General features: G+C 37.1%; 2 protein-coding genes and 1 long non-coding RNA gene across 4 annotated transcripts; 2 read left to right on the plus strand and 1 right to left on the minus strand.

The window, feature by feature from the left end:
• Positions 1 to 20,806: 20,806 nt before the first annotated feature.
• On the minus strand, positions 20,807 to 28,031 carry LOC132706983 (protein tolkin-like). The gene is made up of 11 exons (XM_060678582.1): positions 27,863 to 28,031; positions 24,140 to 24,269; positions 23,860 to 24,084; positions 23,628 to 23,806; positions 23,290 to 23,520; positions 22,872 to 23,235; positions 22,386 to 22,816; positions 21,969 to 22,325; positions 21,603 to 21,916; positions 21,144 to 21,551; positions 20,807 to 21,092 (listed from the first exon to the last, which is right to left on the minus strand). Exons 1-11 carry the CDS (start codon positions 28,014 to 28,016, stop codon positions 20,949 to 20,951), a joined length of 2,937 nt encoding a protein of 978 aa, XP_060534565.1. The 5' UTR covers positions 28,017 to 28,031; the 3' UTR covers positions 20,807 to 20,948.
• On the plus strand, positions 25,484 to 28,013 carry LOC132706985 (uncharacterized). Its single transcript, XR_009619678.1, has 3 exons — positions 25,484 to 25,861; positions 27,721 to 27,821; positions 27,874 to 28,013. It is a non-coding gene; the product is annotated as an uncharacterized LOC132706985 (long non-coding RNA).
• A 4,372-nt stretch (positions 28,032 to 32,403) lies between the features above and the next one.
• Positions 32,404 to 59,466, plus strand: LOC132706984 (N-acetylgalactosamine kinase). 2 transcript variants are annotated; one of them, XM_060678583.1, is made up of 8 exons: positions 32,404 to 32,681; positions 32,734 to 32,904; positions 35,869 to 36,067; positions 40,976 to 41,084; positions 50,149 to 50,306; positions 51,100 to 51,355; positions 52,889 to 53,033; positions 59,232 to 59,466. In XM_060678583.1, exons 1-8 carry the CDS (start codon positions 32,560 to 32,562, stop codon positions 59,446 to 59,448), a joined length of 1,377 nt encoding a protein of 458 aa, XP_060534566.1. In that variant the 5' UTR covers positions 32,404 to 32,559; the 3' UTR covers positions 59,449 to 59,466. The 2 variants fall into 2 exon arrangements, with proteins under 2 accessions (XP_060534566.1, XP_060534567.1); XM_060678584.1 differs by having other exon boundaries at positions 52,892 to 53,033.
• Positions 59,467 to 60,948: the final 1,482 nt, after the last annotated feature.

Below are 60,948 nucleotides of genomic sequence, written 5' to 3' on the forward strand. Positions count from 1 at the left end.
CTATATATATATATATATATAGATCACTACATATATATATTTTATGATACCCAATCGCCATTTTTCCTTATCGTTCCATAAATCATCGTTCAGTTCTCTTTCTGTCATCTTTGATTTTATTCCTTCTATCCAGCTTCGTCTGGGTGTTCCTCTGTTCTTTCTGCGGTGAGGAGACCATCTTAGAATTTGTTTTCGTAGTCTTTGTACATTTCGATTTTCCAGCAGACCTTCTCCAGAAATTGACAACTTCACGATCAAAAATCATACTAAGAGCAACAATGTTACTATGAATGTACAGAAGAATGTGTGAAAAGGACGGTGGTTAAACCCAAAAATACAATTTTGGCTGTACTTGTAACATCAACCACTAGGTGGAGGCGACAAGACACCTCAGTAGCGATTCTGTGTGTTACTGGACCTATTAGCACAACTCCCACTGCAACGCTGAAGGTGCTACTGGTCTATATGCAAGGCAAAATAAAATCCGACGGATATAGATTACTGGAAGTCCAGTCCCCAATAATTGGTAGACATAGTAATAAAGATGGCAGCTCTAGAATATAAAGGCAGACCATATACTAGGGCTGCACCCAAAAAGCGCCAAACATTACATTATCTAAATTTCAACCAGAGAAGCCTGGAAACACCGCACACTAACAGAAACAAAAAGTTCGTGGAGACATGGTGATATAACCCAACGCAAAATTAGCTATCAAACAATGGATAGAAAGAGAGTAAAGTCAGAGAAACGAAGCTAGATCTAGATCTGAATCTTATATCTTGACTCCAATCCACGAAAAATCTCAAATTACTATTCAACCTTTTAAATGCGAAATTTAACATTCCAGTACTTTCTGATCAATTTTACCTATTTGTGCCAATTTTCACTACGAGACCCCATAATCCGATTAATATTCATTGAGTTGTGTGTCTAATTATAACCAGCAGATGTGTTTCTTTTTCTCTTTCCAGCTACATTCTTGACAATTAGATTAGCAAAAGCGGTATCTTAAAAGTTTATTCAGAGTGTTGTAGTGTTTATGTGTGTTTATATTTATGTGAATAAATAAATGAATAAATAAATCTTGTGCCAGTTTAACTCATCATTGATCAGCCGAAGGCTACGATAGCTGCTCGACTATCGCTGCAAATACAGATATGCTTGCCCGAGTACCCTCCGTTGAGGTTCTAATGATCCCTGGAGGTACCATAGCAGTCGGTTAGCAAGTTAATCGTATTTTAAAGGAGTTCTCGCGTTATATGGTTTATGGGAACACGAGGTGTCCCTCCAATCGCGTCGCTCGCACCGGATTACGCACGAGCCGAGCTAAGCCCCGAAATTTCCGCGGTTTAAAATTGTAGGAGGTCCCGAAGGAAGCCGGGATTAAAGCCGGGACTTGATTTATACCCGAGATATTGAGTGAGAGAGCGTGGCACGTTACACGCCCCCGCTATAGCTAATTAATGTGTCCTTACTAGCCCCTTAATCATAATTGGATAAGTGTCGAGGGTCGGGGGTGGTAGGGGCAAATCCGTAGATCACATCTGCTACTTTCGACGTGTTTTAAACTCAATATCGCACCGTTGTTAATTAAGTTAACGCGAGGTTCAAGGGGGATGGCGGGCAGTCAGTGGCGTAACCCGATAGCATTGAAATTTTGAAATAGCTGTCGCTTTAGCGAGCTTAAACAAAGATAAAACTGCGGTAGTCAATTACCTCGTCTGATTTAAATAATTTACTAATTTGTGACCAAAATAAGCCCGGCAGCCGTAGGTTGCCCGACGGTCTGACTACAGGGCGACACAATTACGCGCGAGCCTCCATAACAAGCTCCAAGTCGCAAATTTTCATCATGTTCTCGTGTTTTATTTCTTCATCATAACGTGGTTACATATTGGAACCGTACATTCATTATATTTGACATAAATTGCAATTAACTTTTCATCGGCTTCTTCAATTCTCGCGTTTGTCCGCCCCGTATATGGTGGTTATCGCGGTAGACAGGTGTAGTCGTTGGCTGGTTTTTATTGAATGTAGACATAACGCAAACAAAAAGGTCTCCCTTTTTTAACATCATCGATGGGTCCATTCCATTAAATTGGACTTTGTTTTTTTTTTTTCAATTTGCTTCATTTATAAAATACAATCTGAATATAACTCGTCGAGAGCATTAAAGAGCTGTTGCTTAGAACCAACTAGATGTTTAATTAACTAGTAAGCAAGGTCATTAACCTAGTTAAAGCGAGCAGAAAATGAAAGTAGAATGACATGAAATTGAATCTTTACGAAACAGTAGTAAAAATGATATAATTACTCGTATATTTATAAAGCTTACACTTAGTACGTTAAGTGTATCCTCCTCACAGTGACTTTTTGCACTCATTTTAAAGAATGATTGTCACGATTACCAGACTTACAATCGTCTGCGCAATATAAAATCAAGGTTATAGAAATTATATTCAATTTAACATTCTATATTATGCTAAATGTCCAGGATCTATCAGAAATAATCATTCCAACAAATGGAGCTGCAAAATTTACTCCCGCAGTGAATTTCTCCAGAGCATAGAGTTGGTTCTCCAAAAAGAGTTGGGAGAACAAACTGTAGAAGCTGCGATGCAACTTTAAGTATAAAATGCTCATCGACTTGAGACTCAATCTCAAATGTTGTGAAATAAACAAAAAACGACAATGACGCTTCAGAACAATAGCCTCATATGTTTTGTCGCAGTTTTGAAAATTAGTTTTTGGAATCTGAGTTATTGTTTTGTTGCTTTGTTTTTCCCATACGTTATGGATGAAATTTCCCATTTGATAATCTGATATGAGGTGCCCAACTGTGGGTGCCCTATGCGTTAAGGTTAATAGTGTGTTGAATATCGAATTGTGGAATAGTTGAACAAAACATGTCTAATACCCAATTTGGTTTCTGAAGTAGTCTTGGAGGCACTTTTCAGTATACAGTATGTATTAATACAGATGATGTTTTTGCGTGCTTTATAGACTTCGAAAAAGCATTTGCAGTGAAACATCGACTATAAGATATCAAAACCTACAACAGATCTCAACAGGCAACCAGCTGTTAGCAAAATCCCCCATTGAAAGAGAAGTAATAAAAGAACTGAGATTTTCTGAAGACATCGTACTGACAGATAGTGGTGAGGATCTCCAACATCTCATATATCGGGAGGCCAGGGAGAGAGATGGTATGAAAATAGTAAAAAGATCATGATAATTAGTAAATACCATAACATCAACCGAGACTTCGTTGCAGGCAATGGTTCATTAAAGTGAACATACAGAATATATGTTTCCAAATACATAGTTGGGATCATTCTTATGAAATAAAATGCCGTATAGAAAAAGGCGAGGGAGCGCAGTTAATCTAATTTGAAACATTGTCTCCGGGTTCTTCGCTGTTATGCTTTCACTTTTCTCGTATATAATGTTAAGGTTCTTATGGAATTTATCATAACAAATAATATAGTATTGCATCGAGTACAAAAGAAACCAGAACTTTTTATATCATGAAGCTGACAAAATAGAAGGAAAGAAGCACCTGAAAGTGGCCGTATATTCTGAATGAAGTACCTGAGACATGAGAACGTTAGATAAAATAAGATAGGTCAATTTGATTGTAGTGCTGTAACTGAACCTAAAACTGCCACCAAAATGGATTCAAGAGATGCGGATTTGCGTTGAGTATATTTTCTGTGCCCTATGAGTTCACAAGCCGATAAGTTGATGTTATTTCGGAAAATACTAGCAATATTGCTGCGCTTACCGCTGATACTTGACTTGTTGCTTGGTAATGTTGAAATGATTAAAGATCAGTAGTAGTTTATCCCTGTGAGAGAACCAAAACTGAATCCAGGATAGTTTCAAGAGTCCCAAGTTAAAATTGTATTCTGTCAAAATTGCCCTATAGTCGATAGTAGACGCGGCTTCGCTCGAGAGTAGCCGGTCGCATTGACGTAGTCGTGGTGGTCGAGTTGTCAGGCTAATTGGTCGACCAAATGCGTATCTGGTTTTTGCCGTCGTTATGTTCAGCAAAAAGTAAACGGGTTGGTGATGAAATGACACACGACGACATGATTTTGAATTATGTATGTGGGTTTGTTTGGGCCGCCGTACAAACGCGCTGGTTCCGTTCTCCGAGTGTCTCTCGACGTCCGTTATACACCAATTAAAATAAACAAGACCCAGAAAGCGGACGCCGGGTATGGCTTACATAGTTTCACATTCGGATAGGTGAAAAATGTAACGCTAAATAAGCAGCATTTGACTCTACAATTACGATAAACATAACCAACACAACTTACAATTATTCTTTGTACACTTTTTACACTAACTACAATTATTGTCATGAACTTTTCTAGTATCTGACTTGAGTTTTTAATAATCGCTCTTTGTCCACCAAGCTAATTTATGAGGTTAGAAAACTGAGCTTAGTTACTGGATACTAAGTCGGGTGAATAAGCTGGATGAGGAAGCAATTCGAACTTTAATTCGTGAATTTTAGGCGAACCGAAAATTGACGAATTTGCTGGTGTATGGTGAAACAAGATTTTTTCCGCCAAATGTCATGTTTTTTCTTTATTTCTTTACAATGTGCCTAGGTACAAACCAATTATCGTTTTACCCGTTTCAATCAATAAAATTAACTCCCTTCTACCCGAAAAATGCTCATTACAACCTTGTTATTAGAGTTCGGATTTTTATGCACAGAAAATGCTTAAAATATGAGCATAAATATGTCTGGTTTTTTCAAGAAATATGTCAAGCATATGCTTTTTTCTACCATCTGTATACGTTTATGTCCTTTATTTTTTACATATATTGTTTGCTGAAAATCAAGGAAAGAATAGTCAAACACCGAAAAAAATTACAACATTATATTTAGAGTTTTTAGACACAAAAATAATATTATTTAATTAGGAGAATTTATTAACTAACAAATTAGTGATTTATATCTATATACTTATACCTATCCTATATTAAAGCATTATGGTAAAAACTATTTAGTTTTACAATCAGAACGTCGCATCTAATGATAATTTTTTTGAAATTTTAAATAACTTGTGAAACCCTTCATATTTTGTTGTTACATTATTAAATTTATAAGGAATAATTGTCCCTATTCGGCTTGGAACTTTTTTCAACAAATTCTCGCACCCTTCTACTATTGAAATTGACTCTAACAAAGCCATTTGTTTGTTCTCTATTTTTTTAATAAAACCACTTAAAAAACTAAAATTACCTTTGGTATATGTCAACTGATCTATAAGTTCACATTTTTCATATAAATTTTTAGTTTTTTTAATGGAATCAGCTGAATCTGAAAAATATAATACAATGTTTTTTATTTGATTGAAGTGATTCGCGTGAAATAAGGCTGCGTCTAACCACGTTCCCCACCGAGTAATTACGGGTTCAGAAGGTAAAGGAACATTTGACACTGCTTCTCTATAAAGTTGAACTCGAAGAGGTGCTTAACAAATATTTTTTTAAGTTCGAAATTAAAGAATTTACTAATGGAAATTGACATCTAATTGCCTCGCAAGTCAAGTGATTTAGATTTTTATAAAAAATAAATAAATTTAACCCTGTTTTAGTCATATACGCTGCTGCGTCGGAGACCGAGAGAAGTATTTTATCAGTTGGTAGTATATCTGGAGCAAAAAAGGAATTAACATTTCATTTACAAATCGAACAATCTCTAAACTGTGATAATTTTCAGAAGAGGTTGTTAAAATCACATTAGATAAAAGCGTCAAACAAGAAAAGGGACGAGGACTTAATCCTTAGGTAAGGATTAAGGCTTGGAAAATTCCAGAAATAAACTAATGAATGGGTCAAAAATATGCTATTTTATGCTCGAGAAATAGAAAATATTCACATTACGTAAAACAACTAAAAATATGTACTAAAGCTTCATTTTATGCGAAATATGTAATTTTTCTATATCATTAATCTAATATTGATGTTGATGTTGATATTCCTAATAATAAAAAATATGTTTTTATATAAAATCCTAACTCTATTTATTATCTTATCTTTCAGAAGTCTAGTGGTGGATCTAGTGGTGGCACTTGAAGTAGTTTTCCTCTTCAACTTTTACTCAGATGCTCGCGAGCGCGGAACCCATTTTGCGCTGAGCTTCATCACGTGCAAAATGTTATTTTTGCGGTCTCCCCTCTCAACAATGTGAAGCTGCGGTTTTCCAGCACCATGTTGTGGATTTTTCTTCTGAATCTTCCAATTTTGTGAAAATGTCAATAGCGTTTTGATCAAAAAGCTTTCAAATGAATACCAATTGAAAATTTTTATGCAGCCTAGTTGAATCACTATAGAATGGGCAATGTCAGGCGCCCTACCCAACCTCGTACATTACCCCTGTAGTAAGATATGTAAAATATAATCAATGAAAATTAGGACCGATTAGGGTTCAAGCATATCACATCACATCACTACAATCAGACATAATTTCATAAACAGCGTAGAATTATAATGAAACTGTAGGTCCATGCGGTGTATTAATAAAATGAACAGCCACGACTCGATGGCAGAGCCTTGCAGTATCCCGAAATGATATTAAATTTATTTCACCAGCAACCATTTAAAACAGCATTCTACTTACGGACTTCAAAACGTAATAAAGATAAATAATAATAACTATTATATAGTAATGATAAACTTGTATAATAAAAAATAAAATGTTATATATATTTTCAATATCACCGTAAATAATAAATTAGCATTTTATTTGATAAATTAAGGATGCTTAAACAATAATAAACGCTTCCCAAATTGAAATTAATTTTTGGACTTAAATTGTTGGGCGGTGTGGTTGATGTCAGAAAGCGCAAAGAAATGTTGCAGAAAACGTTTCTTGTCAACGGTAAATAAACCTGCGTACACAAAAATCGGCCCAGAGTAAATTTTTGACTTTAGTATTTTCTTTTTGTAGAAACTATTCATCAATTTAACGCATTTTGTCCCAGTGGTTTTATCTGTGAAACAAAACTTTGTTATTGCAAATCTAGACAAGTCAGCGCATGTAGAATAAACATTAGATTAGATATCATAAATCTACCATAGTTTGAGGAACCAACTGATATAGTTGGAACGTTCGAGTTACATACACCGCTGTCCTTCAGCAGTCCTGTAATTCACTAACTACTGAACCTGAATGGGACTCATCAGATGATGAAACCCTGGAATTTAAAAGAAGACGTATGGTTTCTGCAAAGGACAGGCTTGCTTCTACTGTCAAATGGAAGAAAGGTCAGATTAAGTACACTCACACACCTATATTCGATGAATTTAGATCATGTGAGGAACTAAAAAGTAGACTTTGTGGAAAAACTAGGCTTGAAACATTTTTTATGTTATTTGATGACGAAAGGATTGATTTGATTTTAAATCTTACAAAGAAATCTTGCACCTGCCATAGATGAAGTGCGTTATGATCTTCAAGGCCACCTTATGATTGTTCATGCTAATAAAGCCCAAAGGAGATGTAGAATTTGCCACAGCCACACAATTTACGTTTGTAATAAGTGTAATGTGCATTTACCTACTTTGCTTTGCAAAATATCACCAAAAATGAAACGGGGTGTTACCAGTGGTGCGCTCACGCACCATAAGATATTATTCGCTTTTTTGTATCGAATCAGGTTCTAGTTGGAAAACAATCTACATTTAGTTGTTTTTTCCCAGTGGTCGTTTACACACCACTATTTTTTTGTATGTTTAGAGTTTTTTTTTGACACATGTAATGTATTCTTAAGTTCAACAAAATAAATAATTTTGGAGCAAAAAAGTATTTTTTTAATGCTTGGGATGATATGGGTTAATATGCTTTAGTTTGCGTTTAAATTTGTCGATAGTGCTGTTCTTTTATCTGCGTAGCTACGGATAAACAAATGAAACGTGTTCATGCAGTAGTTATAGTGATAGTAACAAGCTTGTTTTAGATTTAAATTAATCGCCTTTGCAATACCTATTGGTTTTTAGTAATAATAAAAGTTAATTTGACTCGTGCAGTTTTACTATACTAAACCTAAAAAGAAGAAATAAATTTTAATCAATTTATACTCGAATTAAAGCATATTAAATTTTATTCAAACAGCATTTTTTTATCTGATTAGTATTTTCTAAAAAAATGAAATTGAAGTCACAACGGGCCGATTTCTATACACACCAGTTTATGTTCCCTTCGTGGATGTTTAATGGTATATTATGCAACAAGTGCTGTAAACGGCATTTGAATCACGAGTTTATTTGACACGAGCGGAACGAACGAACGAGCGAGTTTTTGGGTACATTTTCGTAAAACAACACGAATACATTCACTGGTCATGTCAGAATTGACAAACGTCAAAATTCAAAGCGTGGAAAATATCCCCGAAAACATCCGATTGCTCCCAAATCCGTGCTGAAAAATGTCGGAAGTGGCTCGGATTCGTGGGAAAAGAAACTGACGTGGTAAAGTGACGCTTCCCGCACGCTAGATCGATGGCTAATTAGGTATTTTACAGACGGTAGTCGAAAAATATAATTTCAGCAATTTCTTTTGGCATATTTAAATTTTTCAATTTGGTAAGCAAGTTATTGAAACCATTAACACTCTCAAACCAGTTATTCAACTATCACAGGCTGCCATTTTTTTTGTGCACCTTACTATATAAAGCAAATTTTGCCAAAGAGCGATCGCTTTCACGAGGGTGTCCCATCTATAGCCAATTTCCATTATCTATGGTTCGTATCCTAATTAAAATAAATAACGAGCCACAAAGTGGAACACGGGCCGACATTATTCGGCCACGTGACCCCTTAGGAAGTTGCGGGAAGGCAGGGGTGACCTGCGTGCCCCCCCACTCATAAAACTGTGAAACTGTCGACGCTCTAGCTCTCTTGTCGTTTTCGGCGTAATTAAAAATCGCCGCCGGCGTCGCAAGAACGCGTCGACTTTAAATTCAAATTTTCGCGTTTCATCAATCAGTTTGTACACAAATTAATCACAGTCGGGCTTATATTAAAACGAGGACGTTGGTGAGTGAGTCGTAAAACCCGAACGGATCGTATAATAACTAAATGATGGGGTGGGCCCCGCTTTTTAAGTGACTAAAAGTTTCGATTCGACCAGGACCGGAACGGAAAAAACTTTTTCTGCTGGAACCAATTGGAATATCGAAAAAACTTAGAAACAAAAGTTGTTTGGATTTGCTCCAAATTTTCGACTGTTATGGATACGGAATGTGTTTGTATTTACGAGGACAAGTGAAAAATTTCTTGTCTTAAGAAGAATACTCAGTATACTAGGGTTATTTAATGATGCCTTACATGTCATATCAGTCAGCGATGGGCGAATATTGTAAAATCGGTACAGACCCATACAGGGTTCTGAGCTATGGAGTAAGTAACTAAGAAGTATATTAAGGCATTTTTGAATTTCTCTGAATTTTCTAGAAATACTTCATTAGTAAACGTTGGTTGTCGGATCAGCGAACGGCTTAACCTGGACATGGAACTTCCATCAAGAATTGAAATGTTCCGCAGGGCCTTTATTAAACTACGATGGCAAGTATGCAACCCACACTTGGTTATATTCACACCAAAGAAATTCTGTAAAGGTTACGTCTGGTCAGTGTTTCTGGTGGAGATATCGATGGATGATGAAAATATCAAAAACTCGTAACACATCAAATGAGGAAAGGCAATTTTCCAACACTCTAAAGAAAAATTAAGTATATCGGCTATATAGTGTGAGGAGCAAACTATAATCTCCCACGACTCATCCTAAACGGAAAAATGAAGTCTCAAAAAAGGCTGGGCCGTAAAAAGCTTTCATGGTTGCAAAACTGGACAGACATCAGTACCAAAACCTGTTAACCTAGCAGTCGGCAACGCTTAATGCAAGGCAATGCAATGGGTGCAGGTCTAAAAACGATTTCCCCCACTGTTATATATTTAGTATTGATATGTTCATAGCAGTGGATCTACTTAGGTGATTTGTGGTGATATTTTACAAATAAATATATGAATTGAAATAACCCATGGTATTAGAATTTTTTTTCAATTGTAGTGAAATAAAAAGATATAAAAAAACGTTTTATAAAATATTTGTTGTGGGTCCCGAGATGCAATTGTGCAATTGTCAAGCAGAACAAGTTCAGACATATTCCAAGGAAGACTAAACTGGACTAGAAACATTAAAAACGTGAATAAATGCGAAGAAGCCGAAACCAGAACAAATCCCAAAGAACAGTGAGGAATGAGAGTGGGTAAATACCATCTGGAGTCATCTGGACATCCCCCAGCGATAAATGAAGACAAGGAAGATATTCCGATCCACTAAAAAAGCGGCGTTGCCTGATTTTCACCGAAAAAAACAACGAATCGGCGTTCGACTTGGCAACCGCCTCCGGCGGCTGACTCTCGCCCTCCGATTGATCCGTCCCTGTATCGAAACGCATTAGCTCGCTCGCTCGGGCGCCCCCGGGGGCGCGACAAATGGGGGCCGACGCCGCCACGCGGCGGTAAGTAAACTGGCCGCCCCCTTCACGGCTGCCCCCCGCTATATTCATTAGCGTCACGTGACCGGGCAGTCGTCGCCGGCGCTTTTGACACCGCACCGTCGGCGTCGTTATTGTTTTGTTTGTCGCCGCGGCGGCCATTACTGTTGGCCCCCTAATCCGCTGCACTTGTTCGGAATTTTTGTTTTGTTGGCCGCGTGAGAGGTCGTTGCGGTCGTTCGACGTCGCGATGCTCGTCTTCCTCCAGGCGGACCCGGGTGTACCGCAAGGAACTGGGCTCGTTCCCCGAGTGACACGTTATGTATGTGCAGTCTATACGGCTGCTAATTAATTATCGATACTTGAACACTTTACAATATGTGTCGTAAACATCTTGATTTCAGAAATACCGCAAAATATTTATCTTAATTTTATCATTTAAAGTTTCTTCTTAAAATCACCCATGGATTTACGCCCCTAAGCATCGGCACTCAATTAAAAAACTTCCTATATAGTTTTTTTAGACTAAAATTACGGTACGAGCTGAACAGAGCAAACATATTAATTTACTAAAACTAATTTTTAAAGTTTAGAGAGAAAACAGATAAAGACGATTGGCCTTTAGTTCACGCAGCAGAGGATCTTACTGGAATGTCACTTTGCATAACACTTTAGACCATAGTGGTAGGCAAAAATGACCGCTGCGACGCTATCCTCTGTTGTTCTCTGGTCGGCTCCGTCAAGTCTCTCACCCCCCCTCACCCCCTTCCCTTTTTTATATATGTTACCATCAATATCTGAAAATAGATAGTATGGATAATAACTGAGCATATTAGAAATTATGCTTAATTACTGAAGCTGTTAGTGATTTTGCATAATAACTCAGCATTTTAGGAATTATGCTCAATTATTGAAACCTGTTAGTAATCTTGAATAATAACTGAGAATTGTAGGAATTCTGCCTAATTACTGAGACTGTTAGTGATTTTGCTTAATAACTGAGCATTTTATGAGTTATAAGTAACTACTGAAACTGTTAGTTATTTTGCATAATAACTGAGCATTTTAGGAATTATGCTTAATTACTGAAACTGTTAGTCATTTTGCACAATAACTGAGTATTTTAGGAGTTATGCGTAATTATTGAAAACTGTTAGTAATCTTGAATAATAACTGAGAATTTTAGGAATTCTGCCTAATTACTGAGACTGTTAGCGATTTTGCTTAATAACAGAGCATTTTATGATTTATAAGTAACTACTGAAACTGTTAGTTATTTTGTATCATAACTGAGCATTTTAGGAATTATGCTTAATTACTGAAACTTTTAGTCATTTTGCATAATAACTGAGCATTTTAGGAATTATACTTAATTACTGAAAATTGAATAATAACTGAGAATTTTAGGAATTCTGCCTAATTACTGGGACTATTAGTGATTTTGCTTAACAACTGAGCACTTTATGAGTTATAAGTAACTACTGAAACTGTTAGTTATTTTGCATAATAACGTAGCATTTTAGGAATTATGCTTAATTACTGAAACTGTTAGTCATTTTGCATAATAACTGAGAATTTTAGGAATTCTGCCTAATTACTGAAACTATTAGTGATTTTGCATAATTACTCAGCATTTTAGGAATTATGCTTAATTATTGAAACCTGTTAGTAATTTTGCATAATAACTGAACACTTTAGGATTTATGGGTAATTGTGAAACTGTTAGTGATTTTGCATAGTAACTGAGCATTTTAGGAGTTATGCATAATTACTGAAACTGTTAGTGATTATGCATAATAACTGAACATTTTAGGAATTCTGCCTAATTACTGGAACGGTTAGTGATTTCGCATAATGAATTAACCATTAACATTGATAAAAACTAAAAATTTTACAGGAATTATGCGTAGTACCTGAATGTTTAGTCATGTATACTTTTGAATCACTTGCTTTTAGAGGTAGTAAGACCAAGACAGTAGATGTACTCTCTGTAATCTATTTGAACAGGAAGAAGTTTATTCTTTATTCTGTTACACTTTTTACAAATACTTTTTCTGCGGAACTTAGTATAGTTGTACCTTTAAAGTTGTTACAGCTAAGAGGGTGTCATATTCCTCTTTGATCAAAAAATTTCAGTTTGTTTCACCACTTAGCTTTCTTTCTTCAATACATTTGAATTTAACACTATCGGCTGCTACCGATGTCATTAATATGACAAACACTCTCCTAACCTATACTTAACAATCATTAAGCAGTAATCACCGATATCTATTTTTAGTAGGCACATCAAAAGCAAAAGTAACCGAAGCTACAACACTAACTAAAAACTTCGCGAAAATAAATTTATAAAAATAATAAAATTCACTACTAGACTTCAGGCTACTAGACTGTAGGCCAGACGCCTCTCGGCACTCACGCTGCAGAGAAATTAAAATTTTCTGCCATTTAGGATTTATGCAAATTAATTAATTCCTGTCAAATTTGTAGATATTATCAATATTAACGGAATATCCCAAATGATATGCATAATTTCGGATATTGGCAGTAATAATAAACAAAATCGAAATAATGCGCACATATTGCGCATCCCAAACGGAATTTTGCGCGCATTTTTGAAATAAACTACTAAACTTGGTAAACTTGAGATAGTCTTCTCTGATCTAATTATACTCAATGAATTCTGGGCAATTTTGGACAACCAATTTGATATTTTGGGTACCTTCCTGGGGAAAGTTGTGGCCTTCCAAAATTTCAATTTCAAAATTCTCTTTTGTTGATAGGGATTGTTTGTTGTGAAACAACATGCGATCCGTTTGATTTCTCCCGCGATTGAATAATGTCTCTATCGCTTAGTATCTCTAAAGAAATAAATTAACGGGGGTAATCGGTATTCGCGAGACGCGACGATCGAAACCATTACGAAGGAGGACGTCGGCCGATTTTTTTCCCCCCGCCATTGTGTCCCTAATTTAGCCGCGGCATTGTTCCGTCTAGATATTTACGAACGGGCAGAAATGCGTCTAAAAACTCGCACCGATACTATCGGCTATCTAAAGGTGGTCGTCGCGGACACAACATAAAATACGCGTCCATAGTTTTGGCTTTTGTCGACCGTGTCGCCGACCAAATTGTTTTATTTTCGGGCCGAATGCCTGACGGTCCGACTCCTGGTGGTGCGAATTCCTATTTAGCGATGCCGTCATACGCGATGAGGTTTTTAGACAGCGGCTGGTCGAGGTCGTTACGTATGCAAACCTCTTTCGGGAAAAAATCTCGAAAAAATAAAAAGCGATCCGGGTCTGCATTTCGCTATTCTTCGAGGCGTATCGCGAAAACTTCCACGCTCAGGTTCCGGATGTGTTATCTGTTTACCAACACTAAAAATGGTGTGTCAAAACGCAAAGCAAATAACTTTATTTTAACATAATAGAAATTGGACCAAATTGGAAGCTTTTCAAGGGTGTCGGTGTCTGGGACTCAATTTTCATAAAAAATGTAATGGTAAAAGCTGCACGTGGATATCTGTTACAGTTTAATAGTAATAAAATTGAAAATTTTTAATACACCCTCTGAAACATTTACATTACCATTTTTCTTAAAGGTCAATATTCGTTTCAATTTCCTACAGTTTGTTTTTTGGTTTATGTCTTGATGTGCATCGGTTCATTTGTTCAAAAAAATTTACTTTTTAACAAATTAATTCAATTTCAACTGCACTAATGTAAAGAAACATTTTTTTACAACAAACTTCGCCTAATATTTTGTATTTTTACCTCAGGCTCTAATAATGCCTGCATGCGGCGGTCCATACTGTCAATTAAGTTACGAATAGCCTCTTGAGGGACTAAACTGAGCTACCGTAGCAGGAGTTGCTTCATGCTCTTTCACTCGCTTATTTAGCAAACATACCCAACGACAGTGAGATTAGGCAAACATGCTGGCCAGATCATTTTGTTGATTTTAACTTCTGCCAGGTCTTGTGTGATACATCTTGCTATATGAGCTAGCGCATTATTTTGCAAGGAGAAAAAGTCATTACCTACAATTATACTGAAACTAATTTCATGTCCATATATCGGTGAGCAGTTATCGATCCAGCGACAGCAACCAAGTCCGTGCGAGCCCCTCGAGTTATTCCTCCCCGTACCTTTACTAACCGTCCTCCATGACTCAGAGGTGGACTCTGCAAATCTGCCTCCAGCCCTTCTACATACCCTTTTCTGTCCATCTGAAGAATGAATGTAAGCAGAATCTAGATTCGTCACTAAAAAGAACATTTTGCGCTGTAAGTTCTGCAGCATAGCTACTCGATGATGCTGAAGCAGCTCCTGGTTTGTAAGCTTTTAGACCAAACTCCTTTAATCTTATATCAAGTGCCCACACACTAACGTTTCTACCTTGCACTTCTTGGAGTTGATTTCTTGCATGTACTGATGTTAAATGACGATCCGGCAAAGTAGTAACTTTGAGAAATCTGTAATCAACAACAGTAGCTTTTCTTCTCCTGCCTACGCGTATATCTGCCAGTTTGCCGAAAACGTTCGATTGCTCTTTTGATGGAAGCGCGACGAACATAAAGGATTCTTGCAATACATTCATAACTATGTCCGTCTTCAACAAGTGCAACAGTTTCTGTGCAATTCTCGGCGCATGAAGCCATAATAGTTGGAACGTTTTCTCCTTGCTCTTTACAAACAGTTGGGCAAGACTACTATGGCCATTCGCCCATTACCGACATCCGTCGAGGATTTATTTTTTGGTCACAGACCAACAGTTAACAAAAAGCTATTACCAACAAATTTATTCTCAGCTTCTCACAGGACTTTGACCGATAACAAAAAAACGGCCTCCCGGGCTTCCGGCCTCCATACCGGCGTGAACTGCAAAAAACCGAGGGGCCGACAACGATTACACCTTTAAAACACTCACTAGACACTAAAAGCACTAAATCCAGTCAGTGGAAACCGATTCCAAAATTTTTGGGGACGATTACAACAAGGAAAGAACGTCTGAAGTGACAAATTAAACTGACATTAGGGCAACAATAAGCAAGACGTTATAAGGCCACCCATTTATTTAACACTGTGTAATGAATAAATCATAATAATCATAATCTTCTTCCAAGACAATACGTGGATTACAATTGGTCATTTTTCCTAAAGTTTTCTAAAAAAAAAATATGAAAATCACCCTAGAAATAAAAGAGTTGTAAATCCTCAAATTTTCTCAAAAATTTAACTGTTGCTTTTTTTTGCAGCTGAGTGTAATGATAATAAAGAAATGAAGTAAATACACTTTTTTTTTTAAGAAATTGAGACATACAGGCGTATATCAGTTGAGCTTTGCAGGAAGGCTGACTGTTCTTACACTAAATCTATTGAGGAAATACACAAGAAAATTGATTAAATATATAACGTGTTAATCTTAAATGTGCGTTTTAAAGCATTCATACAATTTTCTGACAGATAGAACAAATGATGGAAAGTCAACCACATTTGATATAAGAGATATGTGCCTGTGGACAGATAATTCATATTCTAACCAAAACGGCAACGCTCTTAAAAATTTCCAAAAATATAGCACACTTAACATTTTCCTTTAGCCTTGTTCGGAAAAGAAACGAATTTAGTCATAATATGGGTTTTGTGTTTTAAAAATCGGGGATGGTGCAGGGGGCAATTTCTTTTAAATTTTAAATTGTTATAAAATTCTATAATTTTCATTTCAAATGGGAAATATTTCAATTAATACCTTCCAGCAGACATATATATTTTCTGTATTATAATCCATTAAAGATCCATTTTTCTAGTGATAACTATTAATGTAATGAATGTAACAATTATGTAGACAGCAGGACCTGTGTTGTTCCCTCAAATTACAACATTTTCCTCAATCAGTTTTCCACGTCGAAACTAGTGAACTTAATCTACAAAATGTTTTGAGTTTTTGACAAACGAAATTGCTTTGCCTACTACTAGCCGTTGCACAATTTGGTAAACTGGTTAGCGATTACTGGTGCCATTTTTGTCTTCCCACATTTTTAGCACTTCATTAATTAGGTCTCATTGAGATAAAACATTTTCTCCTGGTCTCTTCGGCACTGCTTTTTATTTCGGTCTCCTATTATTGTCATTATTAACAAAATGCTGTCACCCCGGATAAGCTCCGTTAAACTCCTCTCTAGGGTGAGTGGTCCTTTCTTGAAATTAAAACAGTGAAATTTCTTTCTAATTACACTTTTAGTGTTTTTTGAGAATTGAGAATTGAGTACTTTTAGTGATCTGCTTGGTTCCACTTGACTTACTGTCTTTCTCTCAACACCGCATTAAAACCCTTCCTGTACACTGTTCGTCGAGAGAGATATAACGGTTTTTCTCCAGTCACTTCTAACTTTGCTTAATCACATAGATTCGATGGAAAAAAATCCTTCAACACATGCGGACGTATTGCAGAGAGTGGTGTTCAACTCGGCTATGGCCGCTGAATGCTCATAAGTGTTCTGTGCTGCATGTTGGCAAGAACAATCCCGGTTCGAACGATTATATCAATGGAAACATTGTGTTAAGTGTCCATTCTCAGATTGACCTAGGGGTGACAGTAACTAATGATCCTGCGTGGTCTGTACATATATCAAATATTGCAAAGAAAGGAAAGTGCGCGTTATTTATTTTTAAAAAAGACTTTTAAAAATTCTAGTCCTCGCATCGCTTGCAGACTTTTTACCACTTACATTCGTCCCATACTGGAATTTGCTTCCCCAGTCTGGAACCCATGGCTATTGCGTGACTGTGTTGTTCTGGAAAGAGTCCAACGAGCCGCTACGCGCTGGCCACTTCAACTTAGACATACACCTTACGATGACCGTCTCAAAATACTTAACCTGCCAACATTAAGTCAGCGTCGGCTGCGAGGGGATCTCATTCAAATGTATAGGTTTGCACATGACCAAGTTCCATCTGACGTGCCCTTTGTGGTCCTAAGCAATGATGAACGCCTACGTGGTCATCCATTTAAAATAGGAAATGAACGATTCAGGACTTCCCATCGCCTACATTTTATAAGTAACAGATGTTGTGTGTGCGCCGAACTTGTCTGTATTTAAACGCCGCTTGCACAGTGTAACAGCAATAACTAAATATTTATTGTATATTGTATATATTCAATATATTTATTATATAACTATCAATGTGCATAATAGGTTCTCCTCTGCACTTTATTCTTAGTAATAATAATAATAATAATAATAATAATAATAATAATAATAATAATAATAATAATAATAATAATGATAATAATAATAATTGGTGTTTTGGGCATTGTGGCTCTGTGGGCTCCTAAGTAAGCCGTCAGAAACGGATTAAAAATCTCGAAACTCTCACCCTGCTGGTCGCACAACAAGCCCAGATTGCAATTTTCCGCCCTTAGTCGAAAGAAAAAAGTCAACCAAAACATCCATTGTCGTACATAAGCATTCTATACGGCGATGCGCATTTGTCGGCTACCTCGCGACACGTTAAGTGGCGAAATCCTTTTTGCATCGGCGCGTTTCCATTCAACGACCGACGGAGGTTGATTGACAACCCCGCAGAGACCCCGGGGTGGTCTTCATGGGGGCTTTCGCCGAAAACGTGTCAATCAAAACTGTTACGCGACTTTGCGTCGCATCTGTCGCCGGGTGATGGCAAAAAGTCACCCATTGTGCAAAGTTGCAGCGAAATCTGGCTTTCGCTCGACTTGCGTTGGTTTGTAATCGAACTGTTCACACGTCACCGGGTGAATAGTCTCGACGTGTCGAAAACGATGTTTTCGTTCAAACAGCAAATTGACATGTTCACCTTGACACCCCTGTATAAACGCGGACAGTACGCCGGGAGCTAGTAAAAAATACAAGAAAACGAGGTTATCATTCAAAGCGGCCCGAGTCCAAATTCCTTCGAAACCATTTAGCGATTGAGTTTGTTCTAAAATTTGCCTTATTTTCAATGAACATCTCTGAAAAACTATTTAATTTTTCTCAAATTTGTTTTAGTTAAATTCAAAATTCACGGTTACTTTTGCTTAACCCCAACTCTAATCCAAATTACTTAAGATCACGTATTGCTTCCCAAAATCTTGCTTTACTTTAAGTCCAATTTCTTAGAAATTATTTAATGATCCCACATTTTCGGAATTTTCAAAAATTGGTTCAAAATATTTTCACTTTACTTTATGTGCAAATTGAATCGAAATTATTTAATGGTTTCATATTTTCTCTAGTTCCCAGCAATAGTTCACAGTTCACTCTTTCCAAATTAGTTAATTACCCCATATTGCTTCGATTTCCCAAAATTAGTTCTCATTTACTTTAGTTTAGGTCCAAATTTTTTTTGAAATCGTTTCACGATCCCATATTTAATCGTTTTCCCAAAATTAGCTAAAGCTTAGCTTATTTCCAAATTTCCTAAAAATTATTTAATGATGGTTTATTTCCTCGATTTCTCACCTCAGTTTAATTCCACATTTGTTTGAAATTATTTAATGCTGTTATATTTTTTGGATTTTCCAAAATTTATATTTTACTCTTTAGTTTCAGTCCAAATTTGCTATAAATTATTTAATGATCCCATATTTTCGGAATTTTCAAAAATTCGTTCAAAATATATATTTACTTTACTTTGTGTGCAAATTTAATCGAAATTATTTAACAGTTCCATATTTTCTCGACTTTCCAGCATTAGTTCACAGTTACTTTAGTTTCAGTAGTTTCAGTCCAAGACTCTTTCCAAATTATTTAAATACCCCATATTGTTTCGATTTTCCAAAATTAGTCCTCATTTACTTTAGTTTAGGACCAATTTTTTTTTAAGTTGTTTCACGATCCCATATTTCCTCGTTTTCCCAAAATTAGCTAAAGTGTACTTTAGTTTATTTCCAAATTTCCTTGAAATTATTTAATGACGGTTTATTTCCTCGATTTCTAACCTCAGTTTAATTCCAAATTTGTTTGATATATATAATGGTGTTATATTTTTTTGGATTTTCCAAAATTAGGTGATATTTAGATCTTAGTTTAGTTCCAAATGTCGTCGAAATTATTTAATGCTCCCACATTTTTTGGATTTCCGAAAATTAGCCCGCATTTACACTTCAGCTTCAGTCCAAATTTCCCAAAATTAGTTCATATTTACACTTTAGCAGATGCTCAAATTTTCGTTTCAAAAAATTATTCATTCATTCAAAATTTCTTATCGGTAAGTTAAAACTACCCAAAAACAATAACTTATTATTTGCTTTATTTTAAATCAAAATTACTTAAAAATTAGCATTTGCAAATCTTCTGGTCCTGCGTCGATTGTTTACAAATCAAATTTGCTGACATTTCCCCAATCATCCTGTTGGAGGAATCCAGAAAAGTTCTGAATAATATTACGGCAGCCTGTAGAAGTTTCTTTGAAAAATTACTTAAAAATTATTTTATTATTAGTGTTTCAAAAATACTACACATTTGTTTCAGTTTAAAACCCAAATTGCTCAAAAATGTGTTGTTTCAAATTTCGGTAAATACTAGTCAAAAAAAGCGCAACAAGTGTCATACATTCATCATATAAAATTTAAATTTTTCAAAAGTAATTTCAAAGTTTCTCAAAAATATTTTTATTTAAAACAAAATTAAATTTTACAAAATCAAATCAAGCGTCTGAGGAACGATAGTCTTCACCTTACATAAAGTTAGGTTACCTTTCCGCGAAATAGCATAAAATGCAATCGGATAATTGAACGTAAAATAGTTACCTCACATGTGATAGGAAAGCATGAAAAATGCGTTCTGAGATAAAGGTTTCGTTTTTTACCTCACAAACGAAATTAAATATTTACAACTTAGTGGACTCACAACCTAAAAAAAATTCAAAATTTGCCATTTTCGAATTACTAGATTCAAAATTAACTTTCGACTGCTTGTACGATCAATGAAAATAGTCTTGGCATTAATCAGAAAATTTTATTTACTTCAGGTTTGTCCGCCATTTTCGCTCGTTTTTTTTTTGTTTTAATTACGGCGTGTCACGAACGCAGCAGTTTTATAGTTTCGAATCTCTTTCGCCTTGGCGAGATTCGCTACAAATTCCGCCACCTAGCGGCGAAGTTTCTAACCTCCACCAGAAAGAAGATCGATTATGCTAACCCACGCGATCGCTTTTTTCTAAATCGCAACTAGCATCGATGTTTTTAGGCTACGCCGCCAGATGGGTCTGCCGTCTTTGGTCCTTCGAGCCGGTCAAATCGATATGAACAACAACAAGCATTACTAAATTTATTCTAATATTTACATCGTATAATACACTTATATACAGTTTTTTTTTAATTTAAGGAAGGAGGAAACAGCTGCTATTTTCCTTAATAAAAATGCACGGCTCACTCTCAAACTACCCTTTGTTTTTCTCCACTAATCACAAGTACTCCTCGAGACTGTACAGCGTGCTAAATTGCTCGACCGCCTGGTACTCTATAATAAATCCCCTCCCTACGTTTCTGTCGTCCGTCTGGAACCTCACCAGGAGGCTGTCCTCGCTGGACGTCATATCTGGCGGCGCCTGGCGTAGAACGACAACTTAGATCTCATTCGTAGACCCCAAACAACTCACCTTCGATCCGCAAAACTTTCCGATCGAAGTACCCCGACTATCGGCACCGTCGAACACCTCCAAATAGTCGTAGGAGCAGTCGTCCTCGGACTCCATGTCGAACGCGGCGAAAGAAATGTACACGCTGTAGCCGCCCCCTCCTATTATCACCCAATCGCACTTCGCCATGTTTTCGTACTGATCCACGCCGTAACTCGTATGGGAGAAAATCTTCTTCTTTTCCTTTTTGGCTTGCAAAACGCCCCCGCATATCGTCGAGTAAGTGGCGAAGAATCCTTTCTGCTGCACGCTCTTGTCCGACCTGAACGTCATGTAGAGGTGGTTCTCGGAAGATATGATGAGGTACGGCATCATCGAGCCGCAGAAGGTGTCCAGCTGCCTCGAAACCGAAGAATCTCCGTCGAAGATCTGAAAGTATCTTATCCTCACCCCGCAGACCGGCTTGCTTTCCGGGCTTACCTGTACGAAGTCGTAGTAGCATTCCGCGTGGTTTTCCAGGCGGAAATTCATGAAGCCCAGCCGTATCCTGTGACCCGGAAGCGTGGATATATGCCACGCGCAATCCTTGGAAGCCGGATAGTACTTGGGGTAGTTCGGGCTGCTGATGGTACCATATGGGGGGACCGAGATGCTATGGACGCAGTCCCCTTCCTTGCAACTCCGGCCATTTTCGTGTAGGACGAAGCCGGTCCTACACGTGCAATAGAACGAACCCAAAGTGTTGGTGCAGTCGTGGTCGCAACCGCCGTTCTGAACGGAACACTCGTCGTGATCTGCACCGGATGGCTCATCATGGTGAAATCAATGCAGGCCATTTTAACTCACCGATGTAATAGATGACCGCGAATCCTGTCTGCTGGAGGTTGTCGTCCGACACGAATTCGATGGCCAGTCTGTTGGTATCCGAAACTATCAAGCTGGGCGTTTTGGTGCCGCAAAAAGTACCGTGCTCGTTGACATTCCCGTTACTCAACTTGCTGTAGACGCTGACGTGGTCGTAGTCGCATATCTGCTGCACGTAGTTGTTTCCCTCGAGGTCGAAGTGGGTGAAATTGACAAAGACCTTGTGGTGAGGTGGCGCCCTAACTTCCCAAGTGCACTGTTTGTTTGACGGGTACAGTTCCGGGAAGGAGGGAGAAGTAATGGTGCCGGTGGTGGCGTTGAACAATCCTCCGCAGGCATCTGATATGCGAATTTGTTACCTCAATAGTACCAAAGCTCCCAGATTCACGAGCGACTTACCTACGCAGCTCTTGCTGTCCGAATGCAGCTCGAATCCGGGGTTGCAGGCACAATGGTAACTTCCCAAAGTGTTGACGCACATTTGTTCGCATCCGTGATTGGTCCTAACGCATTCGTCATACTCCGCGACGACCTTGGCGGAAAACCCTCGAGACCTCGTAAACCGATCGCTCCTGAACTTTACCCACATGGTATTACTACTTGATAACACGTGAGGAGGTCCAATAGGACCGCAGACTGGCTCCAGAATGGGGGAACTTTCGTTCAAACCGTCCCTGACTTGGACGTGGACGTAACTGCAGTTCGGGTAGTACTCGTTTTCGAAGGAGAGGAACTTCAGAGCCACCTGGTACGTGTCTGGAACTGTTATTTTCCACACGCAATTTCTGTTGGGTCTGTAACTATCAGGGTAGTCCGGAGACTCTATATACCTAAAATTTTTAAAATTCTCCTCTGGTGCGCTCCGAGAGTTTTCCCACTACTCACCCCTCGGAGGATATTTTCAACTCCCCGCCGCAGTAAACATCGAAACTAGCGCTGAATCCCTTATACTCCCTGACATTTTTCGCAACGTACGTGATCAGCATTCTATTGGTGTTCGACTTGAGCACCGCGCTGTCTAATCTTCCGCAGAACGTACCCAGAATAGGAGACTTGTACCAATAGCCGTCCCTAACCACCAGATAGTCGGTTTCGCAGTTATCGGACTTTAGGATGTCTACCGAGCGGATATTGAGCACAATACGTTCCCCTGGAGTCCCAACTATCCTCCACTCGCACTTCGCAGTACCTTCCTCGACGGACGTTGAGGAAAACATTCCGGATTGGGTATGAAATGTCTGACCACATTCTAAAATCAAAAACCTATATGTCGGTGGTCTAGGCGCGAAGTATAATCACTTGCTTGGACATTTGTACAAGATGTTGGCCTGCGTTACGTCTCCCCTGCTCAAAGCGTCCCTTTGTCCGATTATAGGGTTTTTCTTGGCATCGGGAGATTCGATGATCTGGATAGTATCTAGGTATTTGCTTTTCGAGTAGGTGTTACGCGCGTAGTGCATTATAGACCCGAAGTCGTACTCCAAGCCTAGCGACGTCACCTGGTCCACCATCTTGTTAAAGTTCGACTCCTGACCTGCAAGACGCACTGCACGCTCACTTCTACTGAATATATTTCAATTTTCTAAGTGCTAACAGAATATAAAGAAGGTTGTGGATAAAAGGGCTTGTTTCTGAACTGACCTGGGATGATGTTGTCCTTGATAACACGAACGTAGTTGTCTCGATCGGGACGAGTGTGCTCGTGGTAGTAGCCGAGCGCGTGTCCAATTTCGTGGACAATGATACCGAACTGGGCGCAGTCAGGGCCGACGCTCAGAGCTTGAGCCCCTATCCTTCTGTTTCCGACGAAGGAACAGCAACTACGATATGAGATTCCAGCATCTGCTCTTCCTTTTTTGAGGTTAAGACTCACCCGCATGGTCTCTCCGTGAAATATATGTAGTCCTGCTGCTCCTCCGGGTTCCTCTCCACGAACTTGAGGCACGTGTAGTTCTCCCAGTGGCGCATCGCCTCTTTCGCCAAGGACTTGCGCACGGGGCTAAAATTTTCATCGAATTCGTAAGGCACCACCCCGTAGTCCCAGAGGCGTTCCTTTAGGGTAGTCGCCGCGGCACGTCTGGGTCGTTTCTTGGAGCTCCTAGAAAGCAAAACGTGAGCTAGAAAGTTTTTACGGTCAGTTTATCATCACTCACATTTTCGCGTTGTGTAGTACTTTGCTCATGAGATGCTGTTGGGTAACTATGGGTTTGTCGACGAAGCGGCTGATGCTGTACAGCTTCTCCGTGTAGTACCCATGTTCGCGACTGCTTAGGGGCGAAATACCTGGAAATTAATTAATTAAATATAGTTATGGAACGGTTAATATTGTTGGTAACTTGACCACGGTAAAAAAAATTGATTCTCCCTGGTAAAACAATCTCCCTCAACCCTCTAACAAGAGCACACGAACTGCCCAATCTTCAATAAAGACCAGAAATGTGAAAATTTCAGCTCAGGTGAGGACCTATATGAAGTCCCAGGAATTTTGTATGATTTGGATGGGATTTTCCCATAAAGTCGAAGCAGCAAAGACTCTGTGTTATTGGAAGTTTTAGAAGATACCGTCGAACCTATTTTTCTGGCTTTTACTTTCAAATTTCTCAGCAAACACCAGTTTTTTTTTTATTATGGGTCCCAGAATGTAGCCGTGTGGTATCCCTGTCTATATTATCACATACTGTTTGACAAATATGATTTCATGGACTCTGCCGCAGCCGCTCAATAATATTTTGGAAAAGGAGAAAAGTTAAAAGCAATCTTGGAAGCTCGGAGACACAAATTTAAGATCCAAATCTCATTTTACCGAATGCATAGAGAGAGACTATGCCAATTTAAAGATACTGCATATGACGATAAGATGAAACGGTTTGGAGGAGCCTACTGCCAAGCATCTTATAAACTTGGCGGCTTTATGTGAACCATGTAGTACATTATTAATATGTGCATATTAATTTTCTAGATGTTCTATTCAATTGATTAATTATTATACTTTGCAGGGTCAGAACCTTGATCTCTTCTAAAATTATCTTCTGATCAATCTTTTAACATGTTTTACACGTTATAGCGTTAAAATAATTAATACCACACCATCCAGAATCTTCTGCCATAGTCCGGTCAAAATTCAACAATGCAACGGATGATTATATAAGAGTAATATAACCTTAATAGGTTATTTTTTATCAAATTGTGATCGGCAATTAACAATAAACAACTTTTTTTTTTCAGCAAAAGAAAATTCCGTATATTAGGGTCAATCATTTTGATAGGCTCGTAAGGACAAACAGATTTTTCCATGACTTTCGCCTCCAATAAAACCTCAATTGATAAAACCCTAATTAACGATTATTTATAATTGATCCACTTTCGGTTGAATAACATCTGGTCGATTCCGGATAAATTTGTTTTGCTTGTGTTCCGCTTTTCGTAGTCGGACGTCCCTGCAAATTTTCCGTGGTCTAAATTTTTTAAAGATGACCGGATTCTCCTCCCTAGGCGAAATCGTAAACAAATAACGTAGAACAACTCGCGAGTGATTAAAATAATTTTTAATTTAACATTTAATCTTTCGTGTGGATAATTGTATTTCGGTTTGGAGTCCGCGATAGGTTATCGTATTTCCTAGTTTTGAATACGTTTTAATTGCGCCGCTTTTTAGGGAACTCGGTAACGAAAATAGCCGGTCGATAACGCGCCTAGAGCCTTGGAAAGTGACTATTTTTCTTTTGTTCTGGGTTTGGCGAAGGCAAAACTTTCCACAACCTCACCTTACGGTGCTCCCCTGACTGAAACTTATCCTGTAGTCTTGAGTCTTGAACCGAAACTTATGCTGTGGTCCATAAAGAATTGAAAAAATAGTATCTGATGGCATTTACATGGTAAGTGATTATTCCGTATTATATTGCACAGTTTTACACAAATGACGTACTAGATATAACATTTTATAAGACATTTTTACTTATTTGGGTTCTCTTATATTTCTAAAACTATTAAAAAAACATATAAAAATGCAATCAGAAAAAAAATCAAAGCTTATCGACACAAACATTTTTATTAACACTTGCGCATTAAATTTAAAATTATTATTATTTATTAATTTAATTATGTATTAATTTATTAATTCGCACTGCAGTTACCCGCTAGTATAGGTGAACGGTCTAATCCCATGTCTGTAAAGTATGAATTTTATTTAAAGTGATGTGAAGTATCCCCAAGTAAAAAAAGTTCACTAACACCAAAAGGAGAGTAAGAAAAATTGAAAAAAGATGAACAGGGATATAAATCAATGGCATACTGAGGGAAAGAGACAAAGGATGAAGATATACAAGAAAAGTTAGCAAAAGTAAGGAAAGTGCGATAGAGGATAGAAAGAACTGACTGAAAGTATCCCCATGTATGGAAAGTATAGAGAAAAGAAACTTGATTCTAAGTTCAAAAATGAAGAGAAAGAGCGAGAGAACAGGTATTGGAAAGGAGACGAGAAGAAAGAGTGTATACTATGCAGGCTAGGGAAGCAAAACCATCGATCATGTTTTGAGAAAGTACGAGAAACTGAAAAAATAGGAGAATGGATATAAATGAACAGCAGATTGGAAGAAAGTGACAAGAAAATTTAACGAAAGCAACTGATGACATAAAATATTCCCAACTATGTAAAGTATCAAGCGAAGAAACTTAATTGTAATAAGTATTGTTATGAGACGAGAAGAAAAAGTGTATACTATGCAGTATCATCATATCACATATGTTGAGGAAGTACGAGAAACTGAAAAAACAGAAGAATTGATATAAATGAATAGTAAATTAGGAGAAAATTTGGCGAAAGTATTCAAAAGCGCCATATAAGACATGAAGAACTAATGGCATAAAGTACATCCCCAAGTATGGAAAGTATCAAGCAGCGTAAGTTGATTGTAAGTTCATTAACAAGTATTGTTATGAAGAAGAGAAGAAAGAGTGTATACTATGTACGCTAGGAAAGCAAAACCATCGATCACCTTTTGAGAAAGTACGAGGAACTGAAAAAAGAGGAGAATAAATATAAACGAATAGTAAATTGGGGGAAAATGACAAAAGGCGAGGATATATAAGAAAATTTGGTGAAGGTAATCAAAATCGCGATATAAGATATAAAGAACTGTTGACCTAAAGTATATCTCCAAGTATGGAAAGTATCAAGCAGAGTAAGTTGATTGTAAATTCATTAACATTACGAAGAATAAAAGAAGGAGTGTTTACTATGAAGGCAAGGGAAGCGAAACCATCCTACGTATGTTGAGAGACTAGGAGTGAGAGGCTAGAGAAGAAACAAACAAGTGAAAGTAATGAAAGAAAAGAAAAGGAAATAAGGTGCAAAGAAAATTGTAACAGGTGTGGGCAACGGAAGCAAAACATATGTGTAAAGAGTCCGTGGAACTAAAAAAACGAGAAGACATAGAGGTTATGGAAGTAATCTACGTGTGAGGTGTGCAGGAGAAGAGCAAGGAGCCAAAAAAAACAATATTTTGACTTTTATATGTTATTCGTTCATAGGTATCATAAGAATGTAGTAGTGTTTTCCGAACTGGGAGGCGCGGACTAGTCTAAAAGGAGGCGCGAAGATTATCCAGAATTGCTAACGAAAAGTGCATATCCATTTCATTAATGGACAATAATGATATACTTTTATTCATTTTTCCTAGCGTATAAGAGTATATCTTAATAAATTTTTAACTATTAAAAATTTTTGTGTTTGTAGTATTTTATAAAATGGAACAGAAACGTCGTATGATCTACTATTTTTAAGGGAACCGTGGTAAAATTAAGTTTGAAAACACAGCCCAACCTTCACGACCACCGGTAAATTCAAACAAAACGTGAACGACAGTCATTATACTTACGAGCCTTGCAGGGGTTGAGGCCGCCGTCACCGGACACTTTCCTGGGAAAACTCTTCGTCAGCAGGTCTTCTATGGTGAAACTGGTCGCACGACCGGTACCGTCCGTGGTCAGCACCCGCGCCGCCAGTAGAACCGAGACTAGTACGAACAGCATATCGTCGAAATTCAAACTGGAAGCAGGCACGCCGTTAACCGAACTATTGGCTGTCTTAAACACCGGTCACTGGTAGCAAATTGTCTCTGCGTTTGTCGAAAAACGTCAGGTATCATTTTGAGAACGATCGTATCGCGAAACCAACGGCTCGGTCGGTCGTACCACCCGATGCTTCGTCGGGTTAAAAACGCACCAAGATATGCCGACTTGGACACAGATGTTTCTATCTAAGCCCCGCTTTATTGCAGAGTTGTGACCTTTTTTATCTTAACGCTCGTTAATTGGAGCTGATAGCAATTAATGGAGTTCCCAGGGTCGGACGAGCCCGGGCGCGCGCGCGTTTTTTGTTTATTTATTTTTGGGCTAACGGCGGGCCGGTCGGGGAACCCTGCAGAACGCCCCCACATCATAGCAATCCTTTTAAATATTCTAAGGGCACTTAGGTTCCAATACAGTAAATATTAACGAAACTTTTGTCACACTGTAGCTATTTTTTTATCAAATAAACAGTTCTATTCTTCCTGTTAATCAAATTAATTAAACTGTGTATTTTTAAACCTTTATACTTCTGAAGGTACTATTTATTAATAAATTTCAAAGATTGCAATATCGCAGACTGCCTTCGCGTGCGCTTGGAATGTGATTTGATATTGACTGCATAAGCGTTTCTGATGCTAGAATAAAAGGAGATAAACATTCATCAAAACGTAGGTCCGAAAATGCTTACTTCTCAATATACAGGGCGTGCATTATTTAAAAAAAACAACTTGTGCCAAAATCCGTCCTTTTTCTTTGGTAGTAAATTTTTTCAACCAAAAACAAAAAAGCTAAAATCACTCAAGAGCCAAGAAAATTGAACTTATCCTGGTTTATTCGGAGCATATAAAAATATACAAAAAAATCAGTGGCGTACATCTCTTTAAGAATAATATTCGTTATAAACCCCAAATTTTAACAAAATCGGGCAAAAAATATTAAACGTATCGTAATAAAGCCGTTGTTTCCTTAAAATTCAACAACCACGCAAAAATTTTGAAACCTTGACTTGGAAATGTGTTTTTCTACTCCCGTCTGTAAAATACCTAATTACACACCGATCTAGCAGGCGGGAAGTGTCACTTTACCACGTCAGTTTCGTTTCCCACGAATCCGAGCCGTTTCGGACATTTCCGGGATTTTACCGCACGGATTTGGGAGCAATCGTTTTTTTTTTCGGAGATATTTCCCACGCTTTCAATTTTGACGTTTGTCAATTCTGACGGTCATGTCAGTGAACGTATTCGTGTTGTTTTGTGAAAATGTGCCCGAAAACTAACGGTAGTAGAAAAAGTATAGTATGCAACACGTTCGATAAACTTTTTAACTCACTCGTTTATTAAAAAACTCGCTCCGCTCGTGTCAAATAAACTCGTGAGTCAAATGCCGTTTACCGCACTTGTTGCATAATATACTATTGAACTTTTCTCTTTAAGTATGTGCGATTTGTTATATCCTGTACAAATGAATTTCGGTGGCTTCAAAATTGGTAGATATATACTGACCGAGTGGGATAACAGACTCTCGATAGCGCCGCCGTCGGTACGATACTGTCAATCTTCAATTGTTTTTATCCAGTGAAAGTTGTCACTTACGGAAATTGCCCGAGCGGTCTGCATTATCGGCACTCTTACAAGTTGTTTACTAGGATAACGAGCGCAAAATACGAGAACTGGGTTAGTTGCGCGGGAATTGGCGGGAGGGAGCGTCTGAGCCAGCTCATAGTACAATTTTAGAAGCTTCGAAATTGTCTAGAACTTTGAAAAGACCTGGAATACTCACCCGTAGCAGGTAGATTAGGGATAATCACCACACCTGAATCGCACCGTAGGTTCTAAACTGTTCCGTGTCGGTCGCCGAATGGTTTCAAGATGCTGTACTCGCTTAAAAGGTCATTAAGTCACCGTGATACTGGAAAATCCCCTTACAATAGTTTCTGATTTTGATTGGGCGTTCCGTGTTGAAGCAAAGAAGCATACCTTTTTTTTTAATTTCAACGTTTTTAAAATCACTAGTTTAGTTTAAATTACTTGTTTATTTATTAAAAGAAATAACACAATTTTAATACACTAATTATATCGTTCTAAACCTCAAAATTATAAAATAAAAAATAATATCTAAAAAGCGGTAATCTAGGGTAAAGTAATAAGTTCGAGAAGACATTTCCTCTTCCTTTTAGAATAATAGAAACTAATTCCTCGATTATTACCTCAAATTCCTTAACTAATCCGATTAATTCGTATTTATTTTGACAAAAGGTCACAGGATAGGAGCAGTAGTGTTGGACAGAAGTGGACCTCCAGGTTCTTTTCTGGGACTTTCGTTCTTCAAAGATCTGAGCCTTCTGAAGTTTTACAGAAGTTAAATAGAAGTTGAGAAAAGATTGCAGTATCCTCACATAAAATCCACATAAATCGGCCATTATTTATTTCGGACGGTTGAAATTTCAATCAATGTTAAACATGTTAAAATACCGGTTGTTTCCGAATACAAAAAGTCGGATGTTATTTTTAATAAAAAATTAAGGTTCAAGACTCATGTTTCTGAAAATATACGAAAAAGTTATTGTAAGTTAAGGAACTCGCACAAACTTATATTTGGTCCCTGTTTGGATTTGGTCCCTAAAGCCAAACTACAAATACTGCAAAATTCATGTATCCATCTCATAAAATTCAAAGACCATTTAGGCGAAAAGCTGAAAGAATTACGCTGGCTTAACACCGCCGATGGACGAAAACTTCACCTAGCCTCCTACTCTTCATAATCGTTGTACGCGTTTTAACAATCTTTATGAGATACCAAAAGTGCACAAAGCTTGTCTTAGAATCCATTTTCTTAATTGTCTGCTACTTTGCAAAACCATCTTTTAAACAATATTTTAGAAAAAAGCTGTCAATGGAAAATATATAGTAAGTTACACTTTCGTAGTTTTATTAAATATAGATTAGCGGTGTCAGTTTTATTGCTTTAATTATTGTTCTACTATTTTAAGTTTTATTTTTGCCAAACTTCAACAATATTACATTTGTCCCATATTTATTATTGTTGTTAACATATTGTAAGCCTCATTGTAAGGTGATTTATGGATTTTTTTATTTGCTTCATATACTAAGACTAATACCTCGACTATTACTACTAATTCCTGGAATAACGTCACTAATTCTAATAACCCCTCTACTAATGCCACTAATTCCTCTACTAGTATCACTAAATCCAGATAAGATTTGTACACCAAAATTCCTTCAGTGAAAAAATCAACATTAAACAACCACGTAAAAGTACTTCAATTTCGGTGTTTTAGAATTCGAAGTGTTGGACTAATATTCATCCTTCCTCCACAAATTTTTAGTATTTTTATATACCTAAGTTTTTTTTAAATAAATTTTTATTTTTGTAACAAAAACTTGTCGTAAGAATTAGTTGATATTAGAGGTATACATCAGGGTACAGATTTTTGATTGCTCTGTACGCTTCGGTCAGGGCAATAATTTTCATTTTTAGAATGTAGTACTAGCCATAACAACCCAAACGTTCTCGTCTCTAAAAGATCACATTCCGTTTATGCCGTCATACCTTGTCTGTACCTGGCTGTCCCTAGATTGTAAACCAGCTGCAAATAAGGAAATTTATTCTGGTTGTATAACCCTAAATCGGATCAATGGTTATAAATAAAGAGCTGAGTATATGCGTCGCACCCATTCGGCGCAACTGCCCATGTCGCGTAATAAGATTGTAGTGTTTCACCATCTGGACATTTTATGTATCGTTAATGTAATGGATATACCATTTTTCCATTTGTCGATTGAATGTAATACAATGAGTTATCTGTTATTTATTCAGCCTTAAGTCGAGAAAATAAAGAAAAATAGGGAAAACTTGGTATGTCCTTTAACGTTATACTTTCCATGTAAAACAAATAATTAAACATGTCATGGTCTGAAACCTCTTATTTTGCATGGGTTTTCTGACTTGTGTAAGTTTAACGACAACTGACCATTTCAACAATAATTTAACGAATTAAAATTAGATTTTTATTAAATAAAATCAAAGTTGTTGACACCTTTTGAAGAAAAAAATTAATTTAAATCGATGACACAAGTTATTGATGACAGCCAGGGTTATTGTCGCGACCTCTATTGAAGTCAACGAAAAACACGATAATCCAGATCTATCCGCTTTATTTATTTTAACTGACACAATCAATTGAAACCCGAACACAATATTCAGAAGTTGGGAATGTTTAAATTACAATAATAATAAGTAAATAACGCATAACAAAAGTGCTCTTTGCCGCGACTGTCTCACGAACTATGACCACCGCCCCATAGATGGCGCGCACGACTACGTTTCAAAAGCTGCCCGCTAGGTAACGCCACGAACCTCTTTAACCGATTTAATCGAATCCACGTAGATCAACTAACCTAACCGAGACTCAAGAGATTATCTCCGCTTTAATTGTAAGGTAAACGTAGAAAATCGCGATAACGTTTCGCCGTGTAACGCAAATATGGCGGACGAGAAAGTGCCGATTCGCTATTCGACGCTGACGGGCGCCCAAATCCAGGTCGGCGCTGCCTTCACGAGCTTATTCGGGCGCGACCCGGATTTCTACGCCAGGGTACCCGGAAGGTAAGTCGGCGGTGGCGCTGCCGCGCGTTGTTCTCGACAATTTTGCACGCAGAGTGAATCTTATCGGCGAGCATATCGACTACTGCGGATACGGAGTGTGCCCGATGGCGCTCAATCAGCACATCTTTATAGCGGCCTTCGTTACCGACAGCGATCGGACGCTGGAGCTTCGAAATTTCGACGCCAAGTACGAGAAATACCGTTGCGACTTGAACGATATCGAGTAAGTCCTCGCGTCACCTACAGGGTGTTTGTCAAACGTCTGTAAAGACGGGAATATTTGACGTATGGATGTCCCAAAGTATATTGGAAGACGTCGATCAATTACCTGTTCAGGGACGGACTTCTATGGCGTTTTAAAAATATATAGACGGTGACACTGATATATACAATTCATCGTTAATTACCTAAATCATATTTTCATCTAAAAATTATTTCACTCTCAGGGTCGTCATTAACGTTAATTGCAGTGGTCTTTATATTATTTTGTATACAAATGTTGCAGTTGTAAAAATATTTTTCATTAAATTTATTACTAGCAGAATTAAAGTAGGAGTAACATTTACTCTTCTAGCATTGGATTTTATTTGCTGCCATAAATGTCTACTATCAGGTACATAGCATTATGACTTTAAGACTTTCAAAACTTGTCCTTTCTCATAACTGCTAACAAATAACATTTTTTACCAAATATTCATTCTCACTGTTATCATATCTTCACCATTGTCCAGACGATGAAATTGAAATTTACTACGTTTTTTCTTTCATTGTATAATTCACGTAGACAGATTTATATTAAGACCTATGTTTAATGAAATTTCTACTTACTAAATATTTATACTCATTTTTCACAATTTGCTTTGCATCTAATGACATTTGATTTAAAACGGCCACTGCCACTAATATCAGGCTACACTTGATCGACATCTACCTGACTCGCCACTGCCTTGTCACTTAATTCTGAATAAAGGATTAGTTATTTGCTTTACTCAGTAACAATAGGTATGAAAGTTGTGGTCAGTTTTTGGGGATGGTCCGTCAAAAGCCAAGACGATGTACTTCGAAACACACCATACATAACATTTGTTGGATGTCGTTACTCTCAAACGCTCGTCGTTGCCACACTTAAAATGTCAAATATTACAGGGTGTCTCGCGATTGGTGAAACATTATAAACGTTTTGGTGAGAGGGGGCATAAAAACATGCAGTGATGCCGATTGTATCGAAGAGTACCCACAACTTTGACGTTTTTACATATTGTAAAAACGTCAAAACTATATCTAGTTGTACATGTTCTGTACTCTATGTACTAACTAAGCAGCTAGTACGTAGAGTATGTGTCGATAGCTAATTCCTACGTGAGTGTATCGGCTAAAATACGTCGCCTTGTCAGCATGCTTATTTAGATTGATTATATATCACAAACATCATTGCATTTAATATAATGGAATATTTTTTATGAAAAACATCCCTATACGTGTAGGTTTATCAATTGCCATATTTACCAGTAACCTAGGTAATAGTTCTACAGTTTTACAGTCATACACCAAATCGACAAGTCATTTTTTAAATTGTTATTTATACCCTGTGTATTTTGAAATATTGTCATAGATAATTAACAGCACGTTCAATTCATATCTCATCTCATTTAAGAAATGAAGAAACATGTATCGAAATGATTGACAATTAAGATTATTAAAAAAAAAATTGTTTTATGGGGTCCCAAATAGGAGGTGCTGTTTTGGCTCTTTCAATTAACAAAATCTCAAGATTTTCAAATGGAACATATATTTAAATTTCAGATATTCGAGGTTTAAGATAACACCTGTATAAATTCTTGTTGAATTTAAAGCTGCTCACATTAGGTCACTTGTTGGCAATATTAGGTATTTTTTATTTAGCAAAGACATGATACTTGACATGAAATTTTGAAAAATATCGACTCTATTCATATTTTGAGAAACATTCAATAGTTAGTTAATAGTTAATTATCTAAAAAACGTAACAACTATAAACTTTTTAAATAGAAATATGAAAAACAGCAAAACCATATATATTAATGGACACCCTGAATTGTTAGCAATAGATTTTTTTCGTATATCTGGAGTATTATGTCTTTAAAGGAAGTAGTATCATGTCTTTGCTATTTAAAAAATACCTAATATTGCCAACAAGTGACCTAATGCTTTAAATTCAACAAAAGTATATGGGTGTTATCTTAAATCCCGAATATCTCAAAAAGTAAGTAAAATTTAAATAGAATTGATATCTGAATAAAAATACAGTATGTTCCATTTGAAAATTTTGAGATTTTGTTCATTGAATTTGCGAAAACGGCACCACCTATTTGAGACACCCTGTATAAGCTGAGGCGCATCTATCAAATTGTAGTAGCGCAGCATCTGCTTAGTCTGTGCTTAAATATACGTTGCAATATCAGGATCAGTAGCGTCACAACACAATTTTATATGGGACAATCAAAATATGAAAAAAAAACACATAACCTTAATGTCTGCCTAAATTATGCAAAATTTGAAGTGAATGAAAGTGACCTTCCAAGGATTCAAAAAATGTCGAAATATATAGGATGTTCCATTTAAAATAACAAAGTTAATGTGAGCGGCACAATTTTGGGATACCGTGTGCCAAAAAAATTATATTTTAAATCTTCAGGACAGTCCAACAAACTTTTGTACGAAACTTGTTTCCGTATTTCCTATGGGTTTCCAGATCATATAATGGACAGTTTTATTTGCACACAGTGTACATGATCTATTTACTAAAAGCCCTTTTAATTACGTCTTAAAATGTTTGATAATAAACACATTATTCCATTTGAGAAAAAAAACTTTTGCCAATTTTGTGTACATTGCAGAAGTTATTGCTCTCTCTTTCAGGCGGAAAATATATGGAAATATGAAAAATAATTAATACCTCGAAAACCACCAGGGCAATGTTTTTCAAAAATGTGGTGGAGGTGCAAAAATGGAACAATATTCAGATATTTAAAAGTTGAAGCTACTTTTAGACACAAGCGATAACGCTGCGCTGCTACTGACAGTATCTTAGATCGATCGGGTCAAAAAGCAACGTCACCTTGAGACACCCTGTACACTTCAACTATTGCCTCAAAGTTAGTCAGTTAATTGTTGTAATTGTGTAAAAATGTTGGAGTTATTATTTCAGAATTACCGTGGAGGGTAAGGCACCCCATTGGTACCAATACTTCCTATGCGGGGTCAAGGGGGTGTTGGAGGCATTACCGATGGAAAATGTGAAAGGCTTGAGGGTGATGGTAAGCGGAAACGTACCGCAAGGGGCGGGGTTGTCTAGTAGCAGCGCACTTGTGAGTGCTGCCGCACTTACTGCGGCCTATGCGTTTGGGGTAAGTCCGATTGGTTAATGGTTAGACTTGCGTTTGAAGACGAGCCTATTCGGGGGGTGATTTCAAAGACCTGTGACCTCAAATAATACACTACAAATAACAATGTGGTATTCGCTTTGTTTTGCAAGGCAATGTTATTCGGAACTTGCTTGATCCTATTCCCTACAAACTACATTCGAAGTATATATTCTTCTTTTTCTTTTTTTTTTATAAGGCTTTTGCCTTGTACTCTGTAGTCAGAACCGTAGCTGGGAAGATGAACTCCAGCTCTCATGCCATCGTATGGGGGACGCCCAGGAGGTCTACTCGATCTTGGGAGACCATTTCTTCCAATTTTCGGTAGTCTGTGGTCATCTATCCATTCAACATGATCTCTCCATTCTCGCCTTGTGTTTGGGGACCGTCGTATAATATCAAGGTGGGTCCCTCAGTATGTAGCCTGTTATAAATCTTAGAGTTCTCGTCTCTACTGTTCTGAGGATTCTTTTTGTTGAGTTTTCCGCTCTTATATATGCGAGTTTTACCTTCTATGGTCATATGCTTGTTTGGCAATATTACATCTCGCAGGTACCCTGCTATTAAGGCTACCTTGGTTGTTTGGCATTGTACTTCTTTTTGGAGATCTCCTCGTGACGCTGACGCCGAGATAATTAAAAGTGACTTAGATTTTATTACCGATATCTCTATGGTGTACTTGGAGGCGATGTTTTAGAACTTAAAGAACATTCTCTGTAGATTATCTTTATCTTCCAATATGAACACGACATCGTCCGCATAGCAGATTATCTTTATTTCTTTGTTGTCTAGTCTGTATGCCGTTCCAATCTTCTTCACTTCAGATATTAGCTGATCCATAATCAGATTGAAAATGATAGGGCTCAGGCTGTCGCCTTATCTTATTCCTGTCTGCATGGGTGTTTTGCGTGTTTTTCTGCACTCCTTTTGTATTTGGATCATATTTTCAAATACGATCTTTATTAAGTCTGGGTGCACACTCTTTTTCTTGTCTGACAACATCAGGGAGTCTTAATCGGTCAAATGCTTTTGTGAGATCTATACAATCTATAAATCATATAGGCTGTATTGTATTTTATAGGCTTTTCAGCAATCTGCCTGATTGTAAAGATTGCTTGCTTGTTGCTCTTCACAAAGCCCACGAGAAGATATTTCGTCCGACAGGATTTTGGTGAATAACTTCAGTATTGAGCTTAACAGCGTAATTCCCCGATAGTTTGCTGGGTCCTTTCTGCTTCCTTTCGTAAATATTGGGATGGTTATGCTTTCCTTTCATTCAGTTGGTACTTCATTGGTCTAAATTATTTTGTTAAAGAATACGCGCAGCTTCTTTAATAGTTCCTCTTCTCCGTACTTCAGCAACTCGTTAGATATTTCATCTTCTCCAGCAGACTTGCGGTTTTTTAGTTTGACGATTGTTTGTTCAATTTTCTCCTTAGACACGGTCCACGGTTTCTGAGGGATGCTAAGGTTGTTTGTTCTCAATGTGTACTGCATTAGTGTCAGGGCTGTAGAGTTGAGGGAAGTATTGTTCCCAGCGATTCTTCCAAATCTTCTTCAGGCCTCCTTAAAGGTCATGTTCCATGTCTGCCGAGAACTTTTTCTAATGTGCTCAATTTTAGTGTTTAATGTGTTTTTTACGAGCTTGTATTGATCAAGTGTTAGGTTTCGTGATCTGTATTTTACGTATGCTTTGCGTTTTTCATTTGCCAGTTGTTTTATCTTATCTGTGAACCATGGTTTAGTGTTTAGGTTCGTAGATTTCTTTGAAATTCTTCTTCCTACCGCTTCTTCGACGGTTTTCAGAATGTTTGATTTTATTCTTTGCCAGGCAATTTCGACATTGTCAGTTTCTGTAATATGATTACTGTCAATTTTATCTTTGACTCTTTGTTGATATAGTTGTTTTGTTTATGGGAATGTCAGTGATTCAATATTGAGTTTGCCATATAATTATTTTAACCATCATTAGGTTGTGGTTGGTCCCAGCGTTGACATCTTGGATTCTGTTCGGATGATTGTTTTTGTTTGTGATTATATAGTCGATTACTGACTTCTGCCTTCTAGTGTTTTAGAATGTAAATTTGTGCTGTGGTTTGTGAGGAAAATATGTGTTATTGATTTTTAGTTCGTTAATTGCGCATATCTTCATTAAAGTGATTCATTACACCAGGTATCACACTCACCAACTTTTATTCAAGTCCTGTCCGAGGCAGCAGTATATTTACTTTGAGCACTTTCTTACCGTGAGGCAGGTCGCTAGCATTACCTGAGGTTCTCTCCTCTGTCATCCGGGTTTGGGGACCGGCTGCTATTGGAATAGGCTACTAGGTTCACCAATTCTTAATCGCAGGCAGAGTTGAATTGCCGAATTGCTGAATCTTGCCCTTAAATTACATTGCCATTGTTAACCTGTTCTATGCAATTTAAATTTTTATTAAGGTTGTTCATCTTCTTTGGACTTAAAAAGAAGACCAACAACAATCGAGCGATTCCTTTACTTTGATCTACCATTTAAGACCTATCGCCGCGAATTACCAGCCCTTCTTCTTTTAAAGTTGCCAATACCTCATTGATATAGAACCTCATGAACCACGTGCTTTAATAAAATTTCGTAAACATAGCTGGAAAAAGTTATACCTTGGCTTGGGATTGCCACTTTGATAAGTATTGCTATAGGGAATATTAATGAATTACATCAATTGTTTGACTGTGACTGAGAAATTAATAGGAGTTTCAGATGTTGCCATCGATTCAAAATAATACTAAGGAATCAGGAAGGGAGTTTCAGAAGATGGCCCTCGCGATGTAATAACTTAGATTGTGATCACGATTATTGGGGGACGTAACGGCCCTGAGGAATACGTCGAATCAATCGCTCACCGTGTATCCCTCCAGATTTACCAACTTAAACACCTCGAATACAAAATTTCACCCGTTATTATCCCACACCTGATACACGAAACCGTCTCGGTCAGTCCGAAGAGACCCTATCGTATATCCCTGGAGACTTGCGAAGATTATATCTCTCATTTACGTGATATATCGAAGTCGTTAGAGTTGAACCAAGGCACGGTCGAAAAATACGCCGACTTGACCTCAGCCGCGGTGGTCCCTTTGCATAAACATTAAACAAATCGCACCCTTAGTCCCCCCACGCGCACGCTAGAGGGTTAATTGATCGGCAACCGACGTCAAATACAAAGCTTTGTAATTAAATCGCCTGCAAAGTTGGCAGACTATATCGTACACAAAACTTTGGTTTAAGCTCTAAGTACTGGCAGGGCAAACAGATAGAATTTGAGGGGTGAAAGTTCTTTCAGGCACGGGCGGCGAACGAATGTTTGCTGCTTCAGTTCTGAAGAATCGATGTGCCTAAAAGGAATATAAGCTATAAACACAACCTCATTTGGAACCAATCAACTTTCTCCTAGAATTTAGTTAAAAATGGGTTTTATCAAGAAACTAAAATATTCAACTATTCAGATGCTATTCAGGCGCAAGTTTATAAGAATGTAACGGATAAAAGCTAAAAGAAGCAAAATATAATTAGACTAAAAAATATGTGCACTACCGTCGAAAAAGTACTCTGAGCGAGTTCTTTCAAGAAATAGAGAAATAGAGATAAGGCGAGAGTGAAGAAAGAAGATGGTAATATAATTATGGTTATCGGCTTTGTGGTTCGTTTTGAGGAACTCAACAGAGTCGATAAACATTTAAGAACAATTTTTACAAATTCATGGTTAACAAAAAGCCAGTTAAAATACGAATGTCCATTAAAGCAATGGAGAAAGGATAAAAAAAGGAAAATAGAATCATCGTATATGGAAGACTTGGTGAGTGAGTGACTTCTTTTGAGTTGCCTTAACAAACAGCTTTTAAACATTATTTGAACATGCGAAAACATTAAACTTGATAAAGAATAAACAACATAGAGTCGGTCGAGGATAAATTTTGCAAATTTGTAGTTTACAAAGTGCATGATCAATCGAAAAGGGATAAGGATAAATGAATAAAAATGTAATCGCACCAAAGGTTAATGACTACTGTGAGAGAAAAGGGAAGGAGATTTAGCTGCTTGATTATATTGTAAAAGATTTGTAGATTTCTAACCAACTAAAAAATCTGGACTACTGAGTGGTTAAAAATTTGAAATATTTAAATACACCTGTATGTAAATAAGGGATAAAGGATAAAGAAAGGACGGAAAGGAAGATTAGACGTTAATTGTTCGTTTTGACAGATAAGCATAAGGTCAGTAGGGATAAAAGAGGCATTTCTCCTTATGAAAACCGTACTAAAGGATAATGGCTACTGTTGAGTGAAAAACACCGAAGATTTGGCTCCTAGATTAAATTGAAAAGGACTCGCACACTACTAGCTTATTCCTTAAATTACACTAAGTGACTTTTTTTTGAAAGTCTGAGATAAGAAGAAAAGGTGTTTTCGAAGGCAAGTCTTTAAATATTATTTAAATACGTAAAAAAAAGGATAAGGGGGGTTCAAATATTAAAGATAGATGTGGATAGCTTTTCTTTATCTTTGACTCCATGTCAGTGCCACAATCGAAGTAACTGAATTGTGGAGTCCTGGTCGCAACTCCAGTCCAGAGTTGACCCGATTCGTAAATACTTAATCAAAGTTTCGTTTGGTTTAAAGCCTAAACAAGCCGATCGAATGGCAGACCAGCAGCCCCCCAGGCAAGTTGGCTATTAAGCGGCTTACGTAAGTGGTCAAGCCACTATCTAGAGCTCGCCATATATACTATATGTAACCGATATAATTAACCCTTTGGGGCGGCCGGATCAGTTTCCGTTCCCGAAACCGTGCACACCACTTTAACTTTCAGGTGTGGGATAACGTCGTCAAATACAGGGCGATTTTGGGTTACAGATGCCGCTGCACAAGGAAAAACTGGCCCAGCTGTGCGCGAACAGCGAACGGTACATCGGAACGCAAGGGGGCGGCATGGACCAGGCTATAGCGTTCCTCGCCACCGACGGTAAGATATTAAAACTTGAAATTATATTCCGAACCAGCCACTTAACGGAGTTATAAGCGCTTTGTGGAAGTCGGTTAAATGGCTTCGCTGCAGAACAGGATTAAACAAAGTTTTCAATTGAAATGCAAATTAGCGCTGCATCAACACGTAACAATGCGTTCTTCGTTTTAGTGGCGTCCGTGTGAACCTAGTAAAGATCTACCACAAAATTGTGGAATTTTTAATTTGAGCGCTTTGTTTTCAATATACATAGTGTCAAAGTTAGCTTTTTAAACTAAGTTATTTAAAGAAATATTTCTATAGAAATAATAATATTAATAGAAAATAATAGAAATGATAAAAAGTATGAATTGCGTTGCTTGCTTCATTTAATATGAAAATTGTTTAAAAAATCGTAAGATAAGGACAAAATTAGCCAAACCATCAACCTAACTACAAAAAATTTCCACAAATGCTGTTGTTAAGAATCGTTAAGAAACTGTACTCAGAAACATATCAAAATACACTAAAGAGATTAATCAATTCACATTTATGTATAAAAGGATTAGCTTTGACGTCGTCTTTCATATGCTCTGTCCGGAATCCCTGACGTTGGCGATGGCTATGGTGAAAGCTGTGCTATCTTCTGCTAATCGACAAAGTTCGCCTGTATTAAAATAAATAAGAACTAAAAGTTCAGATTTTCACGAAATTATATATTTTGACATGACAATTGTTTCGACAACACCCTGTCTTTATCAAATGTAATATTTATAAACTAGCTGCTACTATATATACTGAAAAGTGACCATTAAACTTTAATTAATGTTGATCATTAAGCAATACACTTGAATGTCTCATTTTGTTAATCTCCATGGCTTCCAGTAAATTTCATTTTCAATTTTTTGGTGGCTGTATGTAAAATATCACAATTGTCGTTAAAAATGTGGTTTTCTGTGTTTAAGTGTATAGCATAATTAGAATCTACTACTATTGTTTTTAAACGCTTTTTTATGTTCGTTAATGCGTTTCTTGAAGGATCTACCCGTTTGTGCAATATAAATTTTAGGACAAGATCCGCATTTCAACCTGTAGACACCTGATTTTTGGGATTTTGGACATCTCGTTTTATTGTTTTGTTTTCAAATATTTTCCTGTTGTGTTGTCAGTTCTCAAAGCTATTTTTAAACCACATTTTGACAAATGTTTTGAAACTTTTTCACTAGGTTCTGCTATGTATGTAATTGTTTTAAATTGTTCGTGTTCTGTATTAGGTTTCGGATAAATAGAGTTTACTGTTGTCTGTATTTGTTTTTTAATTATAATTTTATCTCTAATGGACGGTTGTAGCCGTTGTTCAGTGCAATTTGTTTAATGATATTAAGTTCTTTGTTGTAATTTTCTGTTCAGAGTGGCGTATTAAGAAGTCTGTGTATAAAAGAGTTAAATGCAGCCATTTTGTGTGTATAAGGGCGATTTGAGCTGTTATGTATGACTGTGTCCGTGTATGAAGGTTAATGATATATTGAAAAATCTAATTTGTTTTGCGCTTTCGTAATAGTTAAGTCTAAAAAATTAATAGAGTTATCCTGTTCAATCTCGAAAGTGAATTTTATACGATTATGTAATGAATTAATTTAATTTAAAAAAGAATTCAATTGTCTGTCCGATCCAACAAAGCAAGCAAAGACATCATCCACGTATCTATACCACCATAAAAACTTTTACTTAGAGAATGTTCTAGTATGATATTTTCCAAATTATCCATAAAAATCTCGGCTAACAAAGGACTAAGTGGGTTTCCCATAATCAAACCTTCTTTAGAGATATAAATCTGTCCACTAAATTCAAAATAATTTGGGTCTAAAGATACTATTAAGCAATCTAATAAATCTTGTTTGACCAATGGGTTAACCTGTTCCCGAATTAGGGTGAAATCTACTAAATCTATCACATCCATAGGTGGAATACTGGGAAATAAGTTTTGTACATCAATAGACAATAGTGTTGCGTTCGAAGGGATTTTGATATCTTTAATTTTGTTGATTAACTCAAAAGAATTTTTTATTGCCAATTTTGGTTTAAAATCTGTGTGGAACTTTAAAATATTTACTAATTTTGTTGAGAGTTTAACTGCTGCAGCCGTTACATAAGACACGACTGGTCTAATGGGCATATCTTGTTTACGTAATTTAACTAAAGAATATAATTTCGGCGGTTGTGGATTCATAATTGTTAAAAAATATTTGTCTTTGTCACTAAATAGTGTGGAGTTAGTAATTACTTCCTTGACTTGTCTTTGATAGAACTCGGTAGGATCGTGTTTGGTACATTGGAAAAGTTCTGGTTTAAGAAAATTGTTGAGTTTTGAAATATAAGGAGATCGATAGCTATGACTGTCTTCCCTTTATCCGCACGTGTAAATATTATGTTATTTTCAGAAGCTTTGCTTTTTATAGTTTTTACTAGTGACATTTGAGAAATTTTTTGTGTTTGTTGTTATCTATTAATTGAGAGTTTATTAGATTCGCTAATAAATGTTTGTTTAAATTAGAATCGTTAATGTCCTTAATTGCTAATTTACGATCGATCCCTAAACAGTCTAATTCTCTATTAATGTACGAGTGTTGTAAGTTCATTCTTCTTCATTTTTAGAAAATGTTGTGTCTGTTAAGTTTATGAACCTGTTGTAAAATTGATGGTCCCACTCCTAATCAATCAAGCAAAAGTTGCCACCTCTTAGAATATGTCTGAGTTATCGATGGCTTTCGGTATTTTATAAGTATAAGGCATTTGCTTTCTGCAGAACATAATTGTTTGTGATATGCTGTGTCTGTGGGATACGAAGCATTGTCCTGTGGAGCCATATTTCAAATGCCTCCAACTGTTTCATCATCCGTATTTTTTGAGTCAACGTCTTTACTATGTAAAGCAGTATTGACCACACGTATCACTGAACCATAGATCATCACTGCATAGCAATTATCTCATGTTATTGAACAGCATTTAATGTTGCAGTCTGGATTCAGATTTTTGAGGATGATACTACCAAGGCTAATCGTTCCATCCGTTTTACCTTGCATTCTAGGTTGATGAGATTACCGGCTGAATATCATAAGTTTGTTCTTTATAATATTGATTTTGAGACCGTGTTCTCCCACTTCAGCGATTTTGTTCATGAGTGATTGCAATCCCTCTGAAGGCGCTCTTTATCCCTGACCGACTTAAAAAATTTTATGCAAATATAATGATTTAATTTTATATGATTTTTGCAATATTTTATTAACATGATTGACATGTAACGCAAACCAGAATCATTAAGAAGACCCAAATTTTTACATGGCTGAGATAGTAATATTTTTTCTCTGTCGCCTATCTCAGCACTCTTTAATATTATATTTAAGTTTATCGAGTTGAATTCTGTCAAATTCTTTTTCATAATATATACATAAAACAGGCGAAAACATACTTATCCATCCTTATGAAATAATCACTACACTTTCTTGATTGTTTTTTTTTTGAAACAGCAGTAAAAGTTGAAGCTAATCAGTCTGCTGGTATTTCACCTGTCTTATAGATGTTGTTAAATGGTTATTCCAATATTCCCTTCTTCAATAAGCTTTAAGGCTTCGGTGGGAATCCCATCTGGTCCAACAGCCTCCTACTTCATGCAATACAGAACGTATGTATATTATCTTTGAACTTGTCTTGTATATATGTCTTATATATTTTTTAGTTCTTGTCCTTCTAAGGTCACTTGATTTTGATCTTTTATCATTTTGACACCTTGTAGAATGGAAACAATGCGTTCAAATGGAAAGACGAAAGTGGTATGTCAAGGTGAACATTAAATTTAAAAAATAAATTAAATTAAAATAAGTTTAAATCAAAAGATTGTTAAAATTAAATTTGAAAAAATCCGCTTTAATTCTGGGAGAATTTTTATGTTGTGTCAAAGATAAGGACAACTATTTTCGTTTTTTTTTAATTTTAATTTATTTACTTAAAATTACATTTCAATAATTTCATTGAATTTTTCCGAAAAAAACATTGTAATTACCATTGATAACTATTTGACATGTATTAATAAAATAAAATAAGAAAGAGTATTTACAAATCAACTGGATTGATTGGTTGTTTATAAACTTACCGACGTTTCACCAAGCATTATGTTGACTTTTTTAAAACGTAACTGAAACTTGCTTTCATTTTACTCTGTATGTTCTTATATATTGTTTGAGGGGACTGGGAAAGGTAGAGACCTGAGTTGCGGTCGAGATTGTTCAGTTGCTTATAGGTTTCTATAGATTCTCGGATTTTTCGTTGGTAGAAGAATTGATTACATGCAATAATTTTAGTTTTATCTAATAAGAGTCTAATTTTCGTAGTCTTAAAGCTCTTTCATGTTCTTTGAGCCTAGTTGTTATTTTTCTTCCTGTCTCTCTAATGTATTCCTCGCCGCATGTGCGTGGAATGCTGTAAACTCCAGACATCTCAAACGGAATTTTGTCTTTGGCGGATCGAAACTGTTGACAGATTTTTGGACCAGTGGTAAATCTGGTTTTAACATTATATTCCTTAAGAACTTTTGATATGCGGTAAGTGACTTTATTGAAGAGAGATCCTACGTCGAAACTAACCAGAAAATCTTGTGTATCTAATGTAATGCTTTTTAATTGTTCAATGAAATGAAAGGAATTAAGTACGAAACTGTCAATTTTCTCTGTAAATAAGGAAGCTAGACATTTTGTTAGAGAATATGTTATAGAACAATGGTGCTGACAATAAGTCGATTGGGTAACCCTGGTTTGTGAATCTTTTTGGCGTGTGATCGTAGAGACGAGGAATTTTAGAGTCGTGAGGGGTGACATTTTCAGAGATACTGCTGGAGAACAAGCCTTAGATGACGTACTGTTAAGTTGACGTCCGCAAGAATATCTTGAATTTTTTCCTGATAGTCAGTTGTGTCACAACTAACCAAAATTAACATAGCATTTCCTTTATCGGATGTAGGGATTAGAGTTTAGGGATTTTAAAGTAATGCTTTGGAATATTAAATTTAGGAAGTTTGTGATTTCCTCTTTTGGGATGTTAATTGAGACAAGTGTTTGGTTGTTGAGAAGAGTTTGATGGTTTTATTAGTGTTGGCCATAGTTTTTCAAATTTTTGAATGAGATTCTGGGTAGAAGATAAAAGATTTTTAACTTTGTCATGAATCATATTTGAAAGGTTATCGAACTCGTATGGAGAGACGTAGAAATGGGTCTTGTTGATAATGAATAATAATAATAGATTCAGAAGATTTGTAAATAATGTTATAGTAGCAGTATTACAAAGCCACTCAGGTTGGAATAAATAGGGAACGACTAAACAAACCAGGGGATATTAGGGACTTACTTTAGTAGTTTACCAAACGAAAGTCTCCCCTAACCTAGATTTAGATATCGCCTAACCTTAGGAGCCCAGTAAAAACGTTTCGCTAAACCGTTTCGGGACTATCATCGGCACGAGTTTCCGCGTGACATAAAAACCCCGACGTGTCAATCGTCTTTGAGGGTTCCTTTTAAAGTTTTTTTTTTCGATGCCGGCGCTCCGACGGAGTCCCCTCACGGTTGTCTAGGCACGTTAGAGCTTCGCAGACTCGGATATAATTTGATTGAGTTTTTCTGACAGACGTGGGACGGGCCCTATCGTAAGAGGGCGGTTTTCAATAATGGAACGCGCGTTGCGTTTGCAAACCCGAAATTTCAAGAACTGATCAACTCTTTCGACCTCGTCGATCTTTATTATTCAAACAGCGTTAATTACCGGATTACGCCGGGCGTTACGAATTCCGGGCACGCTGCTCCTATTTTCCCCGAAGAGCTCTATCATAAAATTGGTTTTTATTCGCTCGGAAGCGGATATTTTAATTACGCCTGCGCCCGATAGCTTTTAATTAAAAAAAACAGCATCGGGATATGCAGACGCAGATTGTTTTTGTCTTGAATGTCAATACAAAATGGCTTGACTTTTCGTTTGAATTCAAGACCTGTAACATTTCGTATTGATTGGTTTGCCAAACGTTTTCAATATTGAAAATGAAGTTTTTTTCGGATTTATGTATAAGATTTAAAAAAAAAATGTTTGTCAGAAAGTGTTAGACCTTCTACGTCGAGTTTTGGGTTGTTGAGGAAAAAAGTCAATTGCAGTGGACAATAAACAATTTTTCTATTATGGTATAGTTTTCAAAACAGGGGATGATATAGGTACCGATAACTGTATCTTTAGCATGTTGTCAGAAATTTTGTCAAAATATTTAAAAATGTAGTTGGCTATGACATCACAATTTCTTTTTTGACATCGTTTTTTTGGTCTTTTGCATATTTCTTTTTAAAAAGTATGGAGTATTATATCTTTAAAAGAAGTAGTATCATATCTTTGCTATTAAAAAAATACCTAATATAGCCAACAAGTGACCTAATGTGGACAGCTTTAAATACAACAAGAATTTACACGGGTGTTATCTTAAACCTCGAATATCTCAAAAAGTAAGTAAAATTGAAATATAGGATAAATAACTGATCTTATTTTTTTGTCTTAGAATTGATATCTGAATGAAAATATGGTGTGTTCCGTTTGAAAATCTTGAGATATTGTTAATCGAATTCGCCATAACGGAGCGATTTATTCGGGACACCCTGTATAAGCTGAGGGTCATCTGTCAAACTGATTGAGTAGTGCATCATCTCCTTAGTGTGTGGTTAAATTTTGTTTGCAATACCTGGATCAATAGCGTAACAACACAATTTTATATGGGACAATCCAAATATTAAAAAAAAAACACATAACCTCAATTTCTGCCTAAACTATGCGAAATTCGAATAGTAATTTCTTAAAAAAGTGACTCTTATTTTAACCAAGAATTCCAAAAATGTGGAAATATATAGGATGTTCCGTTTAAAATAATAAAGTTGATGTCGGGAGGACACTTTTGGGACACTCTATATCAACAAAGTTATAATATTTTAATTCTTCTGGAGAATTCAGGAAACTTTTGTACTTGTACTTTTTTCGTATCTCCTATGGGTTTCCAGATCGTATTGAGGATCGTTTTATTTGGCACACGGTGTACTCCGATTCAAAAAATCAAAGAATACTTTCTATCATTATTTTTCAATTTCATCCAGTCTCTCCGATCCAAAGAAGATTTCTTAAATTCGTCAATTGTTTTCGACTGTAACAAAGATAAACAAAGTATTGACCAGGGAGTTTCAGATATTGCAGTCGATTCAAAAGAATTAAGGAATAACCTATTCGATTGAATTTGATAAGACATTTGCACAGAAGTTAGAAGAAGTAAGGAGATGTAATATAACTTGAATGTTGAAGAAGCGAATCTTCATTTGCAATTTGTTTGCAATTCCCATTCTGTATTTGTAAAATTTTGGAAACCTCACTATAAAAAAGAAAACCTTTACCAGAATGTCTCCAATATAAAATAGTTTACCAAAACCATGAAGACTTCTATTGTCTTGGGAAACATCGCTGTACGAACGATAAAGACAGTGAAATATCTCTGGATATTGAGGAAGATTGTGTCAATTTTTGTGTTCCAATACAAATAGATACCAATGATGTACTCATGTTCCGTTTTCTTTAAAATTGCGTATCCGTAAAGTGTCTGAAATCTGACTTTGCAAAATAATAATAAAAATATGAAATGAAATATAATGCACGAAATAACTGAAGTTGGAAAATCTGCAATATCAATAATGGAAACAACTGAAGACCTCGTATTTCTGCAATCTCAGATTTGAAATAGTGTCAGATACTTATATTTCTATTGTTTTTCAGAGTTTTTCAATGATTTGATTGATAATTCTATTTTCTTCAGAATTTTGTGTCTATAAAATTTCGAAGATCTGTTCAAAAGATGAAATGAAAAAATAGAACTGAAGAGGTTAAGGAACAATGTATTCAGAAAAAAAAAGTATTTGTTTAATAGAAACAGGATATCTTCTCCTGAAGATTGCACACTTCAGCTATGGGACTTTTAGCTGAATAAGCTTACAAAATGCAGGAACTTTTTCAGAAAGGCATCTGTTCAAAAAATGAAATGAAAAGATATAACTAAAGCGGCTGAGAAAGAATGTATTCTGAAAATGATGTATTTCTGTGATAGAAACAGAACATCTTCTCCTGAAGATTGCACACTTCAGCTATGGGAGTTTTAACTTAATAAGCTCACAAAATGCCGGAACTTCTTCAGGAAGACATCTGATCAAAAGATGAAATGAAAATATAGAACTAAAGAGGTTGAAAATGAATGTATTCAGAAAATGATGTATTTCTGCAATTGAAACAGAAGATTGCACACTTCAGCTATGGGACTTTTAACATATTAAGCTCACAAAATGCCGGAACTTCTTCAGAAAGGCATCTGTTCAAAAGATGAAATGAGAAGATAGAACTAAAGAGGTTGAGAAAGAATGTATTCAGAAAATGATGAATTTCTGTAATAGAAACAGAAATCTTCTCCAGAAGATTGCACACTTCAGCTATGGGACTTTTAGCTTAATAAGCTTACAAAATGCCGGAACTTCTTCAGAAAGGTATCCGTTCGCTTGATCGTAAAATGTCCTCTAACTCGTTCCTAGAGTTGTGGATCTGCGTCGTTCGAATTCGGTAATACATGCGTGGGAATTTCAGAAGCTCTAGTGTATAGACAAACAAACGACAATCAAAACAACCCCCGCACGGCTACGGGCACGATTGTGTCACGAGACGTGACATATTACGCCATCGGCGAGTTATTATAAACGCTCTCTGAAAAATAAATTGACGTTTCCGACTTTGGACTCCGCCTTAACCGGCAAACCAAAACGAGCGCCAAAAAAAATCTCTTCCCGACGACGACGTGGGTTAATTAATTTCGGAACCCGTAATGGACTCATAATAGATTGTTTCTGACACGCAACGAACTTAACAATTTATCACATTTACCGGGGCCTTTTGTATTGTCCGCGTTGCTCGAACTCTTAATTAACTTACGGGGGCGTGTGAGTTTGATTGTGCAAGTCCCACGGAGCCGTTTGATTCGCAGGTTGCGCCAAGTTGATCGAGTTTGATCCGTTGAAGGCGACCGACGTCAGGTTGCCGAAGGGGGCGGTTTTCGTCATCGCTCACAGCATGACCAACCTGAACAAGGCCGCCACGGGAGATTTCAACTGCAGAGTGGTCGAATGCAGACTCGCGGCTCAGGTAAGTCCACTCCACGGCTAATATCCTGCTCAATAGGTGATAGAAAGGATAGTTGTGGCTTGGTCCCACTTAAGATTCTCTTCCCTGAAGCAGTCGTCTTCCCTACCAGAGATCAACTTTTTCTTGGACGTGACTCCTCGAACTAATTTTTGTTATCGGCCTTTGCTTTTTAAATATTTTTAAACTATGCCCAAGATCCTACTCTTGCTTGTGATAATTTATTTTTGTTACCAGCTTCGACTTTTCACTCTTGATAAGTCTTCGCCACACTTATATTCTCTGTCCTGGCGCATTTGTCTTCTCTGCTGACTTTTTATCCTACTAAGACAAACTTTTCTCCAGGCGACAAACGGTATTCCTACTATTGTATCTAATATCCATAAATGATCGTGGACGACGGAAAAGATAGTCAAGATTGTCAACAGCTTTGATTTTTCAACTCTGGGTGACTCTTGCTCGCACTTCTATTCTCCTCTCTGGTCCAGTTATCTTCCCTGCTGTTCTTTTATCTGACAATGATCTTTTTTTTTCTCAACTATAGTGCAGTTCCCAAAAAGTTCTGTTAAAAAGTCTTTAATTCTATTACAATATCAAGTGGGAAATTTGAATACATGGTGCACTAGCATTATCACATGAGATGAGAGAGGCAGATTTCCTTATATGCCAGATTGTCTAGATTCTAATAATGATCGCACCTGGTAGGATTGCTTGGCATCTTAACTCGCGTTTCATTTCGTCCTTTTTGGTAGAAGAAGATATTAGCGTAATATATAACGCGGCACTGTATCTCTAGATCATGGCCAAGCGCAGAGGTCTCGATTGGGCACAGTTGAAGCGCCTCGGCGAACTTCAAAAGGCGCTGCAACTGGATCTGCAGGAAATGATCGCCTTGGTCGAAACCGTACTCGATAAGGAGTCCTACACGAAGGTGGACGTGCTGAGCGAGCTAGACACTGCCGCCGAACAGTTGGAAGTGACGTCTTTAACCCCAAACACCAAGCATATCGACTGTTTCAAACTGAAACAGAGGGCGTTGCACGTTTTCAACGGTAAGCGCACGACGCGGCTTTTATGATGTTTAAGTGGACCGATAGCGAAAGCCGTTAAACTAAGTTTTCCGAGACATAATCACGTTTTTATCGATTGCTCGTTCGTCGCAGCACTCAAAATTTATACTTTTTTATATACGTTTTTCGTTCTAAAACAAAAACGAAGCCTCTACGAGGATGAAAACTCAACAGACTAACAGACATTTTCTTTAAAGACCGCATATGACGTCATAGCAACAATTTATGTTAAGATGTATCTAAAGGTGTTTTATCTCATTAATTTCAATATTTTTTCTAAAACTTTTTTAAAAAGTATGAAGGAATCTATCGCCAGTGACCTTCTATGATTAGTTAGGGGTGAGCAACCAAGTGTGATGAATCTTGTCATAATGATAATTGTCCCATTATGTTTAATTAGAAAGAAGGTTACATGAAATCACAAGACTCATTTTTAGGTCCTTCATGACTGCCCCCTCCCCATACTTGATGGCTAATATTTGCCGGTTTTGCGCGTAAAACTTTAATGACGCACTCATCCCGCCATTATTCCCAACCGACACCGTAAATATGCAAACCCGTCGTAAAGGTTAACGCTGTTTGTACGATTTAATTAATATTTAGTCGAAAACCGCAACTTTAACGGTCGCAATAAACTTTATCGTCGTCGTATTGGGAATGGCAAAGGAAATCCTATTTTCCTGGATTGAACTGCCAGGCCTTTAAAAAGGATTTACGAATATCGAACATTTTATCAAACTTCTGGATTCCTCCTGCGTCGGTTTTTGTTGACTCCAACTAGCTAGCGTTTCGCCAATCGTCCTGTTGGATTCTTCAGAGCTTGACTGAAACTAGCTCGTATTTTACTCTGTACCTGCTTTTATATTGTTTGAGGGCGGCGGAGCTAAATGAGGGGCATAAACACCGTCTCGGATGACTGATTCCCATATTGGTTGTTAGGTTGCTTATAAATTTCTATAGACTCTTAGATTTTTCGTTGGTAGAAGAAATCTACCTTAGAGATGCAGACATCTACTTAACCCCTCTTTTTGGGACAAATAAATGGTTTTTATTCTTGATTCCGAGTAGATTATAGTCAAAATCTGCATTTTCATAACTTACCGGATTCAAATCTATATTAAAATTGCAGATAACTACTTAAAAGTCCACTTTCTTGGATTAATGGTAGGTTCTTCTTCCATTTTCAAGCAGATTCCAGTCAAAATCGGCTCCTCCGACACATATCGATCCTAAAACCGCATCAAAACTGCAGATATCAGCTCAAACCATCATTTTTTGATTTAAACAGTTACCAAAACTATAAAAGCAGGTACAGAGTAAAATTCGAGCCAGTTTCACTCAAGCTCTGAAGAAGCAAACAGGATGATTTGGCGAAACGTTAGATAGTTCGACTCAACAAAAACCGACTTAGGAGGAATCCAGGAGTTTTATAGAATGTATTACAGTAGCCTGTGGAAGTTTCTTTGAAAAAAAAAAAGAATATCGAACTGTACTTTTACCACTTCTGTGTTCCAGAAGCGTTACGGGTACGAAAGTTCTACGAAACCTGCCAGAAAGGCTCCGGTGACGACGACTCCCTGGCTACCCTGGGGACGCTCATGAGCGAGAGCCACGACAGTCTCAGAGACCTATACGAGTGCAGCCACCCGCAGCTCGATCGGTATGGGCGCTCTAACAATTTGCAAAACAAAAAGGACCACTTTCGCTTCATTCCTTAAGAACATTTGCGCGTAGTCGGCGTATGTGGCTGTAAAGGTTACAACGAGTATTTTTTGCAGGTTCAGTTAGTAAAATATCTGGCGGTAATTTAGTACCTCCCTCTATATAATATACAGGGTGTTTTCTAATCGAATGTCAATAATTAACACATGTCCTAAACGTCTTAACTTTCAAGATACAGGGCGGTAAAGTTTTCAAAAATAAAATATATTTTTTTTAATATCCGTCTTTAGATATTTTGCTATTTACGAGGGCTGCCTTTTATATTTCGGGATTTTTTAAAACTTGTCCTGCCATCTAGCGAATAACGTTTTTATAGAGAAGTCTGACATTTTGAGGTTAGGTTTACTGAGTTAGTTTTTGGCGAAAGTGTGTTGTTTTTGTTTTACAGCATTTACAACTTTAGACGTGGACTAACTCAACAACAACGCATCGATGAAATTTCAACTGTTTGTCGCTGGTTTTCGGACTTCAGTCGCGGTCGCAGTTTTGTTGAAGGTGAATTTCGTGAAGGTTGTCCAAGAAAACATTGATGCAGTGCGGCAACTGATTTTGCAAGATCTTACTTACCATGAGATTGAGGTATCTTTGGGCATAAGTGGGACCAGCACACATACAATTTTGCATGAACATTTGGCTGCTAAAAAAAATTATTCACGTTGGATTCCACACAATTTGACATTAGTTAAAAAAAGGCTCATGTTGATTGCTCGAAGGAAATGCTAAAAAATACGATCGGTGATGAATCATGGATCTATGCATATGAACCTGAAAGGAAGGAGCAGTCGACTGTGTGGGTCTTTCAGAATGAGACAACGCCCACAAAAGTTGTTGGTGAGCGCAGCTACTCGAAACAAATGGTAGCCTGTTTTTTCAGGAAAACTGGCCAAACTGTTTCTTTGGTGAAATGAAAACAGTCAATTCTGAATGACACACAACCATTTGTTTGCCGAAAGTCTTCGAAAAAATTAGAAAAACCAACTGCCGAAGAGGAATTACTCTTCACGACTCTCACCTATCAGTACAAAGAACTTTTTGAACGTTAAAAACGTTGATTTCATGAGGCATCCACCATATAGTCCTGATTTAGCACCTAATGACTTTTTTTTATTCCCATACATTAAGAATAAATTACGTGGGCAACGATTTTCAACACCAGAAGAAGCGATTGATGCGTGTAAAAAGCATATTTTGGAGGTGCCCGAATCGATGTGGGAAAAGTGCTTTGATGATTGATTTTAACGAATGCAAAAGTGTATTGATCATCAGGGTGAATATTTTGAGAAACAATTAAGTCATATTTGTTGGTAGGTTATAATTTTTTATTACAAATCCCGAAATGTAAAAGGTTGCCCTCGTATCAAGATGCATTATTTAATGTAAGATCGATTTGAAGGAAAGTACCAAATACTTTACTGGAAATATGACCTTAGGTCGAAATTGGAACGTAACAATATTCGTTCTTCTTTTTATTAGTTAGGTAAGACATTGTAACACTCCCTTTTTCAGATAATTACTTACTAGCTTTACTCAACTTTTCACAATCTTAAGGCCCGTTTCTGGAATGCATACATAGTATATAATAACAGGTAATAGGAAAGCGTATTTTTTGAAACATCTTCTAGTTTTCTCCAATAAATCGACATCGTCGCTTAAACGATTTTTTCTAATCGAGAACGAAATTGTCGACAGCTCGTAGGTCAGTAGCGTAGTTTCCTCGCGGTCTAATTTTCGTTGTTCTCGTAACAAATCTGTTTGGGGTAGGTTTATCGTCCGCATCGATCGTGATACTTTCGTTTACGGCTGTCATCAACCTCACGAGGAAGGGTGGTCGCGTGATAGTCGGCAATTTACCGCGCCTCTTTTTTGCCGCAAATTATTTTCCAGTCCGGTTTGACGGAAAAACGTCGACAACAAATTGCCCGACATGATACGAGGCGGATTCGTCTCTAGCTATACGCGAAACACTCTAAAAACAATCCGAATTTCGCCCCCCCCCCCCACTTGGTGGGGTGGGAGGGTAAATACGTGGACGGAAACGCTAGTATGAGAGACTTAGACGAAAAGAAAAACGGCACGATTCGGTCTACTCTGGAAATTCACATTGAAATTGAAATGGGAGGACGGGGAGAGAACTGATATTTTTTTTGGAACCCTATGGCGCGCTGTGTGTGCGGCGAATGTTTTAGCCCTCTTTCACTTTTATATTTTTCAATGAGGAAGAAAAAAAACTATAAAATAAAAGGTGCCAATAATATTAGAAAACACTTTCATTCTATTTCAGAAAAGCTTAGAATGATAAAACCTCATGAGTGACTCAATGAATACTTAAGCCACTCTTATTGTTTAGCGTTGATTTCAAAATACTTTCTTTTTGTCCAGGGTGTGGGAAAATGGTGTGTTACAGTCGTCCTCGTAAAAGGGAAAGAATATTATTTTAACAGAATAAAAATTAGGCATATTGAATAGGGTGGAGCGTCTATCTTGGGAGACTACCTTATATCAGAATCTCTGAGGGATGAGGCAAAAGTTAAATACAAAAGTTAATTGAGGTATTGCAAACTTTTAATTTATTTTAATTTTGTATCTGCAGCGTGGGCGAATATCAAATATCTTATTTTAAATTGAACATGGCATATTACTTCATTTTTGAATTCTATACAAAATGCGAGACATTTTGTTTATAATGTCCCATATCTAAGTCTAACCGTTTTTGAGATTTTCAATTTTTTATGCGAAAAATGAAGTTTGCAAGACGTAACTGTAAAGGATCTGGAGATTTTGTTTGTTTTTGCGTCATCTGTAATCTCCTCTTTTAATATAATTATTATAATTATCTATAATTAACAGACAGTCCAATCGATTAAGTAATCAAGATTCCATTTCTCTCCTCTTCAATATTGACTTAATCAAACAGTAGCTTCAGGTCTTCCTCTATAGGATTTAGTTCTCAGCAATACAATAGTGGTATGATTAGCACTACTATTATAGTGCTTAACTACTACTGCATCAACCGGAAAATATTCCATAAAAAGTAATTTGAGCACAAAAAATTGCGTACGCCTATGGCAGGCACGGAAATTGAGCGGAACTGGGCGGAATTTTCTATTTTATAACTTTCCACATTTCTTTGCATTTATCATTAACAAAGACATAAAAAACATATCACTCTCCCTCTACCTGAGATTTGAATTTTGCGACTCGAACTGTTTGATTAAAAATGGCGTTGGAGCTCAATGACAAAGTCAAAATAGATTCCAATAATTTCAGCTTCAATATTCGAAAATATTCCTTTTACGTCGAAGTCGAAAAATATCCAAAAAATTCTGAATTAGTGCTCGATGCAAGGCGATAAAAAAAAACAAAAAAGGTAATGATGGGTCACTGTGTATAAATGACACAAATACGAGACGATCTTTAAAAGCTAGACGAACTTGAGCTACGAAAACTCCCGCGCCCTCTTTCCACCCTACGTTAATCATCATTCCGAGACTTAAAAGTTGACAAGGTTTAAGGATTTCCTTTAATTGCTCGCGGAAACTTTCAACTTGCGAAGACGGACGATGATCGATCGGCGCCGTCCGCATTGTTCGCGGTTTTCTTTCCGTTTCTATTTTCCCGTAATCAAAAAGGAAATAAACCGACCCACGGCGTAACCGACAAGCTCGTGCAATCAATTCTTCGCGGATTCGCGGGACTTAAATCGGGTCGTGCGGGAGGCTGGGCAACAGTTCAAACGTATTTCGGTAACTACCTATATAAAAGAAAACCAATTACCGGCCGAAACTTTTTTAATTTGGTTCCCGTTTTCTTTGCGATAGGTTTGGAGGGAGAGGGAGGAGACACGCGGGGTTAGCCAGCCGAACAGCAAAGTTTTAACTGGTCGTTTTACGCTTTTAACGATTTAATGACGTATCAGGGTAAAAAGCATAAAGTTTTGGTAAAGGTTTATTACGAAAATACCTTATTTACTAGCAGCCTTAAGGAAGTTCATATCTTCATTCGATCCCATCATTTGTCCCACCAGGGGACTGAAAATTTTCGTTCATCTCACTACGATCCCATTTCTGATCACTAATACACCTACCTGCAATGTGGAGCATTGATTGATGTTGCGAGACAACAACAAAAAATGTTTTGGTAGAAGACGAGTAGACTATAAATTTTGCGAATTTAATAATACCGAGAGAAGAGGCCTCGAAACAAACACGCCGAACTTAATTTTCCAAAGAAACTGTCACTGGATACTGTGATACTATTTACAAAATTTCTGGATTCCTCCTGCGTCGTTGTTGTTGAGTCGAACTTGCTAACGTTTCGCCAATCATCTTGTTGGCTCCATCAGAGCTGAATTGACTGAGAAAGTCAGAACCTCGTTAATCTAATATTCCTAAAACATCCCTCACAAGCCTCTAACATCAGATAAAGGAAATGCTGCGGTGGTCATGAATACAAATGAATATCAGGATTCAAGATATTCTTACAGATGGATCACAAGATTTTCTGGTTAGTTTCGAAGTAGGATGCCTATTTAATAAAGCCCCTATTCCTGAAACTCTCAACATCATTTCAGATATATTAAAACCCGAAAATCTGGAACCAAACCTTAATTGAAAAATACTTGTCTTTAGCAAGTTCGACTCAACAACAAACGATGCAGGAGGAATCCAGAAGTTTTGTAAATCGTACGTTGAACTTAATCTTGAGAAAACCGATTGTTCTCGAAGAATTGTTTCTGATTAGAAAAATTTTTCGGTAGGCTTACGCGAGGTTAGAATGCCGAAACCCGCACACATTCCGATCCCCGGTTCGTGTACGGAATACATCAAAATTTATTTCATTAAAATGCCGTGACGATTTGCAGTTGATCCGCCAGGGTAGGTTGAACGCCGGCAAAATAGAAATAAAATTTGATTTGGACGAGAGATCGAATTCTGTTTACTTGGTTAGTCGATGTACATGGCACTGGTTAATTATTATATTCGAACCTTCCTGGTTAATCAGTTTGATATTTTATATAAATTTTTTGCATGTAAACATAAAATCTCTCTCCTTAACTTTGTGTTGACGGGACTTTCATAATCTTAAATGAAACCGACAAGAAGTTGGACTCATTTTTCAATCATCTGAATTCACTTTAGCACTGTATCTAATTTACTACTGATAAATAGAAAAACTCCTACATGCCATTTCTAAACTTCCTTGTGAGTCGAAGTAGTGGACATGTGCGTATCAAAATCAAATATCAAGACATACGTGACCGTACCTAAGTTATCAGTTCAAGCATTCTGATGCAGTGACCAAGCCTCTTTCGATGCTGAATTCAATAATATTAATACTGATTTGCTTTAAAAGAACCAGTTGCAAAGCAGACTCAATAGTATGCCCACTCTTAACGATTCCGTATTTAAAACGCACGTCGAAAATATTAAACAAGTTTCAAGTTGGGAGCGGCTTGACAAAAACAAAGCTCGAAACATCGAATCGAGAGAGTAAGTGCACTATCAATCTCCCTGTGAATATAGTATGTTGTTTATAGGAGAGACTAAAAGAGCACAAGAAACGGATACGAAAGAGCGAAACATTAACGGGAAATCAGAGCATGTTTTTTGAAGCAACATAACATAACATAGAGGCCGCAGTTGTCCACAGGAAACCTCTCTCGAAAACAATTTAGTTCCAAGATTACTTATACTTATTAATTCCATATATTGCGTTCTCGAACAATATTGTTACTTAGGATTTCTTTTGTTTCATCTATTAGACTTTTAAATGCACACGCCTATCTTACTTAGCATCGGCCTGTCGCAACTAGCGCAAATTTCGATTTAGTGAACCAGCGGTTTATACCTAAACCAATAAATTATTTTTATCCTCTCCTAAATCGAGGTCACTTTTATATACCGCACACCTACGACGCCAATGACAATCGAAGCAGTCCTCGCGATCGGCCGACGCGGCAGACATTTATCAAAACCAGACGGGGAGAGTATAAATGGCAGACACCTCGCGACCCTCCGCCGTGAAATATGTTCGTATTAATCTCCCATTTGCCACCACCTACCACCCCGTTTTGCAATTTGTCTTGCGGCTTGCCCGGAGGGATCCGTCAAGATTTTTAATCGCCCTCAATTTTTAGCATCGTGACCCTCTCGAAGGGGTTAACTCTAGGCACCCGGTTAACAGGAGCGGGATGGGGCGGCTGCACCGTCTCGTTGGTGGCCCCCGACAACGTCCATCGTTACGTGGAGTTCCTGAAGGAAAACTTTTACGCCCCCCTGGGGGTGAAGTCCGACTTCGAGGACATCGTTTTCCCCACATTTCCAGAATGGGGCGCACAAATTTTACTCTGCTAGGATTTGTATTGTTTTTATATGGAGAATACAGTTTTTAAAATATTAGTTTGCCTTTCCTTTTTGGATTATTTCCGTTAGAAATTACAGTGTACGAAAAAAATCATGCCAAAAATAATAACAGCGTTTATTGGGACCGAGATTAGATTAAAGTTTTGTTCCCCCTGAGTGAGGAAACTTCTGCCAACACTCCTAGACATTGTATATAATTTTAGTTACCAACGTGACTGTTCAACATAAACATGTGTTTCTTTCTAAAAATATTAATCGTAAATTCCGAAATACATAAGAGGAAAGAAGGTTTTATTCGTACGGCATGTCTCAGGAACTTTGTGCTATTAAGAGCCCTTTTTCAACAACCCTGATATTAAGAGAAGGCTCGTGTGCTCGTCGATCTAGATATAGGGTTAACCCAAATGTTTTTTTTTTCCATCTGCGCGGTGGACGAACTTAGGTTTGGATGTCGTCCGGTCATAGCGACTCAGAACTGCGATAGTCAGTCTAGTAAAATTTCTTAATTGTGTAGCGATTAGGTTTAATTTTTCTAAGAAATTTCGGACGGCTGATCACAAAACGGACCTTGTCAATCAATTTTGACGTCAATACATTAGGTTTGGCAAAAAAGTACTAATTTTAAAATATTTAAAAAAAAAACAGTTTTTTTTGTCGATTACATTCATAAATACATCTCCTTGGACGCTACTGAACGAATAACATTACATTTTGGCACGTAAAAATACAGATTCCGGGAAACAAACGTTCCAATCGTAACCTCGAGACAGATGGTGGGGGGCTAAAAGATACTTCTCGCAATCGCCCGAAACAATTTTCCGAACTTTTCTAGGAAACGCCCATAACGCAATGTTTTCCGGCAGCTTTCTTCGAAACGGGTTTTCGAGTACATTCCGACACAATCATATCGCGTCCCACATTTTTAATATGCCATCGAGGGCGGAGGCGAAGAGGGAACAAAAACTCAACTTTTTAATTTAAGGCAACAGTAATAACCTTGGGCAATAAAACAAACGAAAAGTTTCCAAGGGGGGCTATATCCCCTGTTTATTAAAGTCGTGCTGGGGGGGGGGGGGGGGGCGAAAGACAAACAAGGATGCTAAATTGCAAAAAAAAGTAGAGAGAGAATATCGAGCCAAAACATTTGCTTGTCGATTTATATTGAGGCTTCGCTGAAAAGACTTTTTAGTGACCTTGGCTTTGAATATCTTCTTGTCGTCCTTTGCAAGTAGAAAGCACAAATTATTCAACACATAAAGGCATTTTTTCGCAACTGACAAATGACACACGCCAAATGATGTGACGTCACTGTAGTATTAAGAAACTTTGAACATCGATAGCTACTCTACTAATTTTTTTAAGCGTGTTTCGTGTGACTTTGCTTTGGTTTAGCTCCAACCCATTTCACAACTTAGATGTTTATCACAAATTTTTATCACCACTGGAATTTCGGTTATTTTTACCAACAAGTGACAATGCATCTAGCCCTCA

The sequence above is a fragment of the Cylas formicarius genome, unplaced genomic scaffold (assembly GCF_029955315.1).
Source record: "Cylas formicarius isolate icCylForm1 unplaced genomic scaffold, icCylForm1.1 PGA_scaffold_9__14_contigs__length_23061073, whole genome shotgun sequence".
NCBI lineage: Eukaryota > Metazoa > Arthropoda > Insecta > Coleoptera > Brentidae > Cylas > Cylas formicarius.

Excerpts from the sequence above, each read along its gene's own strand:
- LOC132706983 (XM_060678582.1), bottom strand. The coding sequence starts at position 28,016 with ATGCTGTTCGTACTAGTCTCGGTTCTACTGGCGGCGCGGGTGCTGACC. Across the intron at positions 23,236-23,289 it reads CATCTTGTACAAATGTCCAA|AATGTGGTCAGACATTTCAT; the intron begins GCAAGTGATTAT and ends TTTTGATTTTAG. Across the intron at positions 21,917-21,968 it reads CGCGGTCATCTATTACATCG|ATCACGACGAGTGTTCCGTT; the intron begins GTGAGTTAAAAT and ends CATCCGGTGCAG.
- LOC132706984 (XM_060678583.1), top strand. The coding sequence starts at position 32,560 with ATGGCGGACGAGAAAGTGCCGATTCGCTATTCGACGCTGACGGGCGCC. Across the intron at positions 36,068-40,975 it reads CTGCGGCCTATGCGTTTGGG|ATGCCGCTGCACAAGGAAAA; the intron begins GTAAGTCCGATT and ends TTTGGGTTACAG. Across the intron at positions 50,307-51,099 it reads AATGCAGACTCGCGGCTCAG|ATCATGGCCAAGCGCAGAGG; the intron begins GTAAGTCCACTC and ends CTGTATCTCTAG.